The 71,921-nt window shown below is 44.4% G+C and overlaps 2 protein-coding genes across 3 annotated transcripts in view; one reads left to right on the top strand and one right to left on the bottom strand.

Annotated features, from left to right (window-relative positions):
* BCAP31 (B cell receptor associated protein 31) overlaps positions 1-22,175 on the bottom strand; it is a 64,963-nt gene extending 42,788 nt beyond the window's left edge. Inside the window, exons 1-4 of the mRNA XM_087710862.1 lie at positions 22,027-22,175; positions 16,553-16,702; positions 14,262-14,362; positions 6,050-6,197 (exon numbers count right to left, since the gene is read on the bottom strand). Coding sequence (XP_087566988.1) covers positions 6,050-6,197; positions 14,262-14,362; positions 16,553-16,647 — 344 coding nt within the window. The 5' untranslated portion in view covers positions 16,648-16,702; positions 22,027-22,175. The remainder of the gene's footprint in view (positions 1-6,049; positions 6,198-14,261; positions 14,363-16,552; positions 16,703-22,026) is intronic.
* A 6,899-nt stretch (positions 22,176-29,074) lies between these two features.
* ABCD1 (ATP binding cassette subfamily D member 1) lies at positions 29,075-60,405 on the top strand. 2 transcript variants are annotated; one of them, XR_015696075.1, is made up of 11 exons: positions 29,075-30,150; positions 34,848-35,028; positions 39,210-39,352; positions 42,554-42,722; positions 46,095-46,189; positions 48,992-49,137; positions 51,347-51,492; positions 51,681-51,765; positions 53,514-53,639; positions 57,690-59,090; positions 59,690-60,405. XR_015696075.1 is itself a non-coding variant. In XM_087710861.1 (10 exons), the coding sequence occupies exons 1-10, from the start codon at positions 29,212-29,214 to the stop codon at positions 57,886-57,888; spliced, it is 2,229 nt and encodes a 742-aa protein (XP_087566987.1). In that variant the 5' UTR covers positions 29,075-29,211; the 3' UTR covers positions 57,889-60,405. The 2 variants fall into 2 exon arrangements, 1 of the variants encoding a protein (XP_087566987.1); XM_087710861.1 differs by having other exon boundaries at positions 57,690-60,405.
* The last annotated feature ends 11,516 nt before the right edge of the window (positions 60,406-71,921 follow it).

Here is a 71,921-nt window from a genome sequence, read left to right as displayed (position 1 = left end):
GGAGACGTCTTCGGACAGCGCTGGCTCTTCGGCTTTGAAACGGAGATGAGCACCGCCCCCTAGAGTTGGGAAAGACTAGCACATATGTGGCAAGGGGAACTTTTACCTTTTAAATTGAAGTAGTAGAAGGTTGGCAAAGGAAACCAAAAACAGTACCAATGGGGATAGTTGTCTTGGGTGAAATTCCTGGGGTACCACCTCAACACCATCAGCATAGACAAAATCACCATCACTCTGGTTCCTGTGTTGTTGTTTAATTGTTCTAAATGTTGCTTTAAATGTTGCTTTAAATGTTGCTTTAAATGTTGCTTTAAATGTTGTTCTAAATGTTGTTCTAAATGTGACCACCCGGAGTTTGGCATTAAGATGGGTGGCTATACAAATGTTTTGAAGGAAGGAATGAAAATAGATGCCAGATGTAGGCCCAATCAGCCAAAACAGACTGTGACAAGCAGCCCAAAACTCACACTCTGGTTTTAGAACAGCTTCTCTCCAAGAAAGTGGGGAGGAGGAGGAGACTTTCCGATGGTCCTGTGGACTCATGACAAGGCTTAAGAGTAAAAAACAGGCAGAATGAATCCTGTTGCCCCTCCATAATTATTCTGAAGAGACCTGACACTTCTCCTTGCAACAAAAAGAGATTGGTACACAGCAGAGAAGCTGTGTCCAGTGTTAACAGCTGGTGTCGAGATTAGAAAGTTTGCTTCTCTGGCCAGAAATACAGCAAAGAAACGGAATTCATAGCTAGCCCTTTTTTTCCATCTCAAGTGCATAATCAGGACGATCCTCTTTAAATAGCAGCAATAGCAATAGCAGTAGACTTATATACCGCTTCATAGGCCTTTCAGGCCTCTCTAAGCGGTTTACAGAGAGTCAGCATATTGCCCCCAACAATCTGGGTCCTCATTTTACCCACCTCGGAAGGATGGAAGGCTGAGTCAACCCTGAGCCGGTGAGATTTGAACCGCTGACCTGCTGATCTAGCAGTAGCCTGCAGTGCTGCTTTTAACCACTGCGCCACCTTGGCTCTACTTGCTGCTGCATTCAGGCTGATTTACATGCCACAGGCATTTCTTAGCAACCTTCTTAAATGGTCTCTCCAAGCCAAAAGCAGCTGCTAATTAAACCCAAGAGTTGGGCAGGCAAACTTCCCAAGTGGAAGATTTTAAAGACGCAACTTCCTGATTCACTTGGGTCGTGAACGGCAGCTATTACGGTAGCAAGGCCGCAAGAGCACGAATGGCAAATGTTGCTTTTCTGAAACAAGGGTGGAGAAAACTCTTTTGAGGATTTGAAATCTCGTTTACCTAATGCTTCTCGTCAAGGGCAGCAATTTCTGTAAATCGACTGGACCCCAAGGCTAGGAAGGTGCTCTCTGTATTCCAAGTCATCTAATCACATCTATGCAATGTTAGGGTTACTACCAAGAGGAAAACATTCAATATCCTGGCTGATTCAGGATATAAAGAAATCTTTGAAGAGCCTGCCTTTCAGGGAGAGGGAGGGAGAGAAAGAGGGGTGGGGGGGAGAGAGAGGGAGAGAGGGGGGAGGGAGGGAGGGGAGAGAGAGAGAGAGAAAGAAAGAAGGAAAGAAGGAAAGAAAGAAAGAAAGAAAGAAAGAAAGAAAGAAAGAAAGAAAGAAAGAAAGAAAAAGAAAGAGAAGGATGTGGTGTTCTAGTCTGCCGCCACCTTGTGGCCCAATGGCCAAACTTCCAGAGCTATTTCATGCAAAGAAAGGCAACGATCAGAACAGCAAGAGGAAACATGGGAGGGTTTGATTGCAGATGTCTTCCAGGTAAGATTACAGGTGGAGTTACCCATCTGTTCTCTTCCCCTACCAGGACAATGTGGCATGGTGTCTACTGTTACGCAACAGTTGTGGTTTTTGTCATTCTGCACAATGCAAGTCTTTGAATGGCATGATGGGGATCACACTTCAACTGGCACCGGATTAAACATAAATAAAGCAATTCCATTCATTTTTAATTTTTAATAATTTTAAGTTTCTAATGTTTCCCAATCTATCATACCCCCCAAAAAATATTCCAATAGTAGCTTCCTAAGGCTTTTGTGCCTATATCCAAAGTTTTCAGGCTACATGATACAGAACTCCAGAAAAAATAACTACAGGTAGCCTCAACTTATGACCTCAATTGAGGCCAGAATTTCTGTCACTAAGTAAGGTAATCAAGTGAGCACCATTTTATGACATTTTTGGCTTTACAGGTAGTCCTCGACTTACAACGGTTCATTTAGTGACCATTCAGAGTTACGACACTGAAAAAAAGTGGCATGACTGTTTTTCACACTTACAACCTTTACAGCATCCCCAATGGTCGTGCGATCCAAATTCAGACGCTTGGCAACTGACTCGCATTTATGACGGTTGCAATGTCCTGGGGGGTGTGTGTGACGCAATCCCATTTTGCGACCCTCCTGACAGCAGAGTCAATGAGGTATCCAGATTCACTTAACAACCAAGCTATTAACTTAACAACTGCACAAAGTGATTCACTTTGACAACTGTGGCAAGGAAAGTCGTAAAACGGGCCAAAACTCACAGCAACATAAATTTTAGACTCAATTGTGGTTGTAAGTTGAGGATTACCTGTAGTTGTTCGGTGAATCGCAGCGGTCATTAAACAGATAATGCAGTCGTTAAGAGAACCTGCCTTCCCCCCATTAACTTTGTCAGAAGTTGTCTGGGAAGGTCACAACTACGTTACCCTGGGAAGCTACAGTTGTAAGTACATATCAGATGCCAACTGCCCAAATTTCGATCTCATGACCACGGAGATGCTGCATTGGTCTTTAAGTGCAGGGTGGCAAGTACTTTTTCAATACCACTGTAATTTCGAAAGAGTGTCTAAAGAAATAATAAGTCAAGAGCTACCTATATGAATCCATTTGCCTTCTGTTTATTTTTCATGCAATCTAAACGGTTCCACCACAAAACCGTAGACGACAAAATCGTGGTCGACAAAAGCGCGCATTTGACGTCATCACAGCGCGACGAAAACATCGCGCTGTGATGGAAAAATGTAAAAATAAAGCGAAAACCTTACCCTACCCCCCCCAAACCTAACCCCAAACCTAACCCTAAACCTAACCCTAAACCTAACCCTTAACCTAAGCCTAAATCTAACCCTAAACCTAACCCTTAACCTAACGCTAAACCTAATGCTAACCTTTAACGTAAAATTTAACGTAACCCTAACGCTCTAAACCTAACCCTAACCCTTAACCTAACCCTAACCCTAACCCTAAACCTAACCCTTACCTTTATGTGAATCGGCTTGCTTTAATTTTATTGTTATTTCAATTTTTAATTTTTTTCATCGCGCTGTGATGACATCAAATGCACGCTTTTGTGGACCGCGGTTTTGACGGGTCACGATCTAAACATGCACCAATACCGGAAACTCATCTGAACTTTTTAAAAAAGTACAATTCCAGGACAATGCATTATTACTGTAACGCGTTCTACATGGGGCTGCCCCTGAAAAGTGTTCGAAGACTGCAGTTGGTCCAGAAGGCAGCCGCGCGAGCGATATTGGATGTACCTCCCCCACTTTAGGGATATAATAAACATTCTGCTCATGGAGCAAAGAGTTTCAGATGGTCCAACTCCAAACCAAATATGTAGGTTTTAAATGCTTGGAAACATGCATAGAATGAGTCAGTTCTGAGTATAGACCGAACCAGAATTGGCTTTGGCAAAAGTTATTTGGGGGAGTAAGAATAGGAATAGGAAAACCCTAAGGCAGCAGCTGAAAGAAAGGAAGGAGTAAAGACAGTGGGAAGAACAGGCAAATTGGGGGGAAGGGGGGAAGGGGGAAAGGGATGGGGTATGCTTGGCATCTGGGAGCCTGTTCCAGACACTGGAGATCAATGCTATAAAGAACAGGTGCAAAAGCCATATATCAGGGATGTTCATCATTGTTGCCACGTGACGCATCACAACTTTTCCCCTCTTCGCTAAACTGAGGGTGGCGTGCCCAGCGCACGATGCATCTGGCCCGTGAGTTTAACACCCCCGCTATATATGGACAGCAACCAAGGTAACAGAAAGGCTGGGAAGACTGGTGTGTGTCTATGTGCTGGTGGGATATACGTGCTAATGGGAAGAAGAGAATACGGACTGTTAGGAATATAATCTAACGGTTGGGTTGGCAATATATAAATCATGTAACAATGCTATATACCTGTTTCTTTAAATCATACTGTAAAATGTGATTGGTTGCTGTTTTCCTCAATCGGCCATAAGAGGGAGCCAGAATGACTGTTAGCTCTCTGTTTGTTAGATGCTGGGCTGACCGGATCTGAGTGTTTTGGAAGCTGGCTGTTAGAAAGTGCCGTGAGCTATTGTAAGTTTTGCAACTGCTAGCAAACTTTGTGTACCGGACTGTTTGTATGATTATGGACTATGTTATTCGGATTATCACATAACTGAAAGACGTTGATGACTGACTATCTTATCCCGTGTATGACTTGGATTGTTTGATGGACTCTGATACCTCTATTTCCACAAAAGTAAAAGCCTATTTAAACTGCAGTGTCTCTCTATGCTGGTTTGTGTGTTCTCCAACACAACTCTCACAACGCTTCTCTGAACACACTCGCTCTCCCAACGGGGAGCTTACCTAACACTGACACTGCAAAATGGGGAACATGGATCGCGACAATGGGCCATGCTAAGAGAACAACAATGCAAGCTGCAGCTAAGGTGGAACATGAAGAGATAGACCATCCTGGAAACTAACTGAGCGAAGGAGAGAAAGGGGGGGACGATGCTCATTAGCCTCGACATCCTTCCCCTTAAAATTCCTCTAGGACGTTCTAGATTTCGTTTCATCCCAAAATATGGAACCGCCCCATTCTGCCACATGGCAACCAATCCAAAATGGTTCAGCAAAACTGCTGAAGTGCAATGGTTTGCTTGTAGTTTGAAAGAAAACATCTTTCCCACTTGTGCATACTTAAAGATGCCTTTCCCACAAACCTCTTTCTACCCTCTGGAAAAGCAAGGATTCCAAATGAGGTTTCTTTGGCAGCCTTCACGAATGGCCAAATCATCTGAGATTGATAGGACTGACCCTACTAACAAAAAGCCAATCTTAGGAATGATACCAAGTAGACTTATATACCACTTCGCAGTGCTTTTACAGCCCTCTCTAAGCAGTTTACAGAGTATTTGTATTTGTATTTGGTTTATTTGTATGCCGCCCTTCTCCAGGAGGGACTCAGGGCGGCGAACAACTCAGGGGGGAAAGGGAACATAAACAACAGTACACATAATTAAAATACACGAAAATCACACAGCCATACCAGTCGAGAGGGGAGGGGAACTCATCAACCCCAGGCCTGCCGGCACAGCCAGGTTTTGACGGCTTTCCGGAAGGCCTGGAGAGAGGTGAGGGTCCGGATCTCCGCGGGGAGTTCGTTCCAAAGGGCCGGAGCTGCCACAGAGAAGGCCCTCCCCCGGGTGGCAGCCAGATGGCATTGGCTGGTGGACGGAACCCGGAGGAGGCCGACCCTGTGAGATCTGACGGGTCTTTGGGAGGTAATTGGCAGCAGGCGGTCTCTCAAGTACCCAGGTCCAATACCAGAGTCATCATATTGCCCTCCCCCCTTCTCCCAACAATCTGGCTCCTCGTTTTACCCATCTTGGAAGGATGGAACCTGAGTCAACTTTGAGCCTGGTGAGATTTGAACTGCCAAATTGCAGGCAGCCGGCAGTTAGCAGAAGCAGCCTGCAATACTGCACTCAAACCACTGTGCCACCTAGATAACTAGACGTAATTGCATGTTTTATAGCCACGTATTTCCAATTCTCCTCCAATTCCTTCCTGCCAAAAGCTTTGCTACAGCCAAGAAACTACAGCCAGTTTTTTTTTTTCAATCTGGTCTAATTTAATGTGTTGGACATTAGCAAACACTAGCTAGTATGCTGGCTGGGTAATGATGGCCCCAAATATCTGAGAACTGCAAGGTTGTGAAATGAATTAATTTCAACGGTGGGTTGTTGTTTTTTTTCCTTCCGTACTTACAAGGCCATCAATAATGAAAATCCAGCAATGTACAGGTTTCTTTGGGCCCGGAAGAGCTTCATATGAAAATGCTCCACAGCCCCAGGGTTGTTCTGCAGGTTCACTTTCTCCGTCACATCGTCGTATTTCTGGATCTCGCGAATGGCATCTGCAAGTCATTGAGAAACAATCACAGCTCTGAATACATAATAAAATTCATGTACAAATTCCAGCCCGGTTTGTAGAAACATTGTCCAATTATCCCTCATGGCTTTATATGTGTGATTATTTATTATTAAGAACACCTCAGACAAATATATAGGATTAGGTTTATTAGATTTATATGCTGCACTTCTCCCAAGGACTCAGGGCGGCATACAACATTAAAAGAAACACATAATACAAAAGTTAAAAAAAAAATTAAATAGAATATCCCAAACCCAATTAAAATTGACAATGACATTTTTTTTAAAAAAATTAAAATTAAAATTAACAGTGATCAATAATTTATTTTGTTTTGTTCAGGCCAGGCTGGCTTGCTGGAAAAGCCAACTTTTTAGGGCGTGTCGGAAGGACCGGAGGTCAGGGATTATACGATGATTATGCTCCCGGGGCAGCTCATTCCAGAGGGAAGGTGCTCCCACAGAGAAGGCTCTCCCCCTGGGGGTCGCTAGCCGACACTGTCTGGCCGACGGCACCCTGAGGAGGTCAACTCTGTGGGATCGCACTGGACGGTGGGAGGCTACCGGTGGCAGTAGGTGGTCTCGCAGATACCCTGGGCCTAAGCCATGGAGCGCTTTAAAGGTCATAATTAGTACCTTGAATCGCACCCGGAAGACAACCGGCAACCAGTGCAGGCCGCCTAAAGGGGGTGTAACATGGGAACACCTAGGTACCCCCATGATAACCCGCGCAGCCGCATTCTGGACCAGTTGAAGCTTCCGGGTGCTCTTCAAGGGCAGCCCCATGTAGAGAGCGTTACAGTAGTCCAGGCGATATACATCACAAAGTAGGATGCCCAACAGAGCCAGTTCACCAGCAGAGCAGATATACCGTATATACTCGAGTATAGGCCGGCCCGAATATAAGCCGAGGCACCTAATTTTACCACAAAAAACTGGAAAAGTTATTGACTCGAGTATAAGCCTAGAGTGAGAAATGCAGCAGCTACCGGTAAATTTCAAAAATAAAAATAGATACCAATAATGTTTTTGAATATTTATTTCAAAGAAAAACAGTAAACTAGCTCTGGGACATCGTTATGTGGCTGCTTGCCATAACAAGGAGGAGGTGGGACATCGTTGCAGAGCGGCAGGAGGGGGAGGAAGGGGAATCGTAAGACAGCCCTGCATTACATTAGAACGTGAGGAGGGGGGATGGTGCGGTGTGCACTGCGTGGCAAACTGACACAGAGGGAGGGGAAACTCACAAGGGCGCCGGGCCATTCACGAGCGTCACCCAGCGGCATGGCCCCGCCCCCTTTTCTCCTCCATTTCGGGCAAATTTTTCACTGACTTGAGTATAAGCCGAGGCGGCTTTTTTCAGCCCCAAAAAACTGAAAAACTCGGCTTATACTTGAGTATATACGGTACTTCAAACATGTTCCTAAGTTACTAGTGGGGATGGAACGGAGCTGCAGAGGTCTGCTGATGCTACGGTACTATCATTTACTCCAAAATATTTGCTCCTAGCTCCAAGAAATTAATCTCAGTAGCGAATGCAAACTAGTTGCAGTTGTTTGCTACTTTTCATTGCTCGTTGACTGTAAATCACAGTTAAGAACAAAATTATAGTATTTCTAATTGCTGTTGGTTTTCTGAATTGAGACAGAACCTGGCGCTTTGCTGCAGAGATCACCCCACACCGTTCTCGCAATCCTTTTAAGGAGGGGAGCCTCCTTAAAAGGGAATCTCCTAAAGGATTGCAAGAAAAAAGCATCTGCTTTCAGAATGTTGCAAAGGGGCCTGTGGAAAAGTGGCCTGCGTCAAAACCAGAAAGGCTGCACCACAGGTGGGTTCCTACCAGTTCGCACCTATTCGGTAGAACCGGTTCGTCAAATCTACCGAACCGGTTAGAAGATGTTCCACCAGTGGACCCGGAAAGCAGGCCACACCTACAGAAGAGGCTCCAAATTTTTTTGAAACCCACCACTGGTCCTTGGATATGATTATTCTACACTATCATGCTCATATTTATAAAACTCAGGGCCTCTGTGAAAGGTAAGGGTGACTACTGCGTTTGTGGTGCAATCAGAATATTGCGTGTGTTGAAGTTGTTTTAACGCAAACCAAAGATGCCTTTTAAAAAACAAGTTTACATCATATTTTTATGCATGCCGGTGCTGTGTGTGAGGTAATTTAAGGTGGTCCTGACAAGTGTCGTCAGCATCTTCATATCCGGTCACATGGGCGGCAAGCCACTCCCATCTGGTCACATGGGCGGCAAGCCACTCCCACAAAGGAGGCCACACCCACAGAGTAGGTTCAAACAATTTTTGAAACCCACCACTGGGTTGGATTTGGAGTTGGAGTTTATTCAATTTGTAGGCTGCCCTATTCCCCGAAGGGACTCAGGGCGGCTGAACAAAGCCAAGGGAGGGGAAATTACAAAAAGTGAGACAAAGACAAACAAACAATACAAACAGTTTAAAAGCACAACAGACACAGCAAATTCGAGTAGGGGGGGAAATTCAACCCCAGGTTTGCTGGGACAGCCAGGTCTTCACGGCCGTCCGGTTGCACCCTCTGGGCCCTGGAGCCATCCAAGGGCTCCCATGCATGGCTGAGTAAGAAGTAGACTAAATGGTCCAGGGTAGTACCAGCTTCACACACACACCAGTAAGCTCTGGAACTGGCTAGCCCATAGCCAGGGGCTTCGACTCTTCCCTGCCCTCCAAGGAAACTCGCCATTCTAACGACTGCAATTGTATGACCCAGGATTGCAGTCGTTGAATGAAACAGTCATATGACATGTCACTCAATGACCACTTCACTCAGCGACTGAGATTCCAGACGCAACTGTGGTCTTAAGTAAAAGATTATTTGTGCTGCAGCAAGTTATTATTCTTGTGGATTTTTGAAGTGAGATGAAAGTCTATTACGACTTCAATCTTTGTTGGGTTTTGGCATAATCTTAGTACAGAGCAGCATACTTGCCGTTGCGTTTTGTTCCTTTCACTTTCAACAAGAGATTCTTTTAACGTCTTCCTCATTTCTAATGTTCTGAGCAGCAGCGTATCTGTGGCAGTGGTGGTGGTTTCCTCCAGCAACCTTATTTCTGTTTCTTCTAGACTTTCTCATGTTACATTTTGCATGTAATCAACTGACAGTAATCAAGCTTGGAACGTTCTTTTTCCAATTCTGAACCATTTTAACTCAGGGGTGTCCAAACATGGGAACTTTTAAGACTTGTGGACTTCAACTCCCAGAATTCCCCAGCCAGCCTGGAGACTTCAAGACTTGTGGACTTCAACTCCCAGAATTCCCCAGTCAGCCTGAAGACTTCAAGACTTGTGGACTTCAACTCCCAGAATTCCCCAGTCAGCCTGAAGACTTGCTTGTGGACTTCAACTCCCAGAATTCCCCAGCCAGCCTGGAGACTTCAAGACTGTGGACTTCAACTCCCAGAATTCCCCAGCCAGCCTGAAGACTTGCTTGTGGACTTCAACTCCCAGAATTCCCCAGCCAGCCTGGAGACTTCAAGACTTGTGGACTTCAACTCCCAGAATTCCCCAACCAGCCTGAAGACTTCCAAGACTTGTGGACTTCAACTCCCAGAACTCCCCAGCCAGGCTGGCTGGGGAGTTCTGGGAGTTGAAGTCCACCAGTCTTAAAGTTCCCAAGTTTGGATACCCCTGGTTTAACTGATCTGTATTTCATTCTAATTGTTGTTTCCTAGTCATGAAATAAATTCTTCAATAGACAGATTGGATGACTTAATACCGGTAGTCCTCGACTTACAATTCATTTAGTTACCATTTAAACTTAAAACGGCACTGAAAAAACAGGATTTATGATTAGTTTTCACACTTACGACCTTCGTAGCATCCCCATGATCACGTGATCAGAATTCAGATGCTTGACAATTAATTCACTTATGACTGTTGCTATGATCACATACCCAAGGTCATGTGATTATCTTTTGCAACGTTTTGATAAACAAAATCAAAGGGAAAGCCAGATTCACTTAAGAAACAACTTTATTATTATTAACTTATCAACTGTGGTGATTCACTTAGTAACTGTTCCCCTGTAGGACTGAAGAGAGCAATTAGGGCAACACTCGGCTATTGCAGGCAAAACAAGCTGGTCCTTAACTTTTATAAATTAATTTTTTTTAGTTTTTGCTAAAAGGCCAAGAAAATAGAAGGACATAGTTTGGAACAGGTTAGAACATTTAGATACCTTGGTGTGATTTTTCACTCACTAGGGACATGGAAGGCACACCCGGATCACACATTGCAAGTAGCCAATAGGTCCTCAAATGCAATCAAACATTTCTTTTATACAGGTGGAGGTCAGTTAGTACCTGCTGCCTTAAAACCCTTTGAGGCCAAAACATTGGCACAACTTCTATATGGGGCACAAACAGGAATCCTTGCAAAGCAAGATTTACTAGAAACTATACAAACCAAATTCCTGCGAGCCATCTTAGCTGCACCCAATGGAACTCCAAATGCCCAGTTAAGAATTGAGACAGGCATGCCTCAAATTCAGGTAAGAGCCTGGAAGATGATGATCATTCATTGGCTTAAAATGCATTTCTTCCCAGAGGGACTGTCCCCACTAGTGTTGACTGACAATTTCCCCTCCCCCTGGAAACAGGCAATTGATCACAAGCTGGGCTCTTATGGGCTCTCACTGTTATTCTTAATGTCCCTAGGCTTTGAGCAAGCAAAGCAAGTAGTAATTAATAGAATGAAGGACATGGAGTTCCAAGAAGAACTAAATAGGTTGCCTCTCCACAGTAGGGACAGAATCAAACAGGGTGTGTGGGAATCGGCAAGGTATCTAAATGACCTGATCTCCCCAAAACAAAGAATAGCTTTCTTCAGAGCCAGATTTAACACTCTTCCTTCAGCATTCCTCCAGGGCAGGTATAAGAGAACACCTACAGCAGAACGCGTTTGTATATGTGGTAAAGGAGAAGTGGAAGATAATTCACATGTTCTATTACACTGCGAGCTATACAGAGCTTGTAGGTCTGCACACATTCTCCCCTTATTAGAGAGATTGCCAGGGAGGGCAGACAATTTTTATCTAGGCTTTCCCCTCCAGGACACTAACCCGGTTACCACGTATGCAGAGGCAAAGCTCTGTGCGGCTGCAATATCCATAAGAAAAAAATTGGCTACAGAAGTATAGTTGTCATCTGGTACCAATTATCTGGACATACCTCTAACAATCTTTGGACCATTGTATTTACTCCTATACTTAACAGGTAAACCAGGGAGTGACCCGAACAATCTGAGAACATGTATGTTATTTTCCACTTTTAACGTCAATACTTTTTAATTATATCTTAATGTCAGTACTTTTTAACATAGTGTAAAAACGAATGTGTACTGCTGGTCTTTGACCGTAATAAAGATTTACTTACTTACTGAGCAACTGTGGCAAGAGGTTGTAAAATGGGGCAAAACTCACTTAACCAATGTCTCAACAAAAAAGTTGGGCTCAATTGTCCTAAGTCAAGGATTACCTGTATATCTGAAGAACCATCTCACCCCAATGGAACTAGCCCGCCCCCATCGAGACAGCGGAAGAGGCCTGCCACGGATCCTATCTGCTAAGGAATTCCAGTGGGCAGGGAAAATGCCTTTTCCGCTGTGGCCCTATGCTTGTGGAACACTCTACCACTGGAAGACAGGACTGGTCCGATCCTTTTGGCCTTTCAAAAGGGTATAAACACTTGGGGCCCCGGACGCGTTTGTTTGTGTGTATGTGAGCTCACTACAAGAGGTGGCTGATGGGGAAGACGACCTCATCCCTGTGCCATCCATCTCTTAGCCCCCCCCCCTTTTTTTTGCAGTTTTAATATTTTAATTATTTTTTTTACTTGTCTTCTTATAATTTGTTAAGAGTTGCCTCATAGGGGAGATGGGCAGCATAAAAATATAATAAAAAAGTACTCATGTTTTTAAGGATTAGCTATCCATAACCAAAACTTAAGCAAACCTATATAAGTATCTTTGGTTTTACATTATTCAGTGGATATCAGCTATGTGCTGTCTGGTGCTCTGCAATTTCTGAATCTACCTTGTGTATCTTGGTACCTGTTGCGTGTGCTATTAAAATACAAACTGCAAAATCTTCAGCATTTTTTTCAGATGTCAGAGAAGTGCAATTGTTCAAGAGTTTCAGCTACTTCCTCTTCTTTGATATTGGAATAAAAATGGATTGCTTCTAGATTCTGCTTGTGTTTTTCCATACTTGTTTAGAAACTGCACAAATTATTTTATAAGATTTAAACTGTAAGATTTATATTATTTTGCTAGTAATTAATCAATTGAGAAGCAGCATTTTAACTTCACTTCCCAGACTGCCTGGTTCTAGTTCAGTGATCTTAATATGCATCCTTGATTTGGGGCCATTTTTCTACAGCTTTTCATATATCCAGTAGATCTTTGGCCTTTTCTTGCCCTTCCTCAGCCCATCTTTGCATAAATGGTCTCCTTTGATTGATGTAACATGTTTAAATAATTCTTTTGTCCTGCCCATTCAGTTGTTATCAATTCATTTGTGTTGTTTAGACAGACGTAATTTTTGGTCTTTTTCTCTGCAATTCAGTAGTTGGGCAAATTCTCCTCTGTTATCTATTGCTCTTTGTTTCTACAGCTGTTCCCAACTTATCATCCCATAGTCTACTTGCTTTTCACATCTGGCGTTATTTTTGTTTCATTGTTAAGGGTATCACACATTTCGCCCAGAAATCTTCTGTAGGAGAGCTCTTCAACAGCCACGCCATCTGCCTCTGTGATTGGAGCACAGAGGCCGCTGTTATTGCCTTGGATTCATTTGAAATCATTTTCTAATGTACCTGAGCACTGACTGTGATCCCCTTCTGCTAACATTGGCAGCTATTCCATTTCTTTTGTGTTTTTCTCATCCACAGCAGAAGATGCAAAAGTTTTACTGGTGTGAAGGCAGGTGGTCCAGGCCATTCATTTTACAGATGCCCAAAACTTTAATGTTCGGTCTTGACATTTCTGCTCTGCAAACATCAACTTGGCCTTGGTTCATGGATCTGACGTTCCATGTACCAACAGTACATGAAACTTTGGAGCATCAAACTTTCCTTTTGCTTCTGGATAGATCAGTAGTTTAGCATCTTTTCAATCCAGCACCAATATTAGTCATGATTGCCCTCTGCTCTTCCTCAGTAACCAATTGGAAACCTTCTATCCTGGCTTATCTTCCAGCATGTGTTGATTTATGACCATTGGCAGAAATCTGGGGCTAGATTTTTTTTTCCCCATTCCTTTTTGTATTTTCCATAAATACATGCCAGTTGCCAAGCCTGAATTTTGATCATGTGACCTTGGGGATGCTACAGAGGTGAGTTCCTACCAGTTCGCACCTATTCGGTAGAACCGGTTCGTCAAATCTACCGAACCGGTTAGAAGAGGTTCCACCAGTGGACCCAGAAAGCAGGCCACACCTACAGAAGAGGTTCCAAACATTTTTTGAAACCCACCACTGGTCCTCGGATATGATTATTCTACACTATCCTGCTCCTATTTATAAAACTCAGTGCCTCTGGGAAAGGTAAGGATGACTACTGCGTTTGTGGTGCAATCAGAACGTTGCGTGTGTTGAAGTTGTTTTAACGCAAACCAAAGGTGCCTTTTAATAAACAAGTTTACATCCTATTCTTATGCCTGCCAGTGCTGTGTGTGAGGTAATTTAAGGTGTTTCTGACAAGTGTCGTCGGCATCTTCATATCCGGTCACATGGACGGCAAGCCACTCCCATCCGGTCACATGGGCAGCAAGCCACTCCCACAAAGGAGGCCACACCCACAGAGTAGGTTCGAACAATTTTTGAAACCCACCACTGGGATGCTGCAATGACCACAAGTGGTCATAAGACACTTTTTTGATTGCCGCTGTAACTTTGGACAATCACTGAATTGTCATAAGGATTACCTGTATGCAAATAGCCACACCTTTATGAATAATTGATATGAATAATACCATCAGCAACACTAACCAATTGCACAGGCTTCTACTTACCAAGAAACAACAAAACAAGGATGATTATAAGTACGACAAAGAAAGTGTTTCCGTAAATCACAAGGAGATGCACCAAACGGGACTTGAAGATTTTCTGCCACCTGTAGAAAAATTTCCAACATTAAAAGGGGGGGAAATACACCCATCAGACTGCAATGCATGTTACATTATGGCTTAGCAAACGTTTTAGATATTGGCTGCTGCCTCCCAAATAACTTTTAAAAATGACTGAAAAGTCATGATTATGACAATTATATTGCCAAGGACAAAGGGGCACAGGAGGCAAAGGCATAAAATGAAACATCATGTGACCCATGCCTGGCAGATATGTTAATTCATCATTTCTGACTGTGGTTAAGCAGGACGTCGCATGCTTACCATTTGCAAAGTTCTGCCAGCTTCCCCATTGGCTTTGCTTGAAGATGGGCATGAAGCACCCAAACGGCCATCATGTAACCACAGAACACTATGGCCACCATGAATGCATGCCAACTGCCAAGCACCCAAATTGGGAAGTGACCATGGGAACATTGTGACAGCCGTAACAACTTCACGGGACAGTTGTCTCCTTTTTTTAGTGCAGTTATGACTTTGACCGGTCACTGAGTAAGTGGGTGGTAAGTGAGAACTACTTGCACTACTCATTATTTTAAACTTGCAAGCCACTCGTAGGGTTTTTTGGGGGGGTAAACAGTTAGTCCTCGACTTACAACTGGTGATTTAGTGACTGTTCAAAGTTACAATAGTTCCTGAAAAAAGTATCTACAGCCCAGATTTCCCAACCATGGGGAAGGTGGTTGAATTTCCAACCACCTCCCCATGGTCATGAGACCGTATTTTGGGTGCTGGGCAACCAGCCTGGATTTATGGCTGTTTGCAGCATGCTGTAGTCACATGACCACAATCTACAGTTTTGGTGGAAACTGGCTTGTATTTCTGGTTTCCATAAAAAAAAAAAAAAAACCCTCCCAGCAACAAGGGTTTGCTTAAGGAGGAGGGAGGAGCTGATGTTGCGACGATACGAGGTGCGATCTTGGAGCTCGATATCTCTGCCGCTGGACGGTCCTTTTGGACCTAAACCGTCCCGTAAAGATGGTGATAGAAGAGGGCACATCCTGCTGATCTCAGGGACATCGCAAAGTCCCTGATTGATCCAGGAGAACCTTTTTTTTCCGGCGACAGAGACGCAGCCATTGAAGCTGCTGAAGTTGGGACAGCTCCAGAACAGAAAGAAAGTGGGAGAGAAAGTGTGTCGAATTGGTGAGAAAAATTTTACTATTAGAGATCACCCCAAAAAACCAAAAGTTAAATTAAAATTGAAGACAGAAGAGAGTAAGTGGCGAGATTAAGCCAGAATTAAACTTAGTGTGTTATCTTTTAATTTTTTCTTTTTACAGAAGAGTTTGCTTAAGGCTTGCTGCAAAAAAAGATCATGAAATCAGGCACGATCATGTAATGGTCTACTTAACGACCATCATAGTTTACAATCATAATTGCAGGCTAATTATGGTCATAGTTAGAGGACTGCCTGAAAGCCTCAAAACCTGGTTATCACCTTTAAAGCCCTACATGGCCTAGGACCTGGATACCTCCGTGACCGCCTCCTGCCACATACCTCCCAGCGCCCGATAAGATCTCACAGGATGGGACTTCTCCGGGTGCCATCGACCACACAGTGTCGACTGGCGGCTCCTCGGGGGAGAGCCTTCTCTGTAGCTGCCCCGGCCCTATGGAATGATCTACCCCCTGAGATCTGGACCATCCCCCCTCTCTCGGCCTTCCGAAAGTCTACTAAGACCTGGCTGTTCCGGCAGGCCTGGGGCTGTTGATCCTTGATTGAGTTCCAGCCCCACTAAGAACTGAGTGCATGTTGTGTTCTTTTAACTTGCTTTGTCTTTGTATTTTAAATTTCTTAGTATTTTAAATTGTTTCTACATAAGCCGCCCAGAGTCCTTCGGGATTGGGCGGCATACAAATTCATTAAATCTTAAACTTAAACCTAAGTAGTTAATTAATACAAACTTGAGCAACTCTTTACGTTTAACACACAAGCATGTACAGGCCGATTATCCCAGCCTCCTTTGGATTATTGACATTGGTTAAAAATATATTCTGCTGCCTGCTTTCGGATCTTAATTACTCTCACTCATCATTCCAAGTTTCCGGAGTCACTCTCTTAGCAATCCTCTGGAAACCAAGCTGAGTTTTGACCTACATTTTTGCATTTCTCAGCAGCCGAAGCCATCAAGGTTTCAGGGACCCTTCCCACACTCACCCTCCTATCTCCTTACCTTGTTGCAGAGATAAAGGGGATGCAGAGGAGAAACACAAGGATAACTTCCGCATAGAGAAAAGTGGCCACAGCTGCCCACTGGAGACTCATCATTGAAATATGGGAAGGAGACGGCTCCAAGAAAAGCTGAGATTCACAGAACTTTTAGCTGAAAGGAAGGGAGGAGGGGAAAGGCTATTAGAATACAAAATGTACAAAGTGCATATACCACATTGCTGAGTTTCTGTCTGAGTGTTTTATCCTTGGGGTGGACAAGTTTCTGCCTTTGTGTATTCTTGAGTTTGAAGTGTGCACGTATGTTATGTTGGTTGAAGCTCCTCCTGAGGTGTATGCAGTACAATGCAGTGAGCCATGTGCAGATCTGTACATTGAGAAAACAAAACAACCACTTCATAAAGGCATGGCACAACATAGGAGAACAAACACATCAGGACTAGATTTAGAAGTCCATCTGCTTTTAAAAGACAGCAAAGTCTTCCGAAGACAGCAAAGTCCATATTTTGGACAGAGAGGATCGCTGGTTTGAAAAAGGGGTTAAAGAGGCCACCTTTGTCAAAATTGAACACCTGTGTCTCTCAACAGAGGGGGAGGGATCATTTATCTCCAATCTACAACACAATTCCAAGAAGCCTCCACACCAATTTGCACCACTCAGGTGACCCTGATGACACAGATAAACCTCCAGGTAACCTTAACAACTTGCTAAAAGAATGCAAATGACCAGCTGCCTTCAAGAAGTATAAATCCTTCCATTCCCCACCATCCAGTCAGAGCTGAAGAAGCTTCTTGGATGAGAAGTGAAATGTTTTCAAAGAAAAACCAGAAAGTTCAGTTGCCTCTTGAAAAAAAGCACCTTTGGGACAGTCCGATGACTGCTCAGATATTCCTCTGGGATCAAGGACAAAAGATGCAAATGCTGTTCCCAGTAATGGCCACCACCACACACACACACACACACACACACCTCCACACATACACCTGCTCTTTTCCTCTTCAGCAGGGAAGCTCTACAGGTATCACTGTGAAGACCAATGTCAGATCAAGTTCTGTCTGTAAATCACCTGTGACCACGTCTGCCTAACTCTCACCCGTGACCCGTCAAAACCGCGGTAGACAAAACCGCACTCGACGAAAGCGCGTACCTGACGTCATCAGCAGCGCGACAAAAAAATTAAAAATAAATTAAATTGAAATTAAAATAAAATTAAAGCAAGCCGATTCACATAAAGGTAAGGGTTAGGGTTAGGTTAAGGGTTAGGGTTAGGTTTAGCGTTAGGTTAAGGGTTAGCATTAGGTTTAGCGTTAGGTTAAGGGTTAGGTTTAGGGTTAGGTTTAGGGTTAGGTTTAGGGTTAGGTTTGGGGGGGTTAGGGTAAGGTTTTCGCTTTAATTTTAAATTTACCGCTCACAGCGTGATGTTTTCGTCGCGCTGTGATGACGTCACGTACGCGCTTTCGTCGAGCACGCTTTTGTCTACCGCGGTTTTGTGGTGGAACCACTCTCACCAGGTGGATTCAAATAAGATGCAGAGTGTTACACAGCTTCAGTGCTCCCACACCCCAGATACATTCCTGGCTGCTACTGATGAAATTAAGGAGTTTTAAAAAAAAACTCCCAGATGCTGCTAAACTACAACTCCCAGCAACCCCTGTAAGCGCTACCAATGGAAAGGAATCCTGGGAGATATAGTTCAGCACTCTAGGAGAACTGGTTTGCCGTTCTTAATTACAATAAGTTCTCTGCCTTTTTCCTACGGGTTTAAAAATAATTTAGTTCTTAAGCTATTAAGAATTAAAACAATACCAATTTAAGTGATAAAAGAGGTTAATAGAATGCATGCCAAACAAGTTATGAACTCAAAATAAAAAATAAACCCCCAGGAAAAAGAAATCTTGTGCCATAATGAAAAGTAACCGAGGAGGAAGAGAAATAATTTCTTTTGATCCAAGGGAGAATTGTACACATAGCCTCCTTAAGGAGTAACGGTACTTGGCAACCAGTCGGCATTTGCGGTCGTTTGAATCATCCCACATTTATGATATTTTTGCCAAAAACTTCAGGGTTGCATCAAAAATGCCCCATAATGGTTTCCACAAAAAAGGTTATAAAATTGGATCTGATAACAAAATGATCCGCTTTACGACTCTTACTATTTGCGACTAAAAGGGGTAGGCTCCACTACAGTACATAAGTTGGAGACTACTTGAATAGGGTAAGAGTAAGATTTGTGCTTTTAAATTGCTGCTATCCTTCAAGAATTAGGAAAGCAAAAACAGTGCCACTTCTCAGGTGGCAAGAATATTTTTCCCACAGTCAAGAATGCAAGATTGAATACGAAGCGGTTACCCCAAGCTTTGTGGCTTGACGCAGGCATAAATCATCAACCGCGTACAATAAATGAGATAAATGAATGAAATGGCAAGTTTACTTGTATTTCACTAAAAGTAAAGTTTTAACCAGTCACTTCTTTTTCAAATAAAGGAAGGTATCCAGAAAGCTGGAAAATAAGGAGGCGGGGAGAGAAGAGGGGGAGAGAAAGAAGAGAGAATGTAGTTGCCAGAGCTAAAAGTGCTTTTTCAAAAGTTCCATTAAATTATCTTTTAAATGTAAACAAAGATAGGAAATCAGATAGGTACCAAGGAAGCTATCTGCAGAATTTTTGAACACTTGTATAATACAACAGAGTCCCAGAATGATCATCTTTTCTATTTGTGCCTAGTGCCTTGATGGCAAACTTATGGCACGCGTGCCACAGGTGGCACACACAGAGCCCTCTCTTCGGGCATGCCAGCCATTGCCCCAGCCCGACTCCATTGCACATGTGCATGCACCTCCCGCTGGCCAGCTGGTCTTCATGTCTATGTAGCACACGCACAGGGGCGCGCATGGGTGGGACATGAGTGTACATGAGCAGGGGTGTGCTCGCATTGCATTTTGGGGGCTCGCACAGGAGCCCTGCACCCTATTTTGTGCCTGGAAAGCCTCCTGCACCAACTTGGAAGCCAAAAATGGGCAGGGGAGTGCATGCACGGGGGGAGGGAGCAGGGGAGTATCGGGGGGGATCACACACACATGCCCGGGGTGCACATGGGGGTGTCATGCACGCATGCATGGGGGAAGGGCATGCAGGTGTCACGTGCACATTGCATTATGGGTGTGAGCTTCCAGCACGCAACGAAAAGAAGGTTATCCGTCACTGGCCTAGTGTGTTAGATTCTATGTTCCATGAGTTGAGCACCTTAGCAATGTGTGAATTACCCATAATCACAAATATTGAAACACAAAACACACTAAAGAAAAAGAAAGGAGAGGGGATTTCTCTCAGTGAGAGAACTACATTGTAAAAAATTCAATGCAGAATTAATTATACATCTGTCCCACTTTCTATTTGTGGAGTTAATAGAAATGTTCATCGTACATCTGAGGTCCCTTTCTTACTGACCTCATTAAAGAGAAAGCTATCCACACAAAAGTTGCAACTTTGCAAAAGGGAGATAGGATTATTTGCTATCTTCGTACAGGATTAATGATATTCCTTTTATTCATTCCATAGCTTGGTTTGAAATGAAAAATTATATGGCTGCTCTGGATTAATTAATTACCAAGTCATCTTATTTGGACTTCTGAGTTTGAAACACAAGTAGTCCTTGGCTTATAACCAGTCATTTAACAACCCTTCAAAATTATAAATCTGGAATAGGTGCTTTGTGGCCCATAAAGCACATCTGGCTGTTATATTACTGCCCCCCCCCCATATCACATTACTGTATTTCAAGGGGAGTGAAGGCCCAAGGGCCAGATCCAGCCTACGAGGGTGCTTAGATCTGGCCTGCAAGACCGCGCTGGAAACAGTGAAGGACCAGCCCGCGGTGCCTCTGCCAGAGAGCTCAGCAGGGTCACGTTCAGCCCTCTGCCAGAGTCCAGGGGGGACGGCTGGGGAGGCTGAAAATGGAGCCCGGAGGTCGCATGCTCCATTTTTCCAGGCAGAGGGGCACAGGAAGTTGTCGTGGCCGAAAATTGGAGCTCGGGAGCCCATTTTCGCTGGCAGAGCGCTTGGGCCACCACAGGCACCAACACGAGTGACGTCAAGCTGGCCGTACCCATCTGCCCACGCGCCTCCCGAGGTCAAACACAATCCTGATGCGGCCCTCAATAAAATTGAGTTTGACACCCGGCATCCATTTTCTGATCCTCATGCCACCCCAAGTAAACCAAGACCAAAGAGTTTGGGGTTTTTGGAGTTTGGGGAATAGGCCTCAGGGCAAAATGGATAATGAGGCATAAGATTTCATCCATTAGGTCCCTCCAAACCCAACCCCTTTGGACTGCAGCTCTTAAAAGGGCATGTCCATAAAACTTAAGCAACCTTTTCAAGTCCTAAGTTATGCTATCTCCAAGAGAGATCTGCAAATTGAGCAAGCAGAAAGGGAAGATTAAAAGAGCACATGACTGCCAGGGACAGTTGAAGCATTGCAAAACCTGAACAATTCCACTGAAACATTTGGTGTGTCCACAAGGGAGAAACAAAAGAGGAAGCCATTTAAACCAGCATTTATTCCAGGCTGGGAGGCATCCTGTCCCTTTCTCTGCACTGACCACCCTACTTTAAAAGAAAAGACCAGAAACTATTTTCCAATCGCTTTCTTTAAAAAGCTATTTCAGAGACCCTTTGGACAAGACAAATTCCACCTCTCACCCCCCCACCCCTCACCCCAGAAGGGAAACCAACTCTTAAAAGTGCACAAGTTATGTGCAGCTAGCCCAAACTTCCCCATATAAAGCCAGGCAAGCTGTATGCAAAAGCCCAAGAAGTTGGCATGTGAAATATCTATTTAATGCAATTCCCCTAAGGTTTTAATATTATGCCAGCGACGAGTTCGCTTTCGCAAGAGCCCCTTCCCCCGCCCCGCCCCATAGACTGACAGCCAGGAGAACAAGTCGGACTACTCCCACCTTTTCGGGATTCTCTTTGGAGATGGGAGGAGGTTGTAAAGCTGATGGACGGGCCTATGTCATGCCCTGCCCTGCCCATTCCTTCGCAAAGACGCCCCCGCTCCGGCTCCTCAACGCACCCCACGCCCGCCCACCCCTCTCTCCATATTAATGGCCCCTCTTGCAATATTCGTTGCATTAAAAAATTGCACCCGGGAAGGAAGGGGGAGAAAAAGGGAGACTATTTCCAGGGAGTGGAGAAAGCAGATTACAAGTAAAACCGAATTGCATTCGGGTGTCAAGATGGGAAGACGCCACAGAAAGGTGGGGATTTAGGGGAGCTTCGAATTACTCTTTGCAGGAGAGGCGCCCCCCATTCTTTCGAAATGCGGGGAAGAAAGAAGGCGCCAGGAGCCATTTAAAAACGGGAGCGCCTGCTTTTTAACATAATTTGGCTTTTCTTTCCCGAATAACCAGCTTCGCTCGCCGGTTCCTTTCCTCCCTTCCTTCCCCACCCCGGCGGGAGGAACCCCGGTACGTACCAGACTAGAGCCCCCCCAAAAGCAGCTCCGGCTGGACCGCAGGCAGAAATAGAGCACGCTCGAAACCCCGCCCCCTCCTGTCGTTTGGGCGTGGCCTGAGGGCGCCCTCTGCCCAATCGCGACGCAGGTTTTCTAAATGGAGGCGAAGGGTGGGCGGGGGGGAGGGTAAAGGCCGAAGTTGCTCCGTCAGGGTCGCAGGCGCGGCTGCGTGTCGCAGTTATCGACGTGTCTGTTTAAAAAAAAAAAAATAGGGGCGGGAGGAGAGGAGGGGACGCTTCGTAGGAAGTACGGGAGAGGGCGAAGGAAGTAGCTGCGCCACGAAATGCGTCGGACTACAGCTCCCATGACCTCTAGCGAGGGCGGCTCGTGGGAGTCCCGCCCTCGCGGGGGTTGGCGACGTTAAGACTTGTGGGCTTCAGCTGTGGCTGGAGAATTCTGGGAGTTGAAGTCCGCCAGTCTTAACGTTGCCAAGTTTGGGTGACCAAGTTTGGGTTTAGAGCAGCCTTGGCAACTTTAAGACTTGTGGACTTCAATTCCCAGAGTTCCTCAGCCAGCAAAGCTGGCTGAGGAACTCTGGGAGCTGAAGTCCACAGGTCTTAAAGTTACCAAGGTTGGAGATCACTGGTTTAGAGGAATTGCAAACGTGTGGAGGCTCTGGCGGCGGGGAGGCGGTGTTGCTTTGCTCTTGTTTTTTTTCCTCAAAAGGCTGCTGAGCGAATTGCTTATTTTCCTTTTCCAGACAAAATTATCCTTTTCTCATTTTTTTTTTTTTTTGTGAGTGCAGGCATTTTATTTTTATGGTCACGATATTGTACCAGTTTTGTGGATTGCAGCACATGCCAATGAGGCAGATGTCTCCCACCTACAGTATCTGGCCTTTCTCCTTTGTGATTCTTTTTTTTTTTTTAAATAAATGTTTTTTAATTTTAATTAAAACAAGTACAGCATCTTTCTTTACATCTGTAAAAAAATGTATCAATCGATTACAGACAAGCTTTGGTACATCTCCTCCACGGTCAACAAACATAACTCATATTAACTCAAGCATGATCATGTATCCATTTTCATTTGACTGTAATTATTATTTAAAGATATTAATAAAAGTAATAATCTTGAACAATACCTGCCCACACCAGTGGGAAAAGAAAAAATAAAAAAGAAAAGGCATAAAAAAGAAAAAAAAATAAAGCAAAAAAGGACAAAAACGACAAAGGACAAGGCAGGGGAGAAAAAACGAAACACAGGTATCTATCATAAAAAAGAAGTATATCAACTGGTTACAACATGCTTTGATTTTTTTTTAAAATTGGTTAGGATCCTCCTTCCTTGTCTTTTATTCATTGCTCCCCGTTTCCTTTCTTGGCTCCATTAAAAGTGCTGGTTAGGATTGCCAATTCAAAAGCGGCGTTCGGCTGCAGCTGAATAGAACAAACGAGGCACCCCGACTGGATTCACGCAGTGTGCAAATGCTTGGTTTTTGCTTCATGGCTTTTGCAGCAGCGCAAGGCGTGGAGCAAAAGCCATACGTCTCGTTTTACTTGGACGTTCTGAACTTCTGCATTTTTTTTTCTCTTCATCGCTAGAAAACCACCAGATTTGACACAAAACCTTGCTTTTCCCCCCCCCTGTTGTGCTCTTGACACACAGAGCAGCATCCAAGCTGGATCAGGAAGTAGATTAGGAAGAATTTATGATACAGCAGTATGTTGTTTTTTCCTGTCTCTGGTTCCTTTCCCCCTGTTCAGAACAAAAAGCCCGTTTGGCTCTTGAAAGGTGTTGCAGGAAATGACAACTTCAGACTTCTCAGGATACAGGAAAAGTTTATTTGGCAGCCAGGTTCAGAAAGCGAGCCCATGGCTTAGCATTGCAAGTTCTGAACCACCTTCATTATCGAAGCACGCGTTCTTATACATTCTCAAAAGCATTGCAACACGGAAATTTGGGAGTCCTCCTGGACCCACAGCTGACCTTAGAACATCATTTGTCGGCTGTGACCAGGGGGGCATTTGCCCAGGTTCGCCTGGTGCACCAATTGCATCCCTACCTGAACCGGGAGGCACTCGCAACAGTCACTCATGCCCTCGTGACCTCAAGACTGGACTACTGCAATGCGCTCTACATGGGGCAGCCCTTGAAGAGCATTCGGAGACTCCAGCTCGTCCAGAATGCAGCTGCGCAAGCGATTGTGGGTGCACCTCGGTACACCCACGTTACACCTATCCTCTGCGAGCTGCACTGGTTACCGATTGGTCTCCGGATACGCTTCAAGGTGCTAGTCGTCACTTATAAAGCCCTTCATGGTATTGGACCTGGGTACTTGAGAGACCGCCTGCTGCCAATTACCTCCCAAAGACCCATTAGATCACACAGATTAGGCCTCCTCCGAATTCCATCTACTAGCCAATGTCATCTGGCTACTACCCGGGGGAGGGCCTTCTCTGTGGCGGCTCCGGCCCTTTGGAACGAACTTCCCGCAGAGATTCGGACCCTCACCTCTCTCCAGGCCTTCCGAAAAGCCGTTAAAACCTGGCTGTGTCGGCAGGCCTGGAGTCGATGAGTTCCCTTCCCCTCTCGAATTGTGTGGCTGTTGGTTGTTTTAAATTCCCTGTACTTTTTGTTGTAGTTCTTGTGTTTCCCTTCCCCTCCTTTGTGCGCCGCCCTGAGTCCCACCGGGAGTAGGGCGGCATATAAATAAAATGAACCTTGAACCTTGAAATACTTAACACATTTCTTAGTGGTTACCGTGAGGAGAAAGCCTTATAAGGAGATGGGGACTTACTTCTTTTGTTTATGGAGTACGTGTCATTAACGAACTTTAATTGAACCTTGGACTTTTGACATAGGTTTTGACATAGAGACATCTTGTGGTTAGGCACTGGCTTCCTGTTTCTTTTTCAAGCTCCAACTCTGTCTATGTGGCTTTTAATATAGAAGTAAAGGGTCTCTAAGAGGCTGCCCAGTAGGTTTCACACTTAATGTCCAAATCTCACTTTACGTCTGCTTTAAAGGGACTAACAGTGGATCATTTCCGAAAATGAGGGCAGGAGAAATAAAAGTGGAATAAAATGGAACATTTTGGCACTAGTTTGCTTTCCAAGCTTGTTTCAATTGGTTCCACCACAAAACCGTGGAGGACAAAATCGCGGTCGACGAAAGCGCGCATTTGACGTCATCACAGCGCGACGAAAACATCGCGCTGTGATCGAAAAATGTAAAAATAAAGCGAAAACCTTACCCTAACCCCCCCAAACCTAACCCTAAACCTAACCCTTAACCTAAGCCTAAATCTAACCCTAAACCTAACCGTTAACCTAACGCTAAACCTAACGCTAACCCTTAACCTAACGCTAAACGTAACCCTAACGCTCTAAACCTAACCCTTAACCTACCCCTAACCCTAACCCTAACCCTTACCTTTATGTGAATCGGCTTGCTTTAATTTTATTTTTATTTCAATTTTTAATTTTTTTGTCGTGCTGTGATGACGTCAAATGCGCGCTTTCGTCGATCGCGCTTTTGTGGACCGCGGTTTTGACAGGTCACGGTTTAAATTTAGTTTCTCAACGTTTCCTTACCAGAAGCAGGATTTTCTTGTCCTATGCTCCTTGGCTTATAAAAAAATCCGAGCTACAAATGTTTTCTATTATTTCAAAATGGCACATTATTCATATATAGACCAATAACACTTCACATGTCTATTTCCATAATACAGATGGGTGGGGTGGGATTACTTAATTATGCTTGAGGTCTCAGTATGATGCTTACAAGTGTCTCCAGTGTTAAACAGATGCGATTCTTTTAAAGAGCCAAAGGATTTTCCTTTCTGAGAAGCAATTACAGTCTCCCCCTCCCCTTTCAAATTGGCACTGGAAGTTAAATTGTGCAGCTCTAATTTATTAATGTGTTTACTAGTAGAATGCTGACAAAGAGCCCAGGTTGCTCGAGGTTGCTCAATGAGAGAGACTTCAGGTTCCTATTTGCAGCAGATGGCAGCATTCAACATAGTAAGTTCAAAAGGAACAGAAACAGATTCACAACAATGCTTTCTTCAATGGGAGGCTGGGATGAGCTGTAGAAGCCAAGTCACCTGTTGAAGATCCTAATATTGGTAGGAACTATAAGTATCTTTGGGAAGGGATGAGCACTTCTGTTTCTAGTATATAACACATGGACAATAGTGCCTCATGCTCTGCCTTCCTTTTTCCATTGGCATCATAGCAACCAATTTTAAATATACAGTGGGAAAGCCCATATAACGTTCAAGGTTAGAACCAGGGAGACCTAGTTGTAGTCTATCCTCAACCACTGGGTGTTTGGGGCACTGATATTCTCTCAGCGTGCCCTACTGTAGGAAGTTTATCATCCAGCCGTCTCCCAGAAAAAATGAAATATCCTAGGAAATATTGAAAAGGCAGAATATTTCTCTGGATGTGAAAAGAAAGAAACAGGTTTTAAAAGACAGAATAGCTGCCTGTAGCTTCCTGCCCATCCCCACTTTGTCAATGGGCCCTTAAGAAGGCCAAGCTAGTCCCTTTACATAATAAAGACTTCTCCACTTCAGCTCCAGGGGGATGGGATTAAAGCATGATAATATTGGCCCTTTACTCAACTGACCACATGGCATCTGAGAACTCAACCAAACCTGGATTCAAAACACAGCCATGGCCCCATGGGAGTCTGACAACCAATCAGAATACATTTCTTACACAGGAACGGGGAAACAGAGAGGTGGGACTGAACAGGTTATAAAAAGCCTAGCAAGCCCCTCCCTCGGCCCTTCTCTTCTTCTTCACCAATATTGAAGCATGTGATCACCTTTTCTGCACAGGACTCAAGCCATGTGGTCCTGTCCACCAATAAACCATCTTTCCAAGCAGCCTCCATGTCTCCAGTGTCTTTTTCCCCACTTGGAGCTGAACCCAGAAGGACATTTCTTTCATCACTACCTTGCAGGGTTATCCCTGTAGAGAAAAGTGTAAAAAATAACTTTATGTACACTGCCTTCGGTTCTTGCAAGAAAGCTGGATTATACATCGAACAAGTAAAAACAGCTCCAGGAACTGCAGCTTGAGAGCAGCAGATACTCTCAGCATGCCACAGTTGCCATAGCCTGCACAATCACTTAGCTTTTAGACGATGCTGTATCAAATAGTATCAGGGTAACCAAGCTTGGCAATCATTCAATTTAGAAACACACCTGGAAAAAACCAAGTCATCTACGTATTCATAGATAATTAATCAGGCTGTGATTTCTTGGCAAACCTATGAGTCTTAGCTTCAAAACAATTATTTTGCCCTCTGGCTTTTGGTTATATAAGAATTCATGTGTATAATAGCCTAAGTATCGATACCGTTTGATGAAATACATTTGAATTATGAAATCTCTTTCTTGGAGTCAGAAAAATACCAGCAGCTATGTTCTAAATGATATACTAAAATACAGTATCAGGAATCACCACATACTTCGAAATTACAGATTTTTCTCCTTGTAGTGGGACGAATGAGATGGCTTCAGAGCAGTGCTGCTCATAAAGAGTTTTTGTGGGCTGTTATTTCTTCCTCAGATTCCACAGTGATGACGAAGTAGATTCCACTTTTAATCTCCTTTAATGTTTTGAACTCTCTAATTCATTTGGACTAATTATTCCTAAAGCTTTTGGAAGTTGCACCTTGCAAATAACTGAGTCAGCCACCAGCACTGAATTAACCAAAATAACCATTCCTCCCACACAAGTTTCCTTTTTGTGTATCCCTTCTTGCAGCTCTGATGAAGTCACACCTTCTGTGTGGTTGTTCGGACGATATTTGAGTCTCGGTTGTTGTAGGGACAAGAGTTTCTGCCTTCTGTTAGCTCTACATGGGCCCGATGTAGTAGCTGCATCTCTCCAATCTTGCAGAGTAGTAGTAGAGATAGGAATGGACACAACTACTAGCATTGCCACATCTTGGTCAGCATAGTGTCTCTAATGCAGTACTGTCGTGATTCAACGGTCGCTCCTGCAAGTAAATCGCCTTTATTCACAGATGCGTTTCATACAAATGACCACTAATGTGCTGGACCCAATGATACGGTATTATAATAAGGTGACCAGATTTTAACATTGGTAAAGAGGGACACCATTGAACTGGAGACATGGAGGCTGCTTGGAAAGATGGTTTATTGGTGGACAGGACCCCATGGCTTGAGTCCTGAGCAGAAAAGATTCTTGACTAAAAAGGTTATTGATTAAAAATTTTTAAAAAAGATTTTAAAAAATCCTATCCTTCAAATTGTCTTCTGATAACATTATGGACATGTTCACTAGTTTTCTAAGCAGAAGTAATGGCTTCTAGAAGTAATTTGCCAATTGTCTTCTTCTTCTTCTTGTCACCATCTCCCCCCCCTCCCAAATCACTACCCCAGCTTCCAATCTACCCTGTAATCCTGGGATTTTGCTCCTAATTATAACTACAATCATCTGATAACGTGGTTCTCCATTTCAGTTTATTATGGAGGGGAGCTTGGTGGGTGGGAAATCCCGATTCCAACCCTTACGGCACAATGGATCAGTGTTTCTCAACCTTGGCAACTTGAAGATGTCCGGACTTCAACTCCCAGAGTTCCCCAGCCAGCATTCGAACTCTGGGAGTTGAAGTCCGGACATCTTCAAGTTGCCAAGGTTGAGAAACACTGCAATGGATGATGCACAGCAATTCCAAAGCAAACTTATCCCTTTGCAAAACTACGACAGCGCATTGATTTCTTTGCAGGCGTGACGGCAGGAACCCATTTATAGCCAAGGCTTTGGAGAAGCGGGGTCCGAACCCGGACAGCAAGGATAGGGGAGCAACGTGACGTCACGGGACCCTTTCCGAAACTTGGCGGGTTTTGTTTTTTTTGCTTTCTCTCCGAACGCAGAAGTGTAGAAACCGCCTCTTTCCCGGCCACGCCCTCTACCGGCCACCTGTAGAAACGTCCTCCCTATCTCGTCCTCTCTATGGTCTGAGGGATGGCCGTTCTCCAGTCCCCTCCCACTCTTGTCACTGGGCGTTGGGCGGGGGGGGGGACCGAGAGCCGATTCCCGGCTGGCCAGCCAGCCCGCCCAGCAGCTCCAGTTTTGCCGGAGGACGCTGCCTTCTTGCTGGAGAGGGAGAAAAAAGCAGAAGCGCGAAGCGGAGGCGCTGCCTCCCCAGCCCCTCGAGACCATGCCCTTCGCCCCAGCCAAAGTAGCCACCCGGCTGAGCCAAGGAATCACCGCCAAAAGGGCAGCCGTGGCACTGTTGCTGGCAGCCTATGGGGCCAGGAAGCTGTACCCCATCCTGCGGAGGCAGTGGGCTGCCTCGGTCCTCCAAGTGGATGCAGAGACCGCCAGCCCCAGGGAGTCAAATGCAAAGTGGGGGGAACTCGAGGTGGACGGTGCATCATCATCATCACCCCCTGGTGTGAACAAGGTGTTTTTCCTCCGTCTCCTGCGGCTCCTGAGGTTGCTGTTCCCGGGGCCACTCTGCCGGCAGACAGGACTCCTGGCCTTGCATTCAGCTGCCCTTGCTAGCCGCACCTTCCTCTCGGTTTACGTGGCCCAGCTGGACGGGCGCTTGGCCCGCTCCATTGTCCGTAAGAACCCACGGGACTTTGCGTGGCAGCTTCTCCAGTGGCTCCTCATTGCCCTGCCCGCTACTTTTGTCAACAGTGCCATTCGGTACCTGGAAGGACAACTGAGCCTGGCCTTCCGGGGATGCTTAGTGGACCATGCCTACCGGCTCTACTTTGAGGGTCAGACCTACTACCGGGTCAGCAACATGGATGGGCGGTTGCGTAACCCGGACCAGTCGCTCACCGAAGATTTGGTGGCCTTCGCTAATGCCGTGGCCCACCTCTACTCAAACTTGACCAAGCCTGTCCTTGATCTCATTGTGACTTCCTATACCTTGGTCAGTTCCGCTAGATCCAAGGGGGCTGACACAGCCTGGCCCTCGCTTATTGCTGGTTTGGTGGTCTGCATCACTGCCAAGGTGCTACGTGCCTGTTCGCCAAAGTTTGGCCAACTGGTGGCCGAGGAAGCACGACAGAAAGGAGAGCTGCGCTACATGCATTCTCGGGTGGTGGCCAATTCCGAAGAGATTGCCTTCTACGGTGGGCATAAGGTAAAGTAGGAGGCAGCATGCCAATATTCTTTAGTAGAAAAGGATGGTTTAGGTTGTTAGGAAGAGGAAGTCCGTGGGCTATTTGGACACTTCTGATTCTAAATGAGGAATGACAACAGTCTAATTAGAAAAGGAGAGAGAAAATACTGTGTTTTTATTTTCTGCCTTAGTAATTTACCACCATCTCTTGTAAGAACTATGCCAAAAGTCCCCACAGCTAACTCTGTTTCGATTCTGCCTTAGGTGAAATGAAGCTGCCCCAAAACATATTTAGACCAGCACCCTTGTTTACTTCCTTCCTTTTGTTGTCTCCTTGAATATGTCCCCAGGCTCATCTAGGGCTCTAACCTTGATTATAATCTATAATCTGTCCTTGTCATTTTCAACTTCCCGCAAAAATCTTTCTTAGTTTCTGTTGATCCTACCTAATTCAAACAGTTGAAGTAGCCTGAAGGCCTTCTAAGTTTGGCACCGGCTTGTCTTTTAATGTTTCCTACATTCCCAGGCAGAGGAGTGAACTGAAGGGCAGTAAATGTGTATGGTGTGGGGAATTTCTGATCCCCAAATATAGCAATAAGACACACCAGCAAGGAATATCGGTGTAAATCAAAGCTCCTGTTGATAAAGAATGGAGAAAGAAAGGATGTTTTAACACCAGGAAAGAGAATTTGATATTAATAATCATAACTTTCATTCCAAGACCAAACCTCTCTTTCTGTAGTAGCTTCTCTCCATAATTAAGAGTCACTTAAAGTCATATTTGCACAAAAATCACAAGCAAATGGGAACAGATTGTTTTCTTCCCCTTTTCAAGGTTCACCTCGAATTTAAAAAAAAAGAATCAAAATGCAACAGTTGTTTTTTAAAGCAGTGGTCCCCAACCTTTTTATCGCCGCGGACCAGTCAGCCTTTGATAATTTTACCGTGGCCCGCTGAGCGCGTGCAGGGGTGGGGGGGCGTTGTTCGCGACGACACATTGATTGTTTATATATCAGATTGTTTTGATTACTACCATAATATGAGCTAAAAATATATCAAGCAAATATTTCCATGATGCTTTTTTGTAAAAGAAAAAATGGGGGAATACAAACATACTTTTTAAATCCACCTTCCCAATTCAACACCTGAATCATATCCCACCTTCCATTTTGTATGTAGATTTTAAGGAATAAACAGTACTATGGAAAGTCAAAAACTTTTTATATGAATTGTGAGCATGTTATGGTGCCACACATTTAGATCTCCAAAGACTCATTTTTACTTTGAATCAAAGCAGCATATAAATTATTTACCCTCCTTAATTCATTCCATCATCAATTAAATGACTTTCTTTATAGTTCATTTTCTCTCTCCTCTGGAACAAAATTAGGCACGATAAGTTCTAATGAAGATGTCACTGGTTTGCAGATCCAATTATGAATTCCATAACTTTCCCAGGATGCTTTGGCCCAAAATGCATTTCAAATGCGAAATTTTGGAAGAGAGGCAAGAGACTTCAGGCACCGAGCCCCCACCCCTGGCTGCGGCAACTGGAGCGGGCGGGAGGCAGGGAAGGGGTGGGCAAGACCGCCGCTTTTCCACCGTGCGCTGCAATAGCGGCAGCGGCGGCCTGAATCTGGCGACTGCCCCTCACCACCTCAGGCGGCGCTCATACCCTCCTCTTTCCTGCGCTACCGTTAGACTCCTCTCAGCCCCCCACCCACGCCTGCGGAGGGCGCACGCGCGCCAAAATCGCGCACCCCCCATCTCCCCTCAAAAGATTCCCCCTGCCCTCGGCTGCCCGACGTTTTCTCTCTCTCTCTCTACCTCTCTCGCCGTTCCTTCTCACAAGCCAAGGCCGGGCGGGGAAGCGCCGTCTCCGTCCCGGGCGCGCCGCCCCTCCCTGGGCAACTCGGAGACGACTGAGCCGCTTTTTCTCCAACCGCGCCGCGCGATCCTTGCCAATGCCGGGCGCCACATAGACGAAGTAGAGGAACGAGGATGCCCCCGGCCGCTGCGCGGCCCGGTGCCAGGTACTCCACGGCCCGGCACCGGTCCGCGGACCGGGGGTTGGGGACCACTGTTTTAAAGCAATGGCTCCATAATATCCCATGACCAGCATTAGACATAACAACATTTGTTACGTGATGTTATGTGATGTCTGTGTTGTATCCGCTATGGGACTTTGTAAAGGACATAGGGATGTTTAGAGGATTCTTAGAGGCATGTATTTATTCTGTAGTTAGCCATTTGTGACTTTTGAGTTAATCTTTGCAGTTTGTTACCTGTTTGTATATAAAAGCTACAGTAGAAGGACTGTAATTCAGAGTGAATGTAGGCATATACCACAGAGCTAACCTAATGATTCCTTTATGCTGTGCCTGATATGGATGAGGAAATATCAATTAAACTACATTAGGATTCATGGAATTCTGATCTAAAGGCTATATTCTCTGAGAGATGAATAAGGCCTGAAGAAGGTGTAGGAGAGAGAGAGAGAGATTGAGATTTATTAGATTTATATGCCGCCCTTCTCCCAAGGACTCAGGGCGGCGTACAACAATTAAAAGAAACACCATAATACAAAAGTTAAAAAAAAATTAAATGGAATATTCCAAACCCAATTAAAATTGGGTTGTTGTTTTTTAAAAAAAAATCGAATTAAAATTAACAGTGATCAATAATTTATTTTGTTTTGTTCAGGCCAGGCTGGCTTGCTGGAAAAGCCAACTTTTTAGGGCGTGTCGGAAGGACCGGAGGTCAGGGATTATACGATTATGCTCCCGGGGCAGCTCATTCCAGAGGGAAGGCGCTCCCACAGAGAAGGCTCTCCCCCTGGGGGTCGCTAGCCGACACTGTCTGGCCGACGGTACCCTGAGGAGGCCAACTCTGTGGGATTGCACTGGACGATGGGAGAGAAGATAAACATTAGATAAGAAAATGCATATATGAATTAGAAAAGATAAGAAAATGGACAAAGGGGCTGCAATTTTATATTCTTAACTAAAATTGGGATGGGGAGAGTTCCACTGAACTCAATTGCAAGTAAGAGATTTTTAGAACTTTGCTGTAGAACAACTAAAGTTAGAATTCTTCTCCTTCATTTTCATCTGTTTATATGGGCTATGTGATTAAGGGCTATGAGTTCTAGTTAGGCATGAAAGCCGACTGAATGACTTTGAGCAAATCACTCTCTCAGCCCAACTCACCTCACAAGGTGGTTGCGGTGGGGAAAACAGGAGGAGGGAAGTATATTGGATACTCTTAAATTGTTTAAAAAATAATACAGGTGGGATAGGCTATTAATAAGTAATTTAACCCTTCTGCAAAGTGAGAGGGACAATCTGGTGCAGTTCATTCATTGAGAGATACTGATGACAGCAAACCTCTTTCTTTTTTTTTTATCCATTCCTGTTTTTTCACAACAGCTTAGCTGAAGAAACAGAAACTCATGTACGATACTTTCCTTGGAATAGAGGTAGCGGTGCTTTTTTTAAAATACTGTTTAAAAATGTTTTGAGTGACAGAAGGAAAATTAAAACCTGAAGCATCTCTATTCTGTTGTATTTGAGTTTAATGCAAATCTATAATTAAGATGTTAGGGATTGGTTAATTTCTCTGTTATCATGTTATCACATCATTGCACTAAACCTCAAGTTGGAATTAACCCATAGCGATAAGAATTAATCCATAGTGTTGTCTACATGATAGACAACAAGGGGATGATTAAATCTTCTACTTCTTTTTAAAAATCTTTTTCATATATCCTGTTTCAACTTCTTTAAAGACAGGCTGCTGATCTGAGTTCTAATAGGTGGTTTTTTTTTCCTGCCATAGAAATAAAGAGTAAAACTTCAGTGTATATAAATATACACTGAAGAAGGCACTGACTCTAGTGGGTAATAATTTGGCTGTAACTTCTCATATGTGTAGAAATAATAACAAACTAAATTATTTATCTGGGGTTCTCTTGACTCCTAGGTTTATTTGCTCTGCACCTAATTTGCATATTATAGTAATTCATGGTATTTTTTTCATCTTGGTTTATTCAATAAACTACAATTGCCTAAATCAAACAACATTCAATGTTATAAATTCTGATTACAGACCATTATGTCTAGATTCACACAATATACTAACCCATTGTGATTATTTTTTTTTGAGTTTCATATGATTTGTGAACCCAGCCTATAAGAACAGGTGTCTCCCTCAATCTAATTTTCTAATTCATTTGGCTCTTATTCTTCGCTCTGATCCAGGAATACGTCAATTAGTCTATGTGCCTCTTTGGTACATTTACATTGTTAAAATAAAAGCTATAAGGAGTTGTCTTTATCTGTGTGACCCGACAAATGCGCGCCCGACAACAGCGTGCCGACAAAACCGCGGTGATAAAACCGCGACGTCGACAGCGCGCCCACAAAGGCGTGCCGACAAAAGAGCGCCGACAGAAGCGCGATTATGGTTAAGGTAAGGGTTAGGGTTAGGTTCAGGGTTAGGTTCAGGGTTAGGTTTAGGGTTACCTTTAGGGTTAGGTTTAGAGCTTGCTTCTGTTGGCGCGCTGTTGTCGGCGCGCTTCTGTGCTCATTCGTCGGCGCGATTTTGAACTCGCGGTTTTCTCCCCGTGATTTTTGTCGAGCGCACATTTGTCGGTGAACCCTTTATCTGTGTGGTTGTAAACCTCAAGCCATTTTGTATCCTCCTGCTACTCTCTTTAGGTGGAGCTGTCCCTTCTGCGGCATTGTTATCATCAGCTGGCCTCTAAAATCAATGTGCTGCTTCTGGAGAGACTCTGGTATGTGATGCTGGAACAGTTCCTTATGAAGTATGTGTGGAGTGCTGCTGGGCTAGTCATGGTGGCCGTACCGATCATCACTGCTACTGGCTACTCTGAAACAGGTGAGGATTGGAGAAAGAAGCAAAAAACACGGCTCTTCGGTGAGCAACATAGCCCAAAAATGGACATTTAAGCTCACATGTTAACAGGCAGGAGTTGGAAGAGGATGATCAATACGGAATCATTAGGATGTTTTCAAGATGATGGCTGAAGCACTACTTGCTAATTCACTGGAAAACGTAGGGCAGAATAGCTCAGGGCAATTTCTCATTGGCTCATTATCTACAGGTCTCAGATAAGCCATTTCCACACTAGTGATTGGTGGTGTTACCCAACCATTCCTCTGTCACTATATCGTGATGACAATGGCTGGGTGATGTAGAGATATGGATTCATGGTGGTCACAAGTGTCTGTAGCATCGCGTCAGTACCTCCTTAAAGCTAACGTGCTTTTTCCCCCCTATAAGTGCAGGGCAACAGCTGCATGATCCCAAGTAAAGACATACTAGTTTAAAGGAATTGCTATGTGCACTCGTGACCCGTCAAAACCACGGTCCACTAAAGCGCGCCCGATCAAAGCGCGTACGTGACGTCATCAGCAGCGCGACAAATAAAATTAAAAATAAATTAAATTAAAATTAAAATAAAATTAAAGCAAGCTGATTCACATAAAGGTAAGGGTTAGGGTAAGGGTTAGGGTTAGGTTAAGGGTTAGGGTTAGGTTTAGGGTTACGTTAAGCGTTAGGGTTAGGTTTAGTGTTAGGTTAAGGGTTAGCGTTAGGTTTAGCGTTACGTTTAGGGTTAGGTTTAGGGTTAGGTTAAGGGTTAGGCTTAGGGTTAGGTTTAGGGTTAGGTTTGGGGGGGTTAGGGTAAGGTTTTCACGTTAATTTTAAATTTACCGCTCACAGCGTGCCATTTTCGTCACGCTGTGATGACATCACGTACGCGCTTTCGTCGAGCGCGCTTTAGTCTACCGCGGATTTGTGGTGGAACCATGTGCATTTACACATGCACTCCAATTCATCCTTTTCCCTCTCAGATCCAGACATCTGGAATCACTAGTATGGAAACAGTCACAGGAAAATGCAGCCAAGCACAGAAAGATGCACTTATGCTAGTGGAAAACTGAACAGATAGGGGAGAACTGCAACAGCCAGTGGTTTTATTGTGCAACACCTGAGAGCAAAAGCGGGTTGTCTGAACATCGAAGTCTTTAAACCATCACAATCTTTTCAAGATTGGAATAAATATTTCGCAGCTACCAAATATTTGGCCCGGGAGCGTATTTATCTATGCCTGCTTGTTTTCACCTGTAACCTTGTTCTTGGTGCTGTTTCACAGCAAGCACTTGCTCCGAACTCCACTTTGACAAGTAGTGGAAAGGAAGAGGTAACTTAAGATTAAGATTTAAGATTTAATTTATTTGTATGCCGCCCTTCTCCGGGAGGGACTCAGGGCGGCGAACAACTCAAAAGGGGAAAGGGGATACAAACACAATACACGTAATTAAAATACACAAGAGTCATACAGCCATACAAGTCGAGAGGGGAGGGGAACTCATCAACCCCAGGCCTGCCGGCACAGCCAGGTTTTGACGGCTTTCCGGAAGGCCTGGAGAGGGGTGAGGGTCCGAATCTCTGCGGGGAGTTCATTCAAAGGGCCGGAGCTGCAACAGAGAAGGCCCTCCCCCGGGTTGTAGCCAGATGGCATTGGCTGGTAGACGGAACCCGGAGGAGGCCGACCCTGTGCGATCTAACGGGTCTGTGGGAGGTAATTGGCAGCAGGCGGTCTCTCAAGTACCCAGGTCCAATACCATATACAACTATATAAGAAGTGGCCAGCAAGACTCCAGATGACCACTATATGCCAGCAGAGAGTTTTCTGTATATGTATCTCTTTCCTTAATTTTCCAGCTGTGATTGGGTAGCCATTGTAAAGGAGCAAGAGGAAAAACAGGAAGGGGTGTTGGGATAAGGGAGTCAAGCTTTCCCCCATCAGCTGGTTCTCCACTAATTCTCAAATACCTTGGTTTTTCATTTAAAAGCTTAAAATCATTCATTATTCCCCTCTTGATGGTTCCCTCTAGCAGGTTTTTTTTCCCCCAGTAAGGCCAAAGAATTTGAAAGAACACAATAAATTTTGTAAACAAAAATGGTGACAGTTCACAAAAAATACTAGGTACAAATAAAAATGCACATTATTTCGATAGCAAGGGAGATAAAGCAGGAATGGTGAAACTGATTATTTAAAGAGGAAAACGTGTTCATATTTGGATATCACTTCTGGAACCTCTGCTTGTGAAGAAAAAAAATGAAACTTTGATCTTGGTTTTTGTTGATTAGAAAGATTTGGTGCTGTAGAAATGGCTAGTTACACATTAATATGTAAAAGCAAAAAGTTGTGGTTGGAGTGTGTTTACCTTGAACTGTACTAGGAAGAGTTAGAAGTCAATGACTTCTTTTTTTTCTCTTCTCCCTTATATTTCACACCCCCTTTTCCCTGTTCCCTTTCCCTCCTTTGATTTCCTACTTTCTTTACTTCTTTTTGTATTTTATATAATAAAATACAAAATGATAAATGCGGTTTGTATAAATACAATTACCTCTTCATGGAGACCATGTACAGGTAGTCCTTGAATATTAGACCCAAAATGGAACCTGCATAGTACAGTTGGAGTCAGGAGGGCTACTCTTCCTGATGCATTTGTTAAATGAACACACGTTAAACCAACACACAGGTTGTTAAGTGGAGCAAGGATGGGGGAGAGCCTGGAGGGGGAGGGGGCTGGTGTAGGCACAAGTCAGAGGTGGGTTCCTACTAATTCGCACCTATTCGGTAGAACCGGTTCGTCAAATCTACCGAACCGGTTAGAAGAGGTTCCACCAGTGGACCCGGAAAGCAGGCCACACCTACAGAAGAGGTTCCAAAACTTTTTGAAACCCACCACTGGTCCTTGGATATGATTATTCTACACTATCATGCTCATATTTATAAACCTCAGTGCCTCTGTGAAAGGTAAGGATGACTACTGCGTTTGTGGTGCAATCAGAACATTGCGTGTGTTGAAGTTGTTTTAACGCAAACCAAAGATGCCTTTTAAAAAACAAGTTTACATCCTATTCTTATGCAGGCCAGTGCTGGGTGTGAGGTAATTTAAGGTGGTTCTGACAAGTGTCGTCGGCATCTTCATATCCGGTCACAGGGGCGGCAAGCCACTCCCATCCGGTCACAGGGGCGGCAAGCCACTCCCACGAAGGAGGCCACACCCACAGAGTAGATTCGAACAATTTTTGAAACCCACCACTGGCACAAGTCCACCTGCTTCAGATCGCCCAAGGCCTCACACACACACACCCACAGTACCATGTTCTGTGGACAACAGTACCATGTTTATAAGACTGTAAACATGCCTAACATTTGTAGAACTGATATGAACAGAGCTTATGTTTATACCGGGTTTTGTAGATAATTTATATCAAAGTTATGGCTCTTTTCTCAAATGAACCAGATTTATGGTGTTCAGCAGATTTAACTCTGATAAATTTCGGTGCTTGCTCTGCTTTCTTGGAGACCTCACCCACCTGCTTGGGCCTCCTCCCACCTTGTCACCTATTGTCCACTTACCTTTTGAAGATCTTCAGAGCTCAGGAGATCTGGAGAAGGAAAAAGTATATGGGCCACACCATTCCTGGGCCACATGACACAATCCCACAAGCAGCCCTCTGCAGTGGACATAACTTCAGGATTGGGTCATAAGTACCTTTTAGAGGGGAGGGGGGGTCTGTCATAACTTTGAAGGGTGACCAGTCTTAAGTCAAGGAGTATCGATATTCACTTCCTTCGTGTTATAATTTTTTCACCTGCTAGTGGTCCCAAATACATATAACAAGGAAAACGATTAAACTATGTAAAACCTTCCTTCACAATTCAGTTTTAAATCCCGCGCGAGAAATCTTTGAAGGATTAAGGGAAACCTAAAGAATGAAACAGGTGTCTTCTTCATGAAGCTTTATTACAGAACATGTTTAAGGCAACATTTGGACTATTACTTATTTGGACTATTAATAGTTTCGTGGAGGAATGCCTTTTTTTGTTTTCAGCCCCCATCACAGGAGGGCTCCCATGCTGGCATTTTCAACAGGTGCCAAGACTTCAGCATGAATAAGGGACCTTGGATCAGTCAGGGGAGAAGTTGAGATAAATGTTCCAGCTTTTCCTCCCTATCACCATTTTCTTCCCCCAGATTCAGAGGCGGTGAAACAAGCGGCGCTGGAAATGGACGAGCAAGAATTGGTAAGCTTGAGGACCGAGGCTTTTACCACAGCACGGAGTCTCTTGGCTGCTGGAGCTGATGCCACAGAGAGAGTCATCTCTTCCTACAAAGAGGTACAGATGCTCAGTTGCCTGGGGAAGAATTGGGTCAGTCTGATCTTCAGATGAAGGATGTAAATAAGGATATAAAGCCTCTATGTCTTTATAATCTCCCGAGATACAATTCTAAAAGGCACATACTCCCTAAAGCATAACCTGCATTCAGGCAGGGCTTCAGTCTTGCAAGTTCTGAAAGGCAGAAAGGCCTTGTATCAGCTATCGGTTGCTTCTTAATGGTTGGTTTGGTTGGTTGGTTTTATTATTTATAGGCTGCCCTTTTCCCTGAGGGGACTCAGGGCGGCTTACAATATATAGGGAGGGGAGTACAAGACAGTAAGACATAAAACAATACATAGTAAAAAAATAGTACACAACATTCATCATTCGGGTGGGGACGGATTACGATCTTTATCCCCAGGCCTGACGGGATAGCCAGGTCTTGAGGGCTGTGCGGAAGGTCTGGACGGTGGTGAGGGTACGAATCTCCACGGGGAGATCGTTCCAAAGGGTCGGAGCTACTACTGAAAAGGCTCTCCTCCGTGTAGTTGCCAGTCGACACTGACTGGCAGATGGAACTCGGAGGAGGCCTAATCTGTGCGATCTAATAGGTTGCAAGGAGGTAATTAGCAGGAGGCGGTCTCTCAATTAATATCCTTGAAATGGGAATTTTAGTAGTTTCCAGGAGCCATGGTTATGGTTTATTAAACTTGTATGCCGCCCTATTCCCAAGGGGACTCAGGGCGGCTAACAAACTCATAGGGGAGGGGGTAATACAGAAAACAAACAAGACAAACAGTTTCAATTACAAAAAACAGGTTAAAACTCATCAACAGCCACAACCATTCGAGTGGGGCTGGGAACTCATCAGCCCCAGGCCTGCCCGAACAGCCAGGTCTTAACGGCTTTGCGGAAAACCTGAAGGGTGGTGAGGGTCCGAATCTCCACGGGGAGATCGTTCCAGAGGGCCGGAGCAGCCATAGAGAAGGCCCTCCCCCAGGGGGGGTCGACAATCGACACTGGCTAGCCGATGGAATCCGGAGGAGGCCTATGACCTTGCACTGCTAATATTTCAAAAGAATAGTTTTCATCTGTTGCCACCTAGACAAACACACTGAATCCTACCATCCTTTATGTTCCTCTCTTCAGAATAGCATAGTAAATATAGTATTCATTTCTGAGTAGACATTCGCAGGAACTGGGTAGATCTCTCTCACCTTCTCTATGGCTATCAGATCAGGTTGCACAAATCAAGATGGTCATTAGGGGACAGGAAAGAGACACAGAAGCCTGTCCTTGCTACCATCTAGTGGTTGTCTGAATTTTCAGCCAGGATCTAACAATCAGGCCAACATTGGCCCTCTTCATACGTTATGCTAGCACCAAAGCCGATGCACACCATTGGGGTTTAATGTCAAGCCATCTGTCAGGCTTATCAATCATATTGATGTAATCCCTATTTTACCTCCTTTCAAAATAACACTGATGTGATACTTGTTTTGTAAACAACATTTAATTTCACAGAGAACAAGTTTGGTATAGTGGTGAAGGTGCTCGCCTAGAAACCAGGAGACTCTGTATTCTAGGCCTCCCTTACTTATGAAAGATGGTTGGATAACTTTGGGCCAGGCACTCGTTCTGAGCCCACTTCATAGAATAATTGTGGAGAAAATAGGAGACAGGAATATTAAATATGGTCACTGCCTGACCAAAACATTCTTCGCAGTTTGGTCCTCATTCATTCATCCTATCTATCTATCTATCTCATCTATCTATCTATCTATCTATCTATCTATCTATCTATCTATCTATCTATCTATCTATCTATCATCATCTATCTATTAAAAAAATTCAAAACACATCTTTCATATGGATCACTCATTCGGCCCATATTCATTCAATACCCATTAATCTTGGCCTTATTTTTTCTTGTTTTGCAATATACACTCCTAAAGTACCCCATTTCTGCTGTATTTGATTGATTGACTGATTGATTGCATGTATATCCCTCTCCTCCTGAAGCTTAAATAGTTTACATGAGGATCTTTCCTAATTTCACCTCATAAGAACTGCTGAAGACTTAGAGAGAAACTAACCAAAATGATTCAGTGAGCTGCATAGGTGACTTGGACGGACTTGGATTTTAAGTCTAGAACCACAACCAGTATATTGGGTTTCTATTGTATACCTCCCAAGACCCTAGAAAAATCCGACATCAAAATTGCCTTTGTATTGGCGAGGCTTATAAATGTAACAAGAAAAATAAAAAGTCGAGATGTTCATGGAAGAGGAAGTTTTTCGGTTGAATTGCTGATGGGAGAGGCAGATTGAATATTTTAAATACAGGAACAGAATGTAAATGAGAGGTGGTTGCATCAATTGAATAATTCAGTAATCCCAGTAGTAAACATGAGGCACTACTTTGTGGGTTCAGGGAGATACTGGTTACACCCATTTGTCTTCTGCTTGCTACAGTCCTAATTGTCAGTTTGATTATATCTTACGGATACCTTTTGCAAATATGGTCTGTATGATTTCATATGTCTCCAGTGCAGTAAGAGCACTGGAGGCATATGATAAATGCATTGAACATTATTCTGGCCTGTTGTGAACAGAGACCGTGACCCGTCAAAACCGCGGTCCACTAAAGCGCGCCCGATTAAAGCGCGTACCTGACGTCATCAGCAGCGCGACAAATAAAATTAAAAATAAGTTAAATTTAAATTAAAATAAAATTAAAGCAAGCCGATTCACATAAAGGTAAGGGTTAGGGTTAGGGTTAGGTTAAGGGTTAGGGTTAGGTTTAGGGTTACGTTAAACGTTAGGGTTAGGGTTAGGGTTAGGTTAAGTGTTAGCGTTAGGTTTAGCGTTAGGTTAAGGGTTAGGTTTAGGGTTAGGTTTAGGGTTAGGTTAAGGGTTAGGCTTAGGGTTAGGTTTAGGGTTAGGTTTGGGGGGGTTAGGTTTAGATTTACGCGTTATTTTTAAATTTACCGCTCACAGCGTGCTGTTTTCGTCACGCTATGATGACATCACGTACGTGCTTTCGTCGAGCGCGCTTTAGTCTACCGCGGTTTTGTGGTGGAACCAACAGAGGCAGGCTTCAGAAAACAACCACCAGTGAATGGCCACTACCTCAACCCCTGGCAAAAGGTCTAACCATTGATATGTGGGTTCCCATTCCAGATGTCAATGAATTGCAGTTGTGCCTTTCTTCTCTAGGCAACTGAACTAGCAGGCTACACGGCTCGTGTGTATGAGATGTTCCAGGTCTTTGAGGATGTGAAATGCTGCAACTTCCGACGCCCCGGAGAGCTTGATGAAGGCCAAGCTCAGGCTGGGACAGTTATGAAACATGGTATGCGTGTCGAGGGCTCACTCCAGATCCAAGGTATGTCTATCCCTGCAGCTGATTTGGCAACGGCGTCCTGCTAGATAAAAGATTTAGTGCCAGAAACTTAATTTAACAAGGATCAAATTAAAGACTGTAGCCTTGGACACTCAAATTTAATTAAATATTTTGTTTATTGATGAAAGAAGATATAATGGCTGCCACTCCTGTGGCTGTAGTTGCAGACATCCAGAAAGCAGACATCTTCTAAGTAAATAGGCAGAAGCTCGGCAGTCTATGCTGTGGATTTGCTGAAAACATTTATACCCTGCTGTTTAGCCTGAGTGACTCCTAGCAAAGCTTATATAAGAATAGAAACAGTCAATCCCTGCGCTCAGCCTGTCAGTCTATAAATATATGACACAGGAGGGAAAATAAATAGGACACACCCACTCTTAATAATTCACCATTCCTGCAGCGGCCAGTTGTAATGTCAGTGGGATGCTCCAGAAGGCCTAGAAGATGATACCTTCAGCTGCAGAAGACATGGTTTTGTTGCTCTCTTCCCAGTAGATCTTATAAGAGGTGTGTGTGTGTGTGTGTGTGTGTGTGTGTAAAAGGCCTCAGCAACAGAGAGGAGAAATGCTGGCTTGTCTCACACATCACAGTGAGATGAAAATGTGGCTTATTGGATGTTGGTTTGGTTTATTGCCACCGTGGTTTGAAAACCATAGTTAGGATTACTGGGTACTTGAGAGACCGCCTACTGCCAATCACCTCCACTAGACCGATCAGATCCCACAGATTAGGCCTCCGAATTCCATCCGCCGGCCAATGTCGACTGGCGACTACCCAGAGGAGAGCCTTCTCTGTGGCTGCTCCGACCCTCTGGAACGAACTTCCCGTGGAGATTCGAACCCTCACCACCCTCCAGACCTTCCACAAAGGCTTTAAAACCTGGCTATTCCGACAGGCCTGGGGCTAAAAAGCTTCTGCCCCCCCTTCTCGAATGGTATGGTTGTTGTGTGTTTTTAAATTGTGTACTGTTATGTTTGTTTTTTTACCCCCTGTCTGTACCCCTTCCTGGACTGAATTGTGAGCCGCCCTGAGTCCCCTTCGGGGAAAAGGGCGGCATATAAATGAAATAAATCCTAATCCTAATCTAATCAATTGGGGTTTATTCAGGAAACCAGTTAAATAAACTGTATCTTAACACAACGTATAAAACACATTTATGGCCTGATACTTTTCTGTCCCCCACGCTAAATTCTAAATTGTCTTAAAAGAATCAAAATAAGTTTCCCCTGGGGATATGGGTTTTTGTGTTGTTGTTTTTTTGGCCTCACATTTCCTGAATGTTTAGGCTGGCTGCGGGCCATCCAACCGTCTATTTTTTACTTCCAAGGGCAGTTGGTGGAATCCAGAGAGACTTAATATAATTTAAGCGTAATATCTGCGAAAGAATCGAATGGTTTTTCTTAATCTGGCCCTCTCCAGATACCTGGGACTCTCTTCTCCAAATAGCTCTGAGCCTCTGACCATACTGTATGGAAGCAATGGATGTTGTAGTCTAGCTTGTCGAGAACAGGGGTCCCCAACCCTCGGTCCGTGGACCGGCACCATTTCCCAGCATGCCAAAAAACGCTCCGTGCAAACAAGTGAAGCCCCACCCATGGGATGCAGGCAACACACGAAATCACAACCTCGCTGGTCCATGGAAAAACCTCTCTCCATGGAACTGGTCCTTGGTGTCCAAAAGGTCTCGAGGGAAACAACTTAGGGAAGACTGCAGTAGATTCTTCCCAATCTTACATGTCCTTCTCTGAGGTCAACCGAGGTTGTGTAAATTATGCAAGGTCAGCATATTTGAAGGATATACATTTCATAATCTACTTTTGCAAAAGTTCCTCCTATGTTATTGGTATTAGTTCTGCTTGCCTAAACTTTAGTAATGTTCTGCCTAAAATTACCTGTCATTGCCTTGTTCAGATACAGCTTTACAGCTTCCCCCGCCTCCTCTATATGCCTTCAGAGATGATTGCTATAATATTCAATATAGTTGTAGAAGTAAGATGATGTGATGCCTTCAGGCTTTCCCTGCTCCTTGTTCAATGTTTTATAGATCTATCGTTTTCACTTATTTGGGGGTGGGGGGGTGTAACCTTACTATATAATTGGATACCTATTTGCTAGGCTCAATTCAGATGAGCTAAGATATATCTTATGGGAAATGTGCCAGGTATTGAGGCCTATTATCACACTCCAATTTTTTAAAAATAAATATGAAACGGTATGCAGCAAAGAATCAGATTTTATTGCAATTTTTGTTTATAAAATTCCATCTGCTGGTCAATGCCGACTGGCAACCACGCGGAGGAGGGCCTTCTCGGTGGTTGCTCCGACCCTATGGAACGATCTCCCCGTGGAGATTCGTACCCTCACCACCCTCCAGACCTTCCGCACAGCCCTTAGAATCTGGCTATCCCGTCAGGCCTGGGGCTAAGATTGTAACCCGCCCGAATGTATGAATGTTGTGTTTTAATTATGTACTGTCTTATTTGTAAAAAGTTTGTTTCCCCCTTTCCTTTTGGAGTGTGAGCCGCCCTGAGTCCCCTCAGGGAAAAGGGCGGCATATAAATATAAATAAAACTCTAAAAAAAAAAAAAAACTCTATAAGAATATTTCTGAATTCTACTCTAATTTTACAAAGCATTTTTAGAAAATAAAAATTGCCAGATTGCCACAGGGAAAAAATAGGGAAAAATTAGCAGAGGCTGTGAGGAACATCCTGCAAAGAGAGATTAGAAATAGATTGGGGAATAACTTTACCAGATCATCATCTGATGACTGGCTATTCTCTCTGTGGTACCCACTTAATAAACTGTAAATCCTCAACAGCAATAGCAATAGCAGTTAGACTTATATACCGCTTCATAGGGCTTTCAGCCCTCTCTAAGCGGTTTACAGAGTCAGCATATCGCCCCCACAGTCTGGGTCCTCATTTCACCCACCTCGGAAGGATGGAAGGCTGAGTCAACCTTGAGCCGGTGAGATTTGAACAGTCGAACTGCAGAACTGCAGTCAGCTGAAGTAGCCTGCAGTGCTGCATTTAACCACTGCGCCACCTGGGCTATAGCAGCCATGAACATGCCCACACACCAAGCTATAAAATCTCAGAAAGAGTCTGTGGTCTCAGGTTCCACCTATGTGAAATGAGTCGCAGAGAAAAAGAAATAATTGACAAAGGGTTAATTTATTTCTTTCTTTCTTTCTTTCTTTCTTTCTTTCTTTCTTTCTTTCTTTCTTTCTTTCTTTCTTTCTTTCTTTCTTTCTTTCTTTCTTTCTTTCTACAGAGAAGGTCAGCATCCCTTGCAATGAAATGCTTCTTTCATTGTGAATATAAGAACTCTTGTTATTTTCTTCTGCTTACAGGACATGTGATTGATGTTGATCATGGGATTGTCTGCGAAAACATCCCCATCATCACTCCCACCGGGGATGTGGTAGTCACCAGCCTCAATATCCGAGTAAGTGGTCAAGGCATCAGTATAGGGCAAATTGACTTCGTGGAGCCTGATGAACTCCAATGCCAAACAGCACGACTAATGGAAAGAGAATCTGGAAATTGTAGTTTGACCACTTTGGAAGTCCACGGGGAGGTGGTCTGAGTGAGTAATAGGAAGACTGGGACTGGGATAAGCAGCGCTGATGAAAGTTGAGATGTTATATTTCCTAATCTAACTGCATCAATGTGGGAAGCAATTTAAGATCACTTTCATCGAGTAAGGCCTTATGCAGATAATATTTTAATAGGCTCCTGCTATTCAGGAATTGGTAGGTGGCAATGCCAAGAAGCTTCTCCTCGGAAGTCTGTAAGTCAGCTTGTGAGCAAAGGCATAAGAAGCAGGCCTTCTCTGTTGCTGCTCCGGCCCTATGGAATGAGCTACCCCCAGAGATCCGGACCCTACCCACTCTCATGGCCTTCCGAAAAGCTATCAAAACCTGGCTTTTCCGGCAGGCCTGGGGCTGTTGACCTCTTGATTGAGGTCCAGCCCCCCCCCCCCCTTTGATTGGGTGCATGTTGTGTTTTCTTAATCTTGTTGTATCTTATTGTTTTAATCCTTTTTTAACATTTTTCATTTCTGTAAGCTGCCCGGAGTCCTCCGGGATTGGGCGGCCTATAAATTCAATAGATGAAATGAAATGAAATATTTGTATGGTTAGTTTATATCAGGGGTAGTCAACCTTTTTATACCTACTGCCCACTTTTGTATCTCTGTTAGTAGTAAAATTTTCTAACCGCCCACCAATTCCACAGCAATGGTGATTTTATGAAAACCTAATGAAAATGTTTTTAAATAATGCTATATTTTTTTTTTAAAAAGTCAATTAAATTTAAAAAAAGGAAAGTCCTTCAGTATCGGGCAAAACCCCTACCACCCACCATGAAAGCTGGAACGCCCACTAGTGGGCGGTAGGGACCAGGTTGACTACCACTGGTTTATATAGTAGTCCTGTTGGCAAACGTGTTAACTCTGCCTATGTTTTGCTGGCCATGGTCTCTCTTTGTCTGGACAAAGTCCTGACGTGGAATGGAGACAGGGTGTCAGGAGGCAACTGCAGGCATTCTGTTGGCTAGAATTCAGAGAAGAGCCGAGGTGGCACAGTGGTTAGGGTGCAGTACTGCAGGCCACTTCAGCTGACGGTTATCTGCAGTTCAGCGGTTCTAATCTCACCGGCTCAAGGTTGACTCAGCCTTCCATCCTTCCGAGGTGGGTGAAATGAGGACCCAGACTGTGGGGGCTATATGGTGACTCTGTAAACCGCTTAGAGAAGGCTGAAAGCCCTATGAAGCGGTATATAAGTCTCGTGACCCATCAAAACCGCGGTCCACTAAAGCGCGCCCAATTAAAGTGCGTACGTGACGTCATCAACAGCGCGACAAATATGACCGCGGAGAAAAAAGGGCGCTTTAAACGCTTTTAAAGCAAGCCGATTCACATAAAGGTAAGGGTTAGGGTTAGGGTTAGGGCTAGGGTTAGGGTTAGGTTTAGGGTTACGTTAAGCGTTAGGGTTAGGTTTAGGGTTAGGTTAAGGGTTAGCGTTAGGTTAAGGGTTAGGTATAGGGTTAGGTTTAGGGTTAGGTTTGGGGGGGTTAGGTTTAGATTTACGCGTTAATTTTAAGTTTACCGCTCACAGCGTGCTGTTTTCGTCGCGCTGTGATGACGTCACGTACGCGCTTTCGTCGAGCGCACTTTAGTCTACCGCGGTTTTGTGGTGGAACCTATAAGTCTAACTGCTATTGCTATTGCTAGAATGGGAGATCAAGCAGCAGCAGCAAAGGAGTACAGAAGGGGAAGGGCTAAGGCTAGGGAGTCTCGCCTCTTTCAGGGTCAGGTAGGATGACTTACGTGTTGAGGGGGGTCATGTGTGTTTTGATGGAACTGATAGGCAACATCTGGTCTTTATGATTTTGCAAGAAGACTCGGGAATGCAACAGGAGCTTGAGACCAGATTAAGAAGAGAGGTAGTGAGTTGATGGGGCTCAGTCAGAGATCGCTATTAGAGCACCAAATGGATAAAGTACGTTGCCTGGACAAATACAATTTCTATTGTAAACGTCGTTGGATATTGGGGGAGGCGGGAAGCTTGGATCCTGAGAAACAATTAAAGCTTCCAAGAAATGGGGTTGGGGGAAGGGGAATGGGGAGAGACTATTATTCCTATCGTTGTTGTTCGTCCAGGGGTGGGTTTCAACCGGTTCGCGGCGGTCCCTGCGAACCGGTTGGTCGGCGAACCCGGAAGTAAGTAACTTCCGGGAACGGCGACTGGCCCGCCCACCCGCCCACGCTCCTTACCCGGTTTTGACGAGTTCTGCGCTTCCACGCATGCGCAGGACGCATACAGCGCCTGCGCGATCCTCCAGGAGCAGCTGGAGCATCGCACAGACGCTAGTACGCATGCGTGCGCCGCGCACGTGCACGAGGACGCCGCCGGCCCCGTTCCAACCGAACCGGTTGGAACGGGGCGAGAAACCCACCCCTGTGTTCGTCACATAGTCAGCCAAATGTTCAGGCTGGATTTGGCATTTTTATCCATCTGTCAAGAGTTATCCAAGGACCTGGGATAGGCAGATGTTGTTTTCATAGGTATCATTGCAGGATGGATGCTGTTGGAAGTAAAAGCTGCCTTTGGCAGTTGACTGGTGATGATTTTTATCAAGGCTAGTGGTATTCAAGTGTTGCTCCAGATGTTTTGGGATGCCGTTGCTGTTATTATATTTTTATTCTTCCCTTTTCATATTTTGCCTCTGTGCTTCTCCCTTGCAGGTAGATGAAGGCATGCACCTCCTGATCACTGGGCCAAATGGCTGTGGGAAGAGTTCCCTTTTCCGGATCTTGGGTGGGCTTTGGCCAACCTACAATGGCACCCTCTACAAACCACCTCCTCATCGAATGTTTTACATTCCTCAGAGGTACAGTGGCTAGTACCGCAGGGGGAAGGTGGGGCACTGGGGACCAAATAATAGGGAGCTTGGCCCTCTTGGAACGAGTCTGGTTGAGTGAGGAATGGAAGGCAAACAGGAAAATTCTGGATTCCAGAGATCTGAACTTCAGCTGCCTCGAGGTTCTGATCCCTCTTTCGTATCAGAGAAAGAGAACGGGTGCACTGAAGAATGCCCTAGTTTGAATCTCTGCCCTGTCGTGAGATTTCTTTATTTTTTATATTTTTATTTTAAATGGAATGGAATGGAATGGAAAATTTATTTATAGGCCGCCCTTTTCCCTGGGGGGACTCAGGGCGGCTTACAACTTATGAGGAAGGGGATACAAACAATGACATATAAAACAATACATAATTAAAATAGAAACAACATTCATCATTCGGGTGGGGACAGATTACAATCTTTAACCCCAGGCCTGACGGGATAGCCAGATCTTGAGGGCTGTGCGGAAGGTCTGGAGGGTGGTGAGGGTACGAATCTCCACGGGGAGATCGTTCCAAAGGGTCGGAGCTACTACTGAAAAGGCCCTCCTCCGTGTAGTTGCCAGTCGACATTGACTGGCGGATGGAACTCGGAGGAGGCCTAATCTGTGTGATCTGATGGGTCACGAGGAGGTAATTGGCAGAAGGCGGTCTCTCAAGTACCCAGATCCACTACCATGAAGGGCTTTATGGGTGGTAAGTAGCACCTTGAAGCGCACCTGGAGATCAACAGGTAGCCAGCGCAGCTTGCGGAGGATAGGTGTTATGTGGGCGAACCGAGGTGCACCCACAATCACTCGCGCGGCCGCATTCTGGACTAGCTGAAGTCGCCGGATGCTCTTCAAGGGCAGCCCCATGTAGAGCACGTTGCAGTATTCCAGCCTAGAGGTCACAAACACATAAACACATCAACAAAAACAAACACATGACTTAAAACAACATAGGAACAAGAAGTCCCATCATATATCCTACAGCAGTTCCGTATCGGTTTCTTTGCAGTTAGTGTTTTCCCTTCTATACATTTCTATCTTGCGTTCATGGTCCCCTTATTCGTTATCCATTTTTATGTACTATTCTATATTTATTTATACTTAGCTATTTATCACGAAATATTGTTTAGCTATATTGTGCTTTATATTCTTACTATCATTTATTCTCTTGCATACAATTATAGATATACATTCACATAGTTATTCTTTTTCTTTGCCATTCTTATACTTTTGTTATTCCGTTTAAGAGGTTATAATATACAGTTTGGGTTGCTTTGTTTACCATCCCTAACGCCTGTTGTAACACCACCTTATTTTTCCTTTCTTTTCTTTTCTCCCTCCCTTCTCTACTTCCTTCCTCCTCTCCTTCCCCTTCCTTCTTCCCTTACCTCTCCCCTACTCCTACCCTCTCTCTTCCCCTTCCTGCCCTCTCCTTCTCTTTCTCTCCCTTCCACCCTCCTCTCCTTACCTCTTTCTTCTTCCCTTGCCCTCCACTCTTCCTCTTCCTTTCCTACTATCTCTCCTTCTCTTTCTCTCTCTTCTACCCTCCTCTCCTTTCCCTTCCTTCTTCCCTCCCTTCTCTACTTCCTTCCTGCTCTCCTTCCCCTTCCTTCTTCCCTTACCTCTCCCCTACTCCTACCCTCTCTCTTCCCCTTCCTGCCCTCTCCTTCTCTTTCTCTCCCTTCCACCCTCCTCTCCTTCTTTTTCTCTCTCTTCTACCCACCTCTCCTTACCTCTTTCTTCTTCCCTTGCCTCTCCTCCACTCTTCCTCTTCCTTTCCTACTATCTCTCCTTCTCTTTCTCTCCCTTCTTCCCTCCTCTCCTTTCCCTTCCTTCTTCCCTCCCTTCTCTACTTCCTTCCTGCTCTCCTTCTCCTTCCTTCTTCCCTTACCTCTCCCCTGCTCTTCCTCTTCTCCGAAATCGTGAGATTTCTAAATAACTTGATGCAAACTACCGTTGCAGCATTCTGTAGCTTTCCAGTTTGATTAAGCTCCAGATTTCATCATCCCAGGATGGCGATTGTGCATGCGAGTTGGCAGGGATGAGAACAAAGCTGAAGGCCATCAAACTGAGGAAGGTTTCCCACAGCTTCTGCCATCATCTCCACGCCTCACTTGCTTGTGCTATCAACACCCTAACTGTGGAGAGTTTCAGCTGCTCTTCAAACACCAATCAGTGTGTTTTGTTTTACTTGGCATTTCACTGTAGACCATACATGTCTGTGGGCACCCTGAGAGACCAGGTGATTTACCCAGATACAGCCAAGGACATGGGACGGAAAGGACATACCGATTCTGACCTGGAGCGGATCCTGGACATCGTCAACCTCAATTATATTGTTCAGCGTGAAGGAGGTGCGTAGCCCCCTGGCATGGATGGAGAAGGTGGCAATCAAACACCTTGACTTCTTTTACTGAGAAGAAATGCGTCCTATGCCTCCTCTTGCCTTTATTTTACCTGCAGCAGGCAGGGAATTGGGTAGGTGGAGAAAATTCAACCTACAGAAAAAGTTAACAGTAGAGCTTCTCTATTTTTCAATCAGGTTGGGAAGCTATCAGCGATTGGAAGGATGTACTTTCAGGTGGCGAGAAACAGAGAATGGGGATGGCCCGGATGTTCTATCACAGGTTAGTGCCTAGAACTGCATTTCCAATGGTACTTTACGCCAGGGGATGCCAGAAACCACAGCATGCCGGAAATTGGGCCATGTAAACAAGTGAAGGGATGGGATACATGGGGTGCCGGCAGCACTTGAAACCGAGGAGCCGAGGTGGCGCAGTGGTTAGAGTGCAGCACTGCAGGCTACTTCAGCTGACTGCAGTTCAGCAGTTCGGCTGTTCAAATCTCACCGGCTCAGGGTTGACTCAGCCTTCCATCCTTCCGAGGTGGGTAAAATGAGGACCCGGATTGTTGGGGGCGATATGCTGACTCTGTAAACCGCTTAGAGAGGGCTGAAAGCCCTATGAAGCGGTATATAAGTCTAACTGCTATTGCTATAAGAAAACCACACACACACACCCTCTGGTCTGTGGAAAAACCTGTCTCCACTGAACCTGTCGCTGGTGTCTTGGGGACGCTGCTTTACACCACTCCCTGGTGATGCTGGATTAAGTCACACAAAAGAGCTTCCAAAAAAAATGTGGGTTGGGGAGAAGTGGTCAGGATCAATTCCAAATGGATCGGTTGATTTGATCAAACGCTAATCACAGAAGATTCCCAGTGCATAAAAATATAGACGCAGAAACAAAACAAAACTCTTAAACAGCAGCAACCACCACCACAACAATAATAATGATAATAGCATAATCCAAGCCAGGAGTGGCCACTTCCCTTATTTCCTGAATTGCTGTTGAAATAATTTCAACCTAAGTGGCATTTAGAAAGCAGTCGAGCCTGTCAAAGAGCAAGATAGTTCCAGAGGGCAGGCGTCCTTTTATGTTTCCAGGTCTCTGCTTCCTTCCTTTCCCTTGAGGTGGTTACTGGGGAATTGCTGTAATTCCAGTAGAAAGATGTGGTCCTGATAATGCAAGAGACAGGAATAAAGGAAAGGAAGGGGGCAGATGTCAGCCTCTGCTTTGCTGCTGCTTCGGCTGCCATTGAAACGGGGAGGGGGGGCATGGTATTTGGGAAGGGAATCATTATGTGCTGGAGGAAGATTCTAGACGCTGACCTGACCATCTCATTGCGCATGCGGAGGAAGGGAGTTTCCCGCCAAGGTTAACTGTCCAGCATTCCAAACATCTGGTGATGTTTTTTGAAGATCTCTCCCGCCTGACAGTTGGGTGAATTATAATTGGACTATGGCAGGGGTGGGTTTCAACCGGTTCGCAGCGGTCCCTGTGAATCGGTTGGTCGGTGCACCCGGAAGTAAGTAACTTCCGGGAACGGCGACTGTCCCACCCGCCCGCCCGCGCTCCTTACCCGGTTTTGACGAGTTCTGCGCTTCCACGCATGCGCAGGACGCATACAGCGCCTGCGCGATCCTCCAGGAGCAGCTGGAGCATCGCACAGATGTTAGTACGCATGCGTGCACGAGGACGCCGCCGGCCCCGTTCCAACCGAACCGGTTGGAACGGGGCGAGAAACCCACCCCTGGACTATGGACTGGGGTGCCAAGGGGAGGGGATTGACCTATGCATGATATTCTTTGCTTTCACACCTAATTAACCAGATTCAGCTTTGCTTCGCTACTATTCGTTTGTAATTAGTAAAAGTACACTTAATTTCAAGCAAATGGAGTTGAGTGGTTTCTTTCCTGATTATTAAATGAAGTAGGACTTGACAGCAGCACAGTACAGGAGTGACAGATGGGGTCCTGGACTGGTGAAACAGGCATTTGGGGTCGCTGACTTGTGCCCTCCTTTCCTTGCCCCAGGCCAAAATACGCCCTCCTGGATGAATGCACCAGTGCCGTCAGTATTGATGTAGAAGGCAAGATCTTCCAAGCAGCAAAGGATGCAGGAATAGCGTTGCTGTCCATCACACACCGACCTTCATTATGGTATGTCTTGTTCTTCGCCTGGGATATTGTGATGCTTTATACCAGGGGTGTCAATCTCAATTTCATCGAAGGCCACATCAGGGTTGTGTTTGACCTTGGAGGGCTGGGGTGGGCGTGGCCAGCTCGACATCATTCATGTCAGGGGCACCTCTGGTGGGGCCAAGTGCTCTGCCAGCGAAAGCAGGCTCCCAATCTCTGTTTTTGGTTGGGACGGCCTCCTGCAACCGTCTGCCAGTGAAAATGGAGCTTGGGAGGACCTCATGTGGGCAGAAGGTTGCAGGAGGCCGTCCTAACAAAAAACGGAGATTGGGAGCCTGTTTTCGCTGGTAGAGGCACGGCGGGCTGGTCCTTCGCTGTTTCCAGGGTGGCCCCGGGGACCAGCTCTAAGCACCCCCACAGGCCGGATCCGGCCCGTGGGCCTTAAGTTTGACACCCCTGCTTTATACCTTCCCCCCCTTGCTTAAATATCTGTGTTTTTTGTTTTTATTGGAATAGATATATCACACTTGTAGCACATATTCCCAGGGAGTTCCTAATTAGGTCCTCCAAAACAACGAGGCCTCTTGTGGTATTAATCTCTAAGGTATCACAGGATTCTGTTGTTTTGCATTTACTGTGGCATCGAGTTTCTATGAATTACATTCCATTTCATTGGGATAATAAAAAAAAAAGGAATGATAAAAGCAGTCGAAACACAATCAAAATTTGGGGAAGGAAGCAACATTAAGAAGTCTAATGAAATGTAGTGGGTACAGGTGCTGACAATTACAGTACCTATAAAAAGTGGCTTCGTGAAACCATTTTGGTCTTGACAGCAGTCATCCCTACTGCCAAGGGCGCAGTGGGTAGAGTGCAGCACTGCAGGCCACTTCAGCTGACTGCTAGATTAGCAGTTCAGCGGTTCAAATCTCACCGGCTCAAGGTTGACTCAGCCTTCCATCCTTCCGAGGTGGGTGAAATGAGGACCCAGACTGTGGGGGCGATATGCTGACTCTGTAAACCGCTTAGAGAGGGCTGAAAGCCCTATGAAGCGGTATATAAGTCTAACTGCTATTGCTATTGCTAAGAACTGAAACTTACTGATTGGATTCAGATAACTTGCAAAGCCATTAGGTGACTCACATGTTTCTGCTAAATGAACCCACTCATTGTGGTTTGTAAGATGGTTGCAGTTTAGTAGGATCTGTGAATCAAGCTGCATTATAATAAAAAATGTTCGTATCTATTTAATCCATGAAAAATAATGTTGTGTTTCAGTGAAGTTATAGGCAGTCCTTATTTAGCAACTGCCTTATTTAGCAACTGCAGTTAGAATAGTGATGGAAAAAATAAGTTTATGGCCAGTCCACACATTTACGACCTTCCTGTAAAACAAAGGAAAACTGAAGTAAGATTATAAGCAGGGTTGAGTTGCCAATCCTAATTCTGGTTGCTAAACAAGGATTACCTGTACATTTGTTCACTTTTGGATTAGTACATTGTGTAAACCATAATTATGGTTTATTGTTGTTCTAATCCAGTCACTAATGGTCTTTAGTAAAGCATGAATAAACAATGATATAATGAGATATACAGTATGGTAGAGCCTCAGTTCACGCATTCTCTTAGGACACCACAGGTTTTCAAAATTATTCATAATTGGCTAAATTCATGTTTCGTGCTAAGCCACTCAGTATATCAGGAGTGACATTCTAAAACAGTGGTGGTCAACCTGGTCCCTAGCGCCCACTAGTGGCTTGGGACCTGGATATTTGTGGGACCGCCTCCTGCCACATACCTCCCAACGACCCATAAGATCTCACAGGCTGGGCCTCCTTCGGGTACCGTCAACCGGGCAATGCTGGTTGACGACTACTCAGGGGAGGGCTTTCTCTGTGGCTGCCATGGCCCTGTGGAACGATCTGCCCGCTGAGATCCGGACCCTTCCCATTCTCTCGGCCTTCCGGAAAGCCACTAAAACCTGGCTGTTCCGGCAGGCCTGGAGCTGTTGACCCCAAAATACGGTCCAGCCCCATCTAGAACGGAGTGTATGGTGTGTTGTTTTTAAATCTATCTTTTCTTTTTCTGTATTTTATTTTTGATTTATTTCTGTATTTGTAAGCCGCCCGGAGTCCTACGGGATTGGGCGGCATATAAATGTTATTAAATTAAAATTAAAATTAAAATAGTGGGCGTTCCAGCTTTCATGATGGGCGGTAGGGGTTTGCTGTAACTCTGCTTTATAAATTTTATAAAGTAAAGTTACTTCCCTACTTTATAAATCACCATGACTGTGGAACCGGTGGGCAGTTAGAAAATTTTACTACTAACAGAGATACAAAAGTGGGCGGTAGTTATAAAAAGGTTGACTACCCCTGTTCTAAAATCAGTAAACTATTAAGTTCTTTACAGGATCCCCCATTATGTTCTTTCTCCTTTTATAAGTTCTTTGCTTTGCAACTGTCTACAAATGCTAGGAATTGTACTGTAACGTAGTGACAGCCTTTTTAGCTGGAAATCAAGGTTTACAAACCACAGTGACCAGATCCACACAGCATGCTGGGACAAAGGTGGCGCAGTGGTTAGAGTGCTGTACTGCAGCCACTTCAGCTGACTGTTATCTGCAGTTCGGCGGTTCAAATCTCACCGGCTCAGGGTTGACTCAGCCTTCCATCCTTCCGAGGTGGGTAAAATGAGGACCCAGACTGTGGGGGCGATATGCTGACTCTGTAAACCGCTTAGAGAGGGCTGAAAGCCCTATGAAGCGGTATATAAGTCTAACTGCTATTGCTATTGCTATAAAAGCAAACAGCGTCTTATGCCTTAGCACATGGGTGTCAAACGCATGGTGTCGTGCCACCGTCACGTGACATTTCACCACGTTTTTCCCATTCACGGAGCTGGGCTGGGCGTGGCCTGCGTGTGACGCACCTTTGCCCACAGGCCACCAGTTTGACACCCCTGCTTTAGCATGATGTGCAGACCAGTCTCATTTCGTTATCTGTTGCTCAACATCCCTCGTGGAACCCTCTGCGCCCTTCGTCTCCATGCAGAGTTGTTGGGAAAGTAAAGAAGTTGGGAGAATTCTTACTCGGTCCTTTCCCTGAAATCCGGCCATGTAATCCTGCCTGAGAATACACCTCCTCTATTTCTGTTTTTCATGTGGGTGTCGTTGATTTGATTAACAAAGGGAAGGCATTTCAAAAGAATTCCCGTGTTATTACTTGTGCTTTCACTCATCCCTGGGATATGTCTGGCAACCCTCCATGATAGCACCAGGGGCAGGCATAGGATTCTTCCAGGAAGCCTGTGCCAACCCAGTGCTTTCCCTGACTGCAAATTCATTCCTTGTGTTACTGTAGAAATCCCTTTTTACCAAGTTCTCACCTACTCATAGCCAGAAGATTCAGATGGGAAGGTCACGAAAGTGTGCCTGGAAGCCTGGAGGCAGAATTTGCCACTACTTTGTTGGCCAGGAGCTGGTTCCTTTTTCCTAAAGCAGGGACAAAAAAGGATTTTTTTTTTCATAGGGCCTTCTTCCCTAGGAATCCTGGGCCTTTAAGAAGCTTTGTGCCAGGAAAAGAGGCACTTGCTCAACTCATTCTTTCAGTTCACGCTGCAAAAAGGGACATTGCATCTCTGTGTTGAACCTGGCAAGCCTCAAGCCAATCCATTTTCCAAGCCTCATCCTTCCTCTCCCTCACCAGCCCCCAGATATACTCCCTCCCTCCCTCCCTCCCCCTCTCTCTCTCTCTGTGTCATGTCTCTGGCTGCTTTCCCAAGCAGGGAGTCATGTCCTCAGCAGGAAATTGTGTGGGCAGGAGCACCATGGTCTCATCCCTGGAGACTGAGAGTGGTTTTGTTTCTGACTCCCCTCCCAGGAGACAGCTTAGTGGAAAATACCCTCCGCCAAACCCCTCCTACGCATAGGGCATTTGTCTAGAGGAATGAGGAACAGTAGCAGAGCCAGTGTGGGCGAGGTTGACCTCGAGCAAGGAGAAAGATGGCAGGCTGAATGCAGAAGTTGTGCCCTGGAAAGGTCTCTCAATCACTTCCATCCTTATTTTTCAGGAAGTACCATACCCACCTCCTCCAGTTTGACGGGGAGGGTGGCTGGCGGTTTGAGAAGCTGGACCCTGAAGCCCGCCTCACCCTGCGGGAGGAGAAGCAGCGCCTGGAGCAGCAGCTGGCTGGGGTCCCTGAAATGCAGCAACGTCTCAGTGAACTCTGTCAGATATTAGGTGAAGATGCACCCTCTCCAGTGGGATAGGTTGGTGATTCTGGGTGCCTTCCAATCTCCCTTCCCTGCTGGCTTGATGAGAAGGATCCTAACCGCGACACTCTCGCCTCTGGAGCTGCACAAGATGGCCAGTTTTTGTCCCAGCCACCCAAGAAGCAGTTGAGGATACCCTGCAGGGGGGGGCATTACTTACTTCTGGCACTTATTAATTTATTCTTCTGCTTCAGTTTAGGGCTGGGGGGAGAAAGGGGTTGCCCCACACTGCCAATATCTCTGAAGCCAGCCCTTTCCATCCCCCACACGCACATGGTGCCTCAATACCCCCTAGATAATACAAGTTCTTCACTAGTGGGAATTGCACAGCTCCACTGCCAGTCTCGAGCCTCTGTACCCACGGACTTTGGGGAGTAACGTCTCAGCTGCTGCCCCCCTCACCAACACAGAAACTTCAGACCAAACCAATCACAGCCTTTCTTCGCCGAAACATAAGAGCACGCGTGAAAACTGTGAAAGGAGCTCTTGCCAGCCTCTTTCTTTGCACAGCTAGGCTGCAACGTTTGGCTCCGCTGGCAGATTTCTGGTACCCAAATTGAGGGATGTCTGCTCCTCCTTTAAAAACATCCCTGGAGCAAAGCAGAAAGTTACGAGATTTACGTTCTGTTAGGCTGGATATGTTCTATGAAGTGCACATATTTTTCAGGCACCTACCCATTGTCTCATTAGGAAACACTTTGTGATATAGGGCAAGTTGCCTATGGAGGTCCTGGATCCATGAGGCCCGTCTTCTGAAGCTACCTTGGGGTTAGGTGTCTCTCGTTCAGAGCCTGCTCAGATGGTGCCAGGGTTCACCACCTGGGTACTCGTATCGATGATTCAAACCGTGTTGCCGACAGCACATCCTTGTAACCTCTGGGATCTCGCCACCGCATTCAAAGGATGCTCAGTAGACGCAGACTTGGGAAAGTCTTCTGGAAACTGGGAAGAAAACCGCTGTTTGGGATTTACTTTAATGTTGTGATCTCGCAGGATCAGATTTTGCAGCTTAGGCTATCCATCCATTCCCAAGGCTTTGTCTACATGCCTTCTGATATGCAGAAGGCCTTCACTATGGGGAGGAAATGACCCTTAATTGAGGGAGCTGTATTTCAGTATCACTCACCGATGGCATTGGGTCTGTCGGAGTGGAATTTCCTAGAGAGACTGCACCAGAATTTCCTAGAAATATTTCTTTTGTAAGTACTCATTTGATTTAGAGTTCTCCGACATTCTCATTTTCTGTATTTAAATGAATTGGGTTCCCAATTCATTTAATCCCTTTCCTGAAGCAGGATACATAACGGCGTATTTATTTGCAAACTGTAGAGCTTTCCCAATTTATTTGCATTGGAATAAGATCCGAGCCAGTCTTGATTGAGGATAGAGCATATCGTAGCTCCTGTCTCAGCTACTCTGTGACTATTATTTTATCCTGTCACTTTAACTTGTAAGATTTGTAGAGGGGCTACACTAGATAGGAAAAGAACAAGTGGGTCCCCTTTTATGAGATCTACATTAGATTATTATTCTTACTATTGTTATGGTATTGTTGGTCTGCCTCCCCCCCACACACACACCCTAAGAAAAAAACCCCAAATCATGAGGGTGGTGAGAATTCCTACTGTCATGGTTTAAAGTTCTGATATCAACTTTCTCCCTATGAAATGAAAGACCAACAAACTATTATTAATGTTAGCTCCAAGGCCCACCCAACACTTCCTTTTAGTGGGAATTTCATTAAACCTGATATCAATCTTACAGACTGTCCTGGACCCATAATTCCTTTGTTTTCCAGAATTTTGAGCCGCTCGGACCCCACTCATAACATCCTCCCATGTATCCACATTTGGTTGAATCTGCCTGTGTAGAGTAATGAGGCACTTTGTGGGATTAAAAAAACAAAACAAAACTGGACAGGTTTCGATATTTGCAAGTGGCGGTATTCTTAGGGGGAAAAAAACTCCCTCACTTCTCCCTCCTAATTAAACGAAACAAAAAAACAACAACAGCACAACAAGGAAAAAAGCTTGAAGAACCTTTTCTCCCACCCCTGCCCCTTGAGGAGATGTTGGATTTCTGCGATTGCTCGGAAGCCCAGCTCCTATCTCCACCGTCCATGCGTGAAGTAAGACTGCTTACTTGGCCACATTCAGCTGAATGAGCAGATGCAACCTTTTAGTTCCACCTTTCTATCTTGAAGAAACAAGAAAGTCACAATCCCACAGTTGCTGCTTCCTGCAGGCCACAAGAGAGACTCTTAGCAGTGCCCTGCTGCTCTCTGTCGGCTCCTTTACTCCCACGATAACGTGTGCTATTTGCTACCACTGACCCACCTTCGTTTATGACCCTATCGTTATATTTTCCAGCTGTCCCAAGACTTTCATAGGGAGGTTTTGGTTAGCATCGAACTACTACTTGTCTCGTGCCCTCTAGAACAGATCTTTAATTCAGATTGTACTAAGCCAAGATGGGATGGGTTGATTTGTGATGTAGTGCAATATTGTGATTTGTGGGGGGGGGGGGAAACATGGTTCTCGGCTTGGCGTGAATTCATCCAGCTATCTTAATTCAACAAAACATGGTTTTGAATGAGAGTGTAGAATGATGCGTGAAACCTGTCAGTATGTAGGTATATAAGAGCAGATTGGATATTGGAGGGAGGTTCCAGATGTTGAGAAGCTTGATGAAGGAAATCCATCCTCGTCTTTTCCCTCCCCTCCTTTATTGCATTGTGTAAGTGAGTCGTTTTATTTACTGTGTGTCCGCATTTTGTAAAGTACTTTGAAATAGCATTATCAGATTCTATTATGGGCCCTTTTATGAGCCTGGTATGTTCTGCCTACTCTTCTAGAAAGCAAGGAAGCAGAACTGTTTTATTGCTTACGGGGAGGGGGAGAGAACAGCAAAAGCCAAAGAGTGTGCCACATTGAGATTGCGTGTCTTGTCAAATGTAAAATTCTCACTGCAGCACATAGCTATTTTCCATCTATTAGCTTTGATGTCAAAATCATGTAAAACTATGCAACAAAGATTTTCTTGGTAGTTTTGGACAGGCAGGATTACCCATTCCAGTCTTTCTTCTGTCCTCACAGTGCCTTTGATGCTGGCAAAGCCAGGTTTATTCAGATGATGTTAATAAATACGATGAAACACAAACAATTGTCTGTGTGAGTCTTGAGTTCATTACCATACGTCAGAAATGGGAATCGGAAAATACCAGGCTCCGAAAGTTTGAAAGAGCCCCGGAGTATTATAACATATGATCCTGCCCTCACTCACTACAATAGACAGTTTGGTGTAGTGGTTAAGGCAGTGTTTCTCAACCTTGGCGACTTTAAGTCCTGTGAACTTCAACTCCCAAAAGCACAGCTGGCTGGGGAATTCTGGGAGTTGAAGTCCACAGGACTTAAAGTCGCCAAGGTTGAGAAACACTGGGTTAAAGTGCTGGCCTAAAAACTAAGAGACTCTGAGTGCCATGAATGCCAGCTGGGTGACTTTGGGTCAGTCTCTTTAAGCCCAACTCACCTCACAAAGTTGTTGCTGTTGTTTAGAAAATAGGGAGAGGAAGGAGTATTAGGCGTGTTCCCAGCCTTAAGTTACGTATAAATTTTAATAGAGGCAGGATAAAAATAAAACAGTAGGAATAGACGCAATCCCAAAACAACTGGAGCACCATCTGAGCATCTTCATCATTGACAAAACCATCGCTGGTCAATTGCAAAAGGCACCTTTTACCTGGAACAACTGACATCCTGAGACAATACCTTTCAACACCATCAAACAACAACATCTGCCTATCCCGGGTCCTTTGCAAGGATTCAATAGGTGGTAAAAATGCCAGACCCACTCTAGACATCTGGCTGGCTGTGTGACAAACCGCAATAGTAATTCTGCCTACCCTAAAGCCCGACCTAGATGGGCAAAATGAAATCATAAATTCATCGATTGAGTCTGCGGGAGGTTATTCCACCCACCTTTCCCTGAAAAGGACCTGTCGGAATCTGCAGAGACGATCAAGGTAGACAATTTGCTCTTATTACAGCATAAACATGAAGGTGAGCTGTTATCATAGTTTCCATGGAGGCACCAAGTTCCTGAGGCCTTCCGGAGCTCATCCTCCGGGCCATGGACTCCCAGAGAGAATTGTTCCAGCAAACCCTTTCTAATTACTTAAATCTACCTGGAACAGGCAAATGGTGATCAACAAAACATCTATCTCATACAGCCAGAGGTGGGTTCTTACCGGTTTGCACCTATTTGGTAGAACCGGTTCGTCAAATCTACCGAACCGGTTAGAAGAGGTTCCACCAGTGGACCCGGAAAGCAGGCCACACCTACAGAAGAGGTTCCAAAATTTTTTGAAACCCACCACTGGTCCTTGGATATAATAAATCTACACTATCATGCTCATATTTATAAAACTCAGTGCCTCTGTGAAAGGTAAGGATGACTACTGCGTTTGTGGTGCAATCAGAACATTGTGTGTGTTGAAGTTGTTTTAACGCAAACCAAAGATGCCTTTTAAAAAACAAGTTTACATCATATTCTTATGCATGCCAGTGCTGTGTGAGAGCACAAGTGTCGTCGGCATCTTCATATCCGGTCACATGGGTGGCAAGCCACTCCCATCAGGTCACATGGGCGGCAAGCCACTCCCACATAGGAGGCCACACCCACAGAGTAGGTTCGAACAATTTTTGAAACCCACCACTGCATACAGCCAAATCTTCCAGGCAGATTTGAGTCACTTTTCAGCCACTTTTAGTTCCACCATTTGCTGCTAAGGAATGTTTTGCCTCGCCCCTAATGAATTTGGTAATTATTTTATACTCGGAACTAAAAAAAAAAAAAAACAAGTTACAAAATTTAGCACATGGGTCCTGTATGGCAGATTTGAGTAATTTAAATGATATTGCATTATGTTATGATGTGGCAGGACATTCCACTTTTATCAATCAGAAGAACAGCCTTCTCATCAGCTCCTGCAGGAGTAATGAGGAGCAACCAATAACTTAACATGCTGGTTTTCTTTTTTTTCTTCCATAATTAGAAGAGATGAGTGCCAAAATATTTTCAGAAACTCTGCCACCCCCATACCACTGGTCCCTCTGATCATTTTCCTTTTGTAAACTCTTATTTTTCCATCAATATTTTCAAGATTCCAGAAACACACCTTTCTTCATCCTTTGCTGGAAAACCCACCCTCACACAATCCCTCAGTATTGTTGCTCATCCCTATAGCTATTTAAAAACGATAGAAAAATTGTTCAGAAGTAACTATTGTTAGCAAAAGATCAATATTTGAGATAACTGAGAAAATATTCAAATATGTCTGGTTTACCCAAGTCAAGGGTTCCTCTCCATTTTTTTTTAATTACCGCAATAGCAATAGCAATAGCAGTTAGACTTATATACCGCTTCATAGGGCTTTCAGCCCTCTCTAAGCGGTTTACAGAATCAGCATATTGCCCCCAACAACAATCCGGGTCCTCATTTTACCCACCTTGGAAGGATGGAAGGCTGAGTCAACCCTGAGCCGGTGAGATTTGAACAGCCGAACTGCAGAACTGCAGTCAGCTGAAGTAGCCTGCAGTGCTGCATTTAACCACTGCGCCACCTCGGCTCCTCAACACCTTGGCTCCTTAACTAAGTTCTACTACCATCCTCAAAAAAGATTTCTTCTTAGAATGTAATTGTTACATATATGCTCACATTATGGGCATATTCCTCTGTCCCTTTTCTGGATAAAAGAGTGTGGGCATTCCTTTATAAGTGCCTTGCTAGATCCTGAACTGGCTGTTCTCAATATGAACCATGAATGTGGGCAAGGAAGATGCTATACAGGTAGTCCTTAACTTATAATAGTTCATGTTATGACTGTGCAAACTCACAACGGCACTGAAAAAAAATGACTTATGACCAATTTTCACACTTAACATCATTGCAGCATCCCCCATGGTCATGTAATTTGCATTTGTGTTCTGACTCCCTCCTCCGTCCAGTAACGAAAGCCGAGACAAGCTTAACTGGAATGTACTTTAATAGCAAGAAACCAAAACTTCGGTGGCTGAAAGCCAAGCATAACAAAGAGATAAGGACCTTGGCAGCAACTCAGACAAACCTTGGCAGCAATCCAGTCTGCCAAGTTAGTTACAAAAGTTCTCTTTAGTTGATGCATTGACTTCTGCAAAAGGGGCGTGTGCACAACAGTCTTTTTATAGTCTGGAGAGGAGCCTAAGGATCACCAGCTGAGCGCAATTACCTCCTGTACTTGCGCAACTGTTCCTGAAGCCTATTAGCTCTTCGATTCCGGGCATCCAGGAACAACTCACTGCTGGCTTATGGATCACACTCCCTTGTCTCCTCCCCACTGGTCCAAGGCTCAGGTGCCACCTGGTGGCCAACCAGTCTCTCTGTGCCCTGCTCGGAGTCAGAACCTTGTCCAGGGTCCTCCACATTCTCCAGAGCCGACTCATAGGGCCCCTCGCTGTCGGAGTCTGGTGGCAGCTCCAAAGGCTCCTGCTGGGTCACAACACATTTGGATGCTTGACAAATGACTCACATTTAGCACAATAGCAATGTCCCAGGGGTCACGTGATCCCATTTTGCGATCTTCCAACATGCAAATTCAACGGGGAAACTGGATTTACTTAACAATTCTGTGACTAATTTAACAGCTGCAGTGAATCACTTAACACAGGGGTCAGCAAACTGCGGCTCCGGAGCTGCATGTGGCTCTTTCCTCCCTCTGCTGCGGCTCCATCACTGGTCTGTGCCACAATTTTGAGAGTAGCTTTGAGAAAAGCAGAGTGTGCCAGGAGAAGACTCTATGGCAAGGGGAAGGTTTTCCAGTTGTCTCCACAATTGATAGGGCTTTCGGTTATGACAGGTAGAGGAAAAAGTACTCCGCGCTAAGAGGAGACTCTATGGTGGGGGAAATGAACTTCCGGTCAGCTCCAGAATTGAACAGGGGGCTTCCAGTTAGGACCTTTGTGGCTCCCGGTGTTTTCTGGAGCCAAATGGCTCTTTGCATGTTTAAGTTTGCCGGCCCCTGACTTAACAAATGTGGCAAGAAAAGTCATAAAATTGGGCAAAACTCACTTAACAAATGTCTCAGTAACATAAATTCTGGGCTCAGTTTATGTTGTAATTCGAGGACTACCTGTACTCCATACTCACCATCCAAGTTTTCCTTGTTTTGACAGGAATCCCCTCGTTATGAGACACCCCCCCCCCTCAGTGGTGAGGAACCAAAACATTCCATTCGGATTTTTCTTGAAAGGCCCTGGTCTATAAAATTACCAACCCCATAAATTTCATTTAATGAATATTCATTGGATTTGTTGGTTCCCCAGAGGCGCAGCAAAGTATGCCTCACATCTGGATTACTGCAAGAGTCGAGTGGCCAGATTACTTCATGCCAACTCCTAATCTGGATCTGAAAGGGGAAAAACAAAGCAGAAATATTGCCTTGTTTAAGGGACATTTATAAATGTTTAAGCAATTATCGTAATCCCCTTTTAATTTAAAACCCGTCATTTAAAAAATTAACTTCCTGAGTTTGCATGACATTAGACAACTGCCCCAAGTCACATCATCCCATCTCACAATCAGGCTGACAAGTGCAGCTTTACTTTTTAAGTTATCAAATCAGTGTGCAAAGGTGAATGCATGAATTCTTTTTCAAAAGGCAAAAGGGGTTGTTTCGTTTATTTTAGGCCAAGCTGGACATTTTTGGGGAGGAAAGTGCTCAGGCTGCAGTCCAGAATGTCCGTGTGTGTCAACAATCAAAAGATGTGACGCAAGTTGCAATGACCATAAACCCCAAGGTAAACCAAGCCCAGTTTCTGGCTGAACCATCCTGGTTGAATAAAAACTAGCCAAGCTGCATTGAAAGGATAAGATTATTTACGTACCACATCGCTGTAGATAAAGCTCTGGAGAGTTTCAGAATACATCTATGTCGAAATGGCTTGTGGTAAGTAGTGGCTGTGATCATTGTCTTTTCAGTCTTAGTTGTGGTTGAGAATTCAAAGGAGTTGGAAGAGATAGGGACATAGGAGAATTCAAAGGAGTTGGAAGAGATAGGGACATAGGAGAATTCCCGGTGAACCGGAACAAGGAGCAGAAGGGAGCAGAGAAAGTCCGAAAAGGACACAGCCTTCTATCCTGCATGAAGGTTCAAAATACAGCCATTACACAACTGGACTTCTGATGAAATTAATTGCAACAGGTAGTCCTCAACCTTGATCTGGTTGCTTAGCTTAATTGCAACAGACTTCAAGATGCCACAATCCCCTCTCCCCTAAACAGTCTGTGTTTAGATGTTCAGAAACATTTACAGTCATTTGCAGCATTCCTGTGTTGTCATTTGACCATGATTTACAATATTGTTGTTTTTTTTTGCCAGAAACTAGCATTTCTTTCTTGTTTCCAGCAAAAGGTAAGGTAAGGTAAGGGGGCGATGCTCATCTCCATTTCAAAGCCGAAGAGCCAGCGCTGTCCAAAGACATCTCTGTGGTCATGTGGCCAGAATGACTAAACGCCGAAGGCGCGTGGAACGCTGTTACCTTCCCACCAAAGGTGGTCCCTATTTTAATACTTGCATCTTTACATGCTTTCAAACTGCTAGGTTGGCAGAAGCTGGGACAAGTAACGGGAGCTCACTCCATTACGCGACCTTAGGGATTCGATCCGGTGAACAGCCAACCTTTCTGATCGACAAGCTCAGCATCTCAGGCACTGAACCACCGCGTCCCATTTTCCAGCAATTACACCCTCCTAAACAAATGGGTTTTGGTCATTACATTTGGGATCACACCCAAAAAAGTTGTAAAATTGGGTGTGGTTGTGTGATGACTGGCACAACTTATAACCATAATTGTAGGCTCAGTTAAGGTCATATGTGAAAAACTACCTAGAGAGTGGATGTTTAATTGCTTGAGTTTTTATAATTGCTGAAGGTTAGAACCAACTTTATGGAAAAGCATACCTTCTGTTCTATAATATAAACTGTGTGCTATAACTCATTCCCACCCTGATACATATATATATACAATATATATGTATATGTTCAAATCCCAGTAAGGGTATGGCTAGCTGATGAGAGCTAAATAGCTTGAAATAGATCTATACTAGTCTCCCTTTATTTATTTATCAGCACAAATGCAACACAAATGTAACAAAGGCAACAGTAAAAAAATAATGGCTTTCTGTCTGGATGGTGTCTTGGGATGAGCCGATAAACAGAGAAAGGAAGCAATATGCCTCCTCCCATATTTGGGCATACCAGGAGTTGTGACACAAAATACACACACACAAAACACACACACACACACACACACACACACACACACACACACACACACACACACACACACACACACATATATATATATATATATATATATATATATATATATCGTATGTGTGTGTATGTGTGTGTATGTGTGTGTATTTATGAAAAGCTTCCATGAACGACAGCTTATTTTGTGGGAGGTGTAGCACAATATCCAGACCGGGGAATATATAAACATCCACGGGGATTTAAAAATTGGGTCAGTAAAAATTTACAAGTACAATCAGTGGTAAATCACCAGTTGATCATTCCCATTCTCAAAAGAGCTGTTGGGTGTGACGGTGCTGTTCTTTCATAAGTTACTTCACATATGTAATTTTTGTTTGATGAACAAAATAAATAAAACAAACAAATATGCGGTTTGGCGACAGCCTTGCTTATGTTTCTTTATGACAGCGATCCCATATTGCACTGTGCAAAAGGTGTCAATGAGGACTCCAACAATTGCTTCTTTTAATATATGCAGAATGGCATAATTTCTTTCTGAATTATCTGCCAACAGTTTGGGAGTAACATTATCTTTTATAAGCCTTTAACTCAAATAAGCCCACTTTGAGGTCTACCATAGATCAAGAACAGATTCCCTCTTTCTGCTTTATAGAAATTTCTGCTATCAGGTCAAGCCAGAAATACAAAATGACCTCAAACTTGTGGAACAGTCAGATACCAACACTTGTCTATATTAGTTTAGATTAGATTAACAGAGTCGGAAGGGACAGGTCATCTAGTTCAACACGCACACACCCCACTACTACTGGAGTAATCATGCACCCTCTGGGCTAAGACGGCAGGATAGTACTGAGGGCTTAGGCTATAGGATTAGGGTCAGAAGACTTGAGTCAAGTCCACCATTAGCCAAGAAAATTCATAGGTCACTCTAGGACAATCATCCCAACCTATCTTGCTGGCATGGGAAAAAGTTGGAGAAGGAATTTCTGCATGCATCCATCCTGGACCTCTGAAAGGTGAGATCTAATCACTTTCTAATGTCATCAATATCAGTACAGGTGGTCCTCAATTTACAACCTTTCACTTAGTGACCAAAGTTACAATGGCACTGGAAAAAAGGACTTATGACTGATTTTCACACTCACAACCGTTGAGCATTTCCATGGTCGCATGATCAAAATTCGCCCACTTGGCAACTGGCTCATATTTATATGATGGTTGCCGTGCCCCTGGGCCATGTGGTCAATTTTTGCAACCTTCTGACCAGCAAAGTAAATGGGAAAGCCGGATTCACTTAACAACCATGTTATGAAATGCACTGATTTGCTTTAACAACTGTGGCAAGAAAAGTCATACAATGGGGCAAAAACTCACTTAACAACTGTCTTTTTTTATATATAAAAAAGTTTTTTTTTATTTTTAAACAAACATAAACAAACAAAGCAAACAACATAAAACCATCTTCAGTTACAAACAGTGTGTCGGTTGGTTACAAGGTTTCTGTGCATCACTTCCATAGTCATCATTTACAATTCATGCAGAGTCACCTGTTGTGACTCAGCAGAAGTTTGCTGTGAGTTGAGTCGGGATGCAGAAATAATGCTCCAGCTGTTGCTCGTTAGTGTCATCTTCTGGAGATAAAAGAACTGATGGTGCCACACCCTGGTTGCAGAAGTCAACGTTCGTTCGTGGTTCGTCGTTCATCGGTCGTGGTTTGTTTGTGAGAGGCACTTGGATAAGTGATTTCCTTTCGGTAACCCTGATTCAAAGAGACACTTGGATAAGTGATTTGCTTTTTTTCTGTAAACCTGGTTTTCCTGTAAGAGCTCTTTGTTTTTGCATTCTGCTGTGTAACCTTTTTTGCCAGAGACTTTATTATTGTTTATTTTGGGCTTGCAACCAGCGTGAGCCAGGACTGATAAAGTTATTTCCTTTTAAGTCTGTCTGACTGTCTGTGAACGAGCGAAGAAGGGGGGTCAGAACAGTCACCAATTATCCAATCAAAAACATTTATATACATTGTTATTATTGTACCTCGTTTATTTGACTATCACCCTTATTCTTCATTTTCCACGAAATATATCAAGTATTGGCATTATTCACACCATAGCAATTCAGTATTACCATCTCCGATATTTCCAGTAATAAGATATTTTTATATTATATTCTATATCATTCAATAGTTCTTATATTTACCATATTCTCTAGAAACTTTCATTACCATATATTTTTATCTAACCATGAATAAAATAAATCCCAAATCAAATAAAATTATTTATCTTCTTGTTCTCTAACTTCAAATGTCAATTTGCTCATTTCAGCACATTCCACTATTTTATGAATAACTTCCTCCTGCATTGGTATTTTCTCATTTCTCCAATTTTTACCAAAAATAATTCTAGCTGCTGTTAACATATTTACAATCAATATTTCAATTCTTTATTGTATGTTTCTGGTAAAATTCCCAATAAAAGGATCTCTGGTTTAAAGTCTATGTGTTTGTGTATCATTTTCTCCAACCAAGTGTGGATTTTAGTCCAGTATCTTTTTGCTTCTATGCAAGTCCACTACATATAATAATATGAACCCGGTATCCAGGGGTGGGTTTCTCGCCCCATTCCAACCGGTTCGGTTGGAACGGGGCCGGCAGCGTCCTTGTGCACGCGCGCAGTGCACGCATGCGTACTAGCGCCTGTGCGATGCTCCATCTGCTCCTGGAGGATCGCGCAGGCGCTGTATGCGTTCTGCGCATGCGTGGAAGCGCAGAACTTGTCAAAATCGGGTAAGAAACGTGGGCAGGTGGGTGGATCCTTCGGCGTTCCCGGAAGTTACTTACTTCTGGGTTCGCCGACCAACCGGTTCGCGGGGACCACCGCGAACCACCTGAAACCCACCCCTGCCGGTATCTGATGACATTTCCATCACTTTTCCGATTTGTTCTTGAACATTCTTGCTATTCTCGTCGGGGGTCGATGCCATCTGTAAAACAGCTTATACAAATTTTCTTTATATGCTGTTGACAGTGTCATTTTATAATTTTGAGACCACAATTTCTGCCACTTATCTAAGTCAATCCCATGTCCAAAATTTTTCCCCCAAGCTATCATAGGTTCTTTGACTTGTTCTTCTTCTAGTTTAACTTCTAATAAGTATCCATATAGTTTTTTAATTACCTTTTCATCAATACCTGTCAAAATTTTATCTAACTCAGTCATTTTATCATGAATCTGGATTTCTCCGGGCTTGATCCAAACACCTGGAATGGCTGTGAAAATTATATTTTTTCAAGTGCATCTTTTCTGGTTCTCTTTGGGTGATGGAGAATTCCCTAGCTTAATTGGCACATTCTTTCGCTGCTTATTTATAAACAACAGATGAGGCTACAATAGTTGGCATCCCTTTTTAATGTAAAAAATTAATTCTGGGCTATAATCCAAGCTTGTTTTACAACCACACATTAGTGTGTAATTGCTCTGAGAATCTCAGCCATTTCTTTATGGTTAAAAACGCTATCAGGGCTTATGTAATTTAATAAGGAATTGCTTTATTGCTAACGCTAAAAACTGATGACGTTCATAAAAAGCAGAGGTTTATCCTTGTTCAGGAATTTGCCGTACAAACAATCCTCTGGGAAATTTAATTTAAGTTGTGGGTACTTCACAACGAGAGAATAAAGGTGATCAAGATCCCAAACCGGGAATTTAGACAACAAAGGTGTGCACCTTGTTTTATTTCCCCCTTTCTGGAAAAAAAAGGGAAGAAGAAAACAAGCATTCTTTATCCCAGTACTTTTTTCCCCTTCATTTTCCAAAACAAGCTATTAGAATGTAGGTAAAACACTTTCCTCAGTTTAAATGTCCCTGTTGTGATTTTAGGGCTGTATATGACAGGACTCTACAGCCCTACAATCTAATCATTGAGAATAGCAATAGCAATAGTTAGACTTATATACCGCTTCATAGGGCTTTCAGCCCTCTCTAAGCAGTTTACAGAGTCAGCATATTGCCCCCAACAACAATCCAGGTCCTCATTTTACCCACCTCGGAAGGATGGAAGGCTGAGTCAACCTTGAGCCTGGGTGGGATTTGAACAGTCGAACTGCTGAACTGCAGTCAGCTGAAGTAGCCTGCAGTGCTGCATTTAACCACTGCACCACCTTGGCAGATTGGCTCGTCCCACTGATTTGGCCCCTAATCATCAATGGTGGGTTTCAAAAAATTTTGGAACCTCTTCTGTAGATATGGCCTGCTTTCCGGGTCCACTGGTGGAACCTCTTCTAACCGGTTCGGTAGATTTGACGAACCAGTTCTACCGAATAGGTGCGAACTGGTAGGAACCCACCTCTGCTAATCATCCACCCTAAACTGCAAGCAGAGAGTTACCTATTATTTTAGATTGGGGAACTTGCCCAAAGCCTGAGATTTAATAAAAGCTGACACACCAAAACTGCAGTTCTGGGATTCAGCTAACTAGACATAGAACTGTGAGCTATACCGAAATCTCAATTCAACAGACCGCCACTTAAAGAATGGCATTTGGATACACTTAATTGGCTTTATTGTATTTTTATTGACAGAGCTAGAGGAATGCCTTTATGAGTTTGGTTTCTTTTTAACAAACTGGCTGGTTTGAGATATTATAACTGATTGTAGGGCACTCCTTCCTACCAATCTTGACCCTAATTTATTAATTTATCTGTGTGTTCTATCTCACCAGGGGT

This window comes from Thamnophis sirtalis, unplaced genomic scaffold, assembly GCF_051295495.1.
Source record: "Thamnophis sirtalis isolate CommonGarterSnake01/CBP01778 unplaced genomic scaffold, rThaSir2_p1.2 scaffold_3, whole genome shotgun sequence".
Lineage (NCBI taxonomy): Eukaryota > Metazoa > Chordata > Lepidosauria > Squamata > Natricidae > Thamnophis > Thamnophis sirtalis.
This window is presented reverse-complemented; position numbering and strand designations above follow the sequence as displayed.

Coding starts and splice junctions, on each gene's coding strand:
- ABCD1 (XM_087710861.1), top strand. CDS start 29,212: ATGCCCTTCGCCCCAGCCAAAGTAGCCACCCGGCTGAGCCAAGGAATC. Junction 46,190..48,991: donor TCACCAGCCTCAATATCCGA/GTAAGTGGTCAA, acceptor TCTCCCTTGCAG/GTAGATGAAGGCATGCACCT. Junction 49,138..51,346: donor ATGTTTTACATTCCTCAGAG/GTACAGTGGCTA, acceptor ATTTCACTGTAG/ACCATACATGTCTGTGGGCA.